Consider the following 70854-nt stretch of genomic DNA (forward strand, 5'->3'; position numbering starts at 1 on the left):
GAAACAGAACAAATCACAATCCATGTCGCCTAAAAGAACGTAATGATAAAACATAAAAATTCTAAATCAACAAAACACCTATGCATTGACCACAACAATACTAAAATTTAACTAAAATGGGCAAAAGCTTGAAAAATAAAATGATCAATTTAATTGAGAGAAGAGCCATTGACAAGCTAAATGGCGACTTTGTCACTCGTCCAAACAAAGCCAAACTAAAAAGCAGAATGGATAAAGCAAAAATCAAGTGTCAGTCAGCAAGCTGTCCACTGAGCTGGAACTTGTTTCTAGGATCAACCGGAAACAATAATGTAGAATGATTATTGTTCAGTGATAATACTGGGATAGGGTCAATGAGCTCATCATCTTCATCCTCACCATTATCATCATCATCAGTCTCTACAGCTAACTATTTTAGACAATGACATACAGGTCATATACAATTTTGTTCTCTGTGCCATCAAAACATTCGTTTCCCATGGGCTAATAGCAATAACTTAGCATCATATATTTTGTTAATATTCATTTATGCAGTTCTCGCATTCTGTAAAATTAATAACTGACTCATCATAAAAATGGCTAAATTTTTTGAAAAAGGAAAACCTCTTTACTTAAAGATTCAGACAACTTCTGCAGCAAACACTTTCGCCCGGACAACTGTAAGAAAATAAAATGTCCAAAAAGACCAACGAACATGAGAGGGTAGTCAATAGTAAACAGAAACTGTCAAGACAAAAGAAGAAATGAGCAGTTGGAGCGGAGAATGTATTACAGGAATACTACAAAGAATGGTGGAAAACGAGAGAGGTTGCTTCATGGCTTCGTGTTTCTGACCACCAATTGCTTTGTCCCTTTTGGTTTCTTGTTTTCTTCTTTTGTCTTTTTGGATCCCTTCGATGGAAACCTGCACGAAAAATTATAAAAAAAAAAAAGAGCACAAAAGCCGAAGAAATTATGAGAAGAAACCGAGGAGGTGCCTCCGCGTTGCTTCGTCGTTTTTCTCCGCACTGCTCGTCCCTTCGATTAATGTCTAGTGGAGACGCCAATTGGTCTTTTTCTTAATCGCGGTTTTCTTCTTTTTCTCTGGTCGCATTTTTATCCTTCGCCATCGTTCATCACAATGCAAGAACTAAACCACGAAAACGAGAGCAACCCGTCGCTTCCATTTCATGCGCCCGAACACCGTTTCAACTCCCCACGTGGGCACTTTTGTCAAGCACCTGGCCACCACTTGAAAATGTTCGGATCTTTCCCTCTTCTTCGGTTCCGCAATGACTTTGACGACGATGTCTCGCATCAGCGTTCCTCCGAGACACGTTGGATTCACCGTCGCCTCCTCTCGCATGCTCTCCAATCGTCCCCCCGCAGCCTACGAGAATTTTGCATCTTCATCGAGCGAGTCACGAGCTCCCTCTACGGCGAGCGGAATAACAGAGGTTCCGCCTTTGAAGCCCCCAAGGATGAGAGGGAAAATAAAAGTCGGTCCCCAAAGTTTTAGTTAATGTTTAATTTGGTCCTTGAAATTGAATTTTGGCCAAATTGGTATTTGTGCTCTCTGATTTAAGCTAATTGATCCTTTCAGCCAACACATAATCCAAACGACTACGACAAACCAATTTGGAGCCATAAAACATCAATTCGCTAGAAAGGTGCATGAGCTAGATTGGAGCCATACTTTTTTTTTTTTTTAATAGAACTTACTAGTCCACGTTGTTGAAAGATTCAATTAAAAGCAAAATATTTAATCCCTGCATTCTTTTATAGAACTGTCCTTCATTTTATCACGCAGGCTCAATCTGAATCATGCAGCTTTTGATATTAGTGGTTTAGTCGGTCCTTGACCGATTAAGAAATCAATTATATATCAGCCTTAATTTTTCCTTGAGAAGAAGAAAAACATAATAGTCAACTGCATTAATTATTGAAATTGTCTAAGCCAAGCAAATCTCACATACTTTCAGCTCACGATGCAGCTGAACACTTGAACTTATTTTTCTAGCTCTGAGTTTTCTTCAAACTGACCAAAATCCTACAGCCGGACACAATCATCTATTGATTTTTACTTTAAATAATATTTCTTTCAGGAGCACCAAACAGTTCTTCAGAAGATACGTGGCAGTACTTAAACTTACAAGAAGTCGACATTAGTTCCATAATAGAAGGGGGGACTAGCTTTATAAGGTCCATAACATCGCTAAAATATAACATAAAAAATTACTCAATTATTATTTAGAGAGAGCTTGCGATACTAAACATGATACATGATTAAGCATAGACACGAGTTGCAAACCATTAATTATCCCATGAATAGGTAAGTTTGATGCCTTTGCATCTCTCTGTCATCCCACGAATTCACTAGCAAATTCAATATAACATCCTATAAAAAGATAAAGCTTCACAAGAAATGACGATTAAATCATGCTGAATTTGTTGAGGACTCCTTTGAAGCTTTGACTGACAAAACTTCATTATTAGAGAGTTCTCCCTAATAAGATGTCATGTTCTTCTGCTGAATGGAAACAAGACTGGATAGATTATGCTATATATTGATAGAGGTGATTAATTAGAAAGGAATAGAGATTATATAAATAATTTGGGAGAAAATAAGGCAAAGAAATTAGAGACATTAAGTTATAATATCGTTTGGATGCTATTGAGAGAAAGAAACATAGCATAATTTATTTTATCCCGATTTAAATGTCTTTTTATGTAGCTAAATTTTGATTTAAGATGAGGGTATTTGGAGGAAAGAAGAAAGAATTGTTAAATAATGGGTGCATCAGAGAGTGTAGAAGGGGAGCAAGTGCAGCAATAAATTTTTCCTTGTAGCGTTGCTGGTACCGCCCATCACATCTAATGTGTATACTATATTCTTTCAAATGGGCCAGTTTTTTACATTTAAGCACTCTATACCACTGAAATTTAAAATACCATTCAAATGTCACTTACTGACTTTTGTTAAATAGTTAACTTTTCCTATCAATTAATGTCATTTAATCACTGGTGATTAATAATGTATGGCACATTCTTATACTATATAAATGTCCATCAGAAAAACTCGACTTGCAATGTTTAGGTTGTCATGTGAAAAAAGACAAATCAAAATCATATTTAGATGATTTTTTTGTTTGAGAGATTTTCTTCTCCTTAACTCCTTGAGTTACGTGTTCTCGCTATCATCGACGTTTTCTTTCTTGTGTTTTTTCCAACCTCCTCATCAATGTGATCATTGTTCTTCTTGCTATCCTAAGTTCGAAGCACCAACTCTTTTTAGCTCAAATTGCCCTATTCATGAGCTAGCTCAAATTAAGGAGGACCAACTCATTATTTCATTTAGTTGAGCCTGAATGAAAAGATATTTTAGCCCAATCATAATATTAAAATTTTGAAAAGAGAAAATTTGAAGTGTCTGTAATTTATTACCGAACCATGGCTTAAGTAAACATCGAATGAAACTGCATACCATAGAGTTCTTCCTAGTACGGGTCTAGTGCCCTTCGTTTTCTTCTTCTCCATTGCATGAGAAAAAGTTATAGATGGAATTTCTTACGAAGTAAAATGCTAACACATTTATTTATTGATTGTTAAGACATCCTCAAAAATGCTAATGACTCAGTAATTTGTTGTTTATCTTTGGGAAACCTCCAAGATCCTCCTTGCTAATCTTCTTGCCGAGGAAAGGTTTGAATTAATGAGGGCGTGGAAAACGATGGAGCGGTATTCATGTCCCATACCCATGACGTAAATGGCTAGATGTAACAAGTGAAGTACATGATAAATTCCCTAGTGACCATCCTTCCAATATGAAAGAGGGAGGTGAGAGATTTGAATCCCCATCTTCTCAGGGGATAGGGATGATTTAATTTTAAGTGTGGGTTTCAACTCCTATACCCTGTAAGGAGGCATGACAAAAGTTTGAGAATGAGAGTTAGAATAGAAGTAGAAGATGATCGATAAAAAAAAAAAGAGTACATGATAAATTTATGACAAAAGTGATGTACTATGTACTTAAGCATAAGGAAAACTAAATATTAATGTATTATTATACGATAGTGATTATAATAGAAAGAACAACTTGAATAAATGAATTAGTGTACGCAATATTGTCATCGATATTTTATAAGGTCAATATCATGAAAATTCTCAAACTGATACAATTAAAATAAATTTATTCCAAAATAATGTTTTTACCATCAAAAGCCTCAAATTGGTACTCTTGTCATTCAATTTAGCAATTAGACTGTAAAATTTATCGAAAACTAATTAAGAGAAAATTTGTCATATGTGTACCGGTTTTGGGCTTTTTGTAGTCAATAAATTAGTTTTGGGGTAAATTTGTTATCAATATACTAGTTTGGAGTTTTCTATAGTATTAACTCTATTTTATATGATTCATAAATATTTGTAATGAATAACAAAAATATATTTTCACATAAAGGAGTTACAAATAAAATAGGTTCGTTAGATGAGTGGGTCGGATTGGGTTTGGGTCGAGTCGAAAATGATTCGACTTTTTCCCAAACCATTTATACCCGTCCACATAATTAGGAAGTCAAAGCTCCATGTTGCGGTAGCAGCATGTCAAATACTTCATGAATGATAACCATTATGTTCAAGAAATCAATTTCTAGCCCAAAATAAAAAAAATTTATTTCTATTCTCCATATGAGTTCCTCAACAAAAGTACGAGTTAATAACTATATAAAATTTCTATTATCGGAATAGAAATTCGTTTAATAATGACACAAAATTTCTATCTCTCAAGTGATGATGAGAGGCGGGCAAGTGGATGGCGGGCGATAACGGGTGAGCAACTAACTAGTAGCGAAAGCGAGTGATAAGAAAAGTTTTTATTTCTCACTTTTGTTCTAGAAATAGAAACGAAACTTTTTTTTTTTTTACTTCTCATTTTTATTTCAAAACCTATTTCTAGATTAAAAATTTATTCAAGAAATAGAAAAATGAACTTGCATTGCGGAACGGATTTTTATTCCCAATCTATTTCTTAAAATAGAAAAATAGAAAAAAATGATAAACATAATGATTATTATGCGCGCTCTCCACATTCAATTTAGAAATCAAAGGCAGATTCTATTGATAGGCATTTTGACAAATAGTTGAGGCGCAACCAAACTATCCTCATCTCGCTTTCTAAGCACACGCTTCAAATCACCGATTCTCTTCGTGCCTCACCCGTAGTAAAATAAAATCGCGGGAACGAAGACTTTCGTACGGAACATACTTTGATGAAAAAACAAAATTAGAGAAAAACCGAACATGCCCGTGAGAACCGTGGGAAAGAAGAAATCCTGCATCGAATGTCTAGAGATGAAAAAAAAATAAAAAATAAAAAAAGCAATCGATAATTCCTACTTGGCACATAATAATGAATTCAATGACTCAACCGAAAAACCTCAAAATGCTCGGGGACTGTCTTGCCGCGCTTATGCTCGTTTCGCTCGTTTCCCGCCATTACATTTCAGCTCTCGAGAGCTGAATCCCTCTCGCAGCAATTTACTTACTTTTGCAGCTCTCGAAATCCCTAGAAAACTTCTTCTTCTGCTTCTTCTTCCTCCTCCCCCGAATGCAGAAACCACCGCCATGGACGAGGGTCCCACGAAATGGAACGTCACCTTCACGAAGCACCTCAAGCAGAAGCGCAAGCTCTACCGCAACGGCTTCCTCTCTCTCTCTCTCTCCACTCCTCCTCCGCCAAGGCGCGTTCCCCGCTCTCTCTCTCTCTCTCTCGCTACCGATCTCCTCTGCCGTTCGTGTCCAGCTCAACTCGATCGGGCGAATTTAGTCACCTTCGATTGGGCTCGGACGTGATTCGGTTTGATCGGCTAGTCCGTGCCGGTGGCAATCGATATGTGACCGTTCTTTCCCCGAATTTAGCTCGCTCGATCGAACTAGATGGCGACGTCTGGATGCTGCTTGGGATTTCGACTTTGTCCGTCATCGCCCATTGTTCTGTTCTTGTCGTTATGCTCTCCAGGATTGAGCTTGTTCGGAGTAGATTCGGTCGTTCCGTGATTGATGGTGGGATGATTTGACAGGTCATGCTGTATGATGACAGAGAGCAGCTGTTGGAATGCAGGATCTTGAAGAATGATGAAGTTGTTTGCTCTGGCGAGACGCTGACGTTCAATGCTTATTTGGTTGATGTTGGAGAGCCTGAAGGAGGGCAGAAGCCTTCGGATGATACTTATATTCATAACCGAGAAAAGAAAGTTCCTAAGCGGACAGCTTCGCTTCACAGGAACAAGTTCGTCAAAGTATCTGATTGCGCTGGTATTGTCTGTTCTTAAATATTTCTCTCTCTTAATGCTGGCGTTTCCATTGGATTGAAATTTGACAACTCGTACTCGTACATTTGCAATGTTGTGCTCATCATCTAACTGTATTATCGTATAATCCACTTGGTTTTCCTTTTAAGGGAGAAGACCAAAGCGGAGAAGCATAAACAGCAGACGATCAGCCTAAGCCCATCGTAGAATTTTCTTAGAGGTTGGTGATGAAATCCTACATAATCTAACTCTCTCTTAATTGCGAGTATTGCTGGGTACAAAACTTAGCATGCGTGTTTCTCTTAATTGCAAGTATTGCTGGGTATAACGATTTAGCATGCGTTTTCTTTTGTTTTTCAATTTCCAGAATTCAAAAAGAATGAAATGAACAGGTATGGCATATGCAGGCGAGTCCGAACTTAAGGACATCGAATTTCTGACTCATCTATGCCCATGCCAGGCCATGTCTTTCTCTTGATGTATCTCCTGGATTGTGAATCCGTTCTTGGTTTTCCTTGGGATACAGTTTCTGCACATCTTTATATTACATACAGAATCTTTTCAATATCAATAAAGATTCTCTCAACTCTGATGCTTTGTATATCAAGTCTTCTCAATCAAGGTGGTTTCATATATTTTCGTGGCTTCTCTTGAAAAACATTGGAGCTTTTTAGCATATATCCCAACTTCCCTGAGAAAAATGGTCTCAATGTTTTCTATGCGGTTATATTCGAGAGTTTTATTGTTGTCTCGGCACTGGAGTTGACATGATATTCCATTTGATGTAGATTGACACGCCTTGTATACAACTCAATTAACTCAAAAGTCGAAGAAATATCATGATGGCTACTTACGTTGCACGAGGAGTGGATCTATGACTAGGCAGGTAAAGCTCTACAGTCTACATCTCCTTCTGATATTTACCCTTAAATAATACCAGCTATCTTGTTGCTGGATTAAATTTCAGCTCTTCCTTCCTTTATTAGTTGGTTTTCCTCTTCATGATGTATACCTTTCTCAGCAGATTAGCGAAATTTTTTTGTCAGGATAAATATGGCTCAGATGATTGAAAACTTATTTGGGTCTTTTACGAGGTTTTCTTGTATGATATGAGCTGGAAACATTTAGATGACAGGTTCCTGAGCAAAGCTGAAGAAGTAAGCCCTGGGGAGATGATGGAATTTCCTGGTCATTTGGTTGAATGTGGCAACCGTGAAGCAAACGATGAATCTTTGAGGGATCTAAATGCATGTGGAAACAGTTTCAATTCTCTTCAAAAATTAATATGCAAAAGCAGCAGCATAATGTTACTAATGTTAAGTCTGCTTTAAAAGGTACCTGGAATACAGTTCAATTTGATCCATTTCCTGGCGTTCTATAAAGTGTTTATTTTTCCTGTTTAGTCTTTAAATGAAGGTAATTTGCCTTACCTCCTAGCCTAAAGTCTTAAACTTTCAATAGATTATTAACATTTTCTCCCTCATTGTTTATATCCCATGGACCCTATCATTCAGCTGCTCTGCAATTGATGTAATTGGGTGATACTCCATACTCACCAAAATGATATTGCAAACACATTGTGATTTGGAGCTTTAAGGATGCAAGTCCAAGGGATGTTCATGAGATGTGGGATGATTTCCGCAAGGCCTTGAACTTGCAGATGCCATGAATCAATTCGTTGTTTTCATTTGAAGTTAATACTTTCTTCATTGACCAGATAAAGAGAGTCGACAATTGAAAATCATCATTGTTATCCATGTTATCTCTTTCTTTTCTGTTGAGGAGCATGATTCCCTTCTCTTCATGTTTTGCATGATCTACAATAATTCCCCGATTCTGTTTGTGATGCACTGAACATGTATTCATGAGTACTCTTTCAGAAGGAAAAAAAAAATGGCCAGATGCCTCAGAATGGGGCAAAGGTGAGTATATTAGATGTCAGAATATCAGGGGTAACAGGTCGGATTTTGTTTCATAATAGATAAAAGCTTCACTGAAAATACAAAACTATCTATTGAGTTTTCAGCTTTGTGCTTCTCAGTGTGTCCATTCATTTGGAAAATCCATAATTCACCTTGACTGGTTACGTTCTTGAGATTTTCCTAGCTCTAGCATTGTGCTCTAGGTACTTAAGAATGGCTCATAAGTCCGAGAACTTCATGCAAAAGAGGAGAGCAATGAACCGAGTTACATGGACTCCTCAGGATATTCCTTTATGCTTACATTTTCTTATGAAGATTTCATTACTTAACCAGTTGTTCGTTCTACTTGCCGATAAATTTTCTAATGAAGTTTTCATTAACCAGCTGACTATGTTCTTGATATTGCCATGTATTTATTGCCTCCTTTTAGCTTGGGGTTATGGAAATAACGAATTCAATAACAGATTCATTATTTTGCTTCAGTCGTTTCTAACACATGTGAGAATATGAATGTTCATTTGCAGGCGGTGTCCTTCCTTTATTTTTGTGTTAGTTTAACTGAGCATGTCCTACTTGGAGATTGACACTTCCCTGTCATGTAGAATGGCAGGTTTTGTACCACACAAGTAACTCAAAAGGCCAAGAAATACCATGATGGATTTTTGCAGCTTGAAGTTCGCGTATCCCTAGGGAGGCAGGTCATTCCGAAGCACTTTTAAGGATGTTTTCATCCCTAAGCCACTGTTCTTTAAATTAAACTGGGCTGGCTACTTTGTTTGCTGATCCAACATGAATCACTTCATTTGTTTTTTGGATAATGGTTCATTATGTGACCCAAGCATCAGACTAATTCAAGTAAGGGTGTGCAAAAGAATCGAGATCCGCCCGGACCGCTCGGAACCGGACCGAATTGCCCGGAACCGGCGGTTCTTAAGGGAACCGGTCCGGTTCCCGGTTCCAATTTATGGGAACTGGTGGGTACCGGTCCGGTTCCCGGTTCCATGGGTGGATATGCCCGCCTGCCCACCCGGATCGGACCGGTTCCCTTTTTAGTATTAAAAAAAAATTACTAAAACAAACCTAAATCTCATCTCACTTCTCTTCGTCTTCGGTTCTGCGGTTGCCTCTCTCTCTCTCTGTCTCTTCCTTTGTTTCTCTCGCACTAAGCGAGGAAATGCCCGTGAAGACACCTATTAAAGTGCCACTACTAATGTCGGGAAATTGAATAGCTAGTGCTAGCCAATAGGTTGATGCAACCTGAAGCGCCACAAATGCTAACTGCGTCAATAAGCCAAAAAACAGAAGGGTTAATCCTTTCGACACCATTATGTAATCCCAAAACAGCTTCCACCTAGCATCACCAATCTCCTTCTCTTCTTCTTCTGCAAGCTGCACTCCCGGTTTGGCCTTCTCAGATATCTCAACCTGCTTACTCTCTTTAGATTCCTTGTGCTTCACTAAAAAGGAATCTGCAGTTTCACCGGAGATTTCACCATTTGAAGGTCCAAATGTGGTTAAAACTTCTTTGTGAGCATTCACAAGCTATTCAAATGATGTTCCCGCAATCAAGAGCTCCTGGTAGCTTCCTGACTGGTTACTTGCAAGCAGGAAATGGGAGAATGTTGCATTCCATCTGTTCGCGTTTTCTTTTTTTATCTACGAGATACATTTATAGTTGCAACAAATGAATCTTTGTTCCACGTACTTAAATTTGATTTTTCTTTCTTTGGCTTGCTTTGATGTCATGTAGCCGTTCTATGTTGAAAATCAAAATTGTTTCGCGTCAAGATCGGTTCCATGGATCCACCCGGGAACCGAACCGGACCGACGGTCGGGTTCCCGGGTGATCCATGCAACAAACGGGTGGATCCCGGTTTCAATTTTTCGGAACCGGTCCTTAGCGGGCGGTTCCCGGTTCTAGGTTGGGAACCGCCCGCCCGGACCATGCACACCCCTAAATTCAAGTGCATTTCACTACCCAAAAAAGTTATAAGGCCCTAAGTACCACTTCTGTATAGGTCCCGGAATAACTTTTCTGCTCATTATTACATCCCTACGCTAGTAGGAAAGTCTTGGCAAATAAATTTCTTAGGAAAGACGAAGTGCTGGGAACTGGAAAATCACTGGTATTCGATTCTCACTAAGTTGATATTAGGGGACTTGCAGTAGAAGAAAAAGTGCCGCTGGTTTGAATGATCGTGAACCACGTTGCGCTGCTGGAGAATTGAGGACAGGCCATGGGGGGGTGGATGGTGTTAAAGTTGATCAATTTTCCTGATGTTATAATCCTACCTATTGAGCTCCGGTTGAAAAACCTTCAAACTCGTGAAGAAAGGTTTCGATGTAAGTTGGAGGACGACGAGAATACACTTTTTCTCCAATGCCACAGCATGAATATGCACCTGATGTCGTGATGAGTTGTAGGATTTTTCATTACATTCAAGTGACAGTCGAATAAGATGGGATTCATACCGATGAAATATGTCACATCATTTTTGTCACGTGGTGTAATGAGTGAAATGATTCATAGATGATTAATTCATCGGATAGAATAATTTTTCAGAGGAAGAGTTGTGCTCAGTGATAGTCTGTGCAAACCTTTTGCCTTTAGAGAGACCTGGTGGACCACTGTGGAAAAACTGTGATGTGATTCAACAAATCCCATCTGCAGCAATTATTGAGGAGGAAAGTAATGTGTGGATTGGAGGCTGCAAACTCCATCTCACTCTCTACGTCACCAGCCCCCAGTTGCAAGTATGTCAACGTCCCTGCCTTCTCTCTCTCTCTCTCTCCCCATCTCTGTAGCAGGAGTTACAGCTTCACAAGCTCAAAGGAAGTGGAGGGAAATGCTTAATGTTGCTCTTTCTTCATTTGGAAGTGGTTGATGGAGTTAGCTGAATGTGTTTTGAGCGGTATGAAGGGCTTTTGATTGCATCACCTTTGAGGTCTTGATGCCGTCCAATTATTTTTGCATCCATTGGTAGAGCCTGATTTCAACTACCTACTGCACTGGAAGTGATATACCATTTCTGCCTTTGATCATTGTAACATAGTAGAATTATATACTTTGAGACACTGATGTAGGTGATGAAATTTTTTACTTTGCTGAAATAAAAACCAATTTGCTCTTGTTGGGGGTCCTACTTAAACTTGCTGAAACGATCCCATTGTCACCAGCACATGCCTTTGGATAAATAACAGACTAGGAATAAAAGAGCATCTTCAACTTTGCTCATTCGGTTTGGTCTTATGTTTAAATGTAAATATACGCTCATTAATTAGTGTGCTTCAATTGATGGGCAGGGTAAGGACTTACTGTTTCATATGTTTCCAAATTTGTCTCTAACTGCACTTTGAAGATCGTCTATTCATCCATTTTCCATTTTTGTAGGTCGATTGGGTAGACCTTGATGATGTGCATCATGTTATAGGAGATGGTGAAGAACAAGCCCCTTGAGTCAGATACTATAGCTTGAGCAAAACAATTGAAGCTTATAATACAATTTGGTATCAGTCTAGATGGTGTCTACCCCTGCTTGCTTGTGTATGTCAGGCGGGGGATTTTGGTTTATTTGTCGGTATTATTACCATGTTCTTTTAGCTTTTAATTGAATTTAGTACCCAACATTTACATCTTCATGAAGGTGTTGATATCGATGCTGCCACCAAAAATGGAATAAAAGTAGCCAGAATTCTGGGTGACATCATGGGAAATGCAGCATCATGTGCAGAGATGGCAACTAATCTGACGCTGAATTTACTCCGAAAGCATGTTTAATCACTAGAGAAATCTTTAGTAACTGAGGTACTTCATGTGATTCATTCTTACATGCTAAGTCCACAGGTACATGCCCGATTAACTAGATACATGCCCCTACATATCTGTCTGTACATTCATCACATCAATCTACAAAAAGCTCTCACTCGCTCTTCCTGTAATCATTCAAACTCGCAAAGGGTCCACGAATGCCCCAGTCGGTGCGATGTGCATTAAAAAAATAAAATAAAACTATTTTCCCAGCGAACAAACCACGCAAAATACCGCCAGGCAACCATTGCGGACCACCATAACGAGAGATTATAGAGAGCGTCAACAAAACAAGCAAAAGCAGACGACGGTCCACATCACTCTTATCGAAAATCTCTCAAGCACCGGAGGAGGGAGAAAATTGGGAGAAATTCACATCCAGATGCTCCAAAAAAAAAAAATCAAAGCTTTGATAACGGGAGACAGATTGAAAGACTGGAGAACCGTCGGGTGCGAAACAAAAGAGGACGAAATCGGGACCGACGAACCTGAAGCGATGTGCGATTGGGGACAAGAAGAGCGACGGTGCAGTGGCAGTGATCTCAATTCGAAGCTCAATCGGATCGATCGCTACGATCTACGATCATCTTAATTCGGAGCGAGAATTTCCTTTACTGGAAAAATCATTCATTGATCAGATACGAGGAAAGAAATTCCACTATTTATTTATTTTTATTTTGATTGAATTTCCTTCCTCGAAGGCCTTATTACTGCAGATAAAGGTTTGACCGGTGCGAAGCCAACTTCTTTCTTTTTCCCTAAAATAAGAATCAAATGAATTCGTTTAGTGCATGTACAGCTTTTGATATTAGTGGCTCAGTCGGTCCTTGACCAATTCAGAAATCAATTACTAATTAGCCTAAATTTTCCTTCAGGAGAAAAAAGAAATTGTAGAGTCAACTGCATTAATTATTGGAGTTGTCTAAGCCAAGCATGTCACACATACTTTCAGCTCATGATGTTGCTGCACACTTCAACTTATTTTCCGAGTTCTTTGAATTCTCTTCAAACTGACCAAAATCCTACAGCTGAACATAATAATCTATTGGTTTTTAATCATTTAAGATCATCTTAATGCGGGCTTTGAGTCACACATGCAAACCAAAATTGGAAAATTCCTTATGGAGGGCCAAGTGCTGCAGCTCGTTAAACTAGATATTTGTTGAGACACTAATTTCAAGTGCTGAACTAATAGTTTAGTACCTGAGATATTGGGTGGAGATAATACAATTGGCCACAGCTCCCAAATCCCGCAAACTGTTTTATTTCCCTTAAGCCAGCTCTAGCTGACGTACTAGGCTTGTCATAACGCCACTAAATATAGTCTACTCTTTGAGTGTAGAGAAGAGATCTTAGTAAAGACACAAACTTAGTTCAATCTCTATCAATGCTCATTTAGATATTGTTCTGGGAAAGTGGTGCCTGAAACGCTTGTCGTTAGCATGAGATTGTGGCTCTATCGGCAAACACACTGGTGGTCTTGAAATCAAACATATCCTATGCACCAACAATCAAGAGTATGCAGAAGCCCGCAGCTGGAGCAACAACTACTTCAACCCACTGAACTCAAAAGTTAATTGAGCTGGACACAAGCAACCCTAGTTGGCCTATGCAATTGATATCAATAACTGTGCATATATTTGATTATGCTATAACAACGGGTTAAGCCTAATTGTATCTTGGTCTACTCATTGGGTTTGATTAAGAGCGACATGCATTCTCCAAGTTGTCCATCTCCATGTGACAACACTGATTTCAATATCTGCTTCTTCCAAGCAGGCAAGACAAGGATAATATCCTACTGACCAAATACAGAAAGGCGTTCGAAAAAAAATGACATGGATATGAGTACTAACATGATTGATGAGATAAATTCCATCATAATGATCAAATAAAGTTACAGACATTAAAAAGAATATCAAGTCTTTCGAAATGGGCAAAAGATAGGATGCCATTAGCACAATATAAACAATCTCTGAAGTGTGCAAATACCAGTGCAAACCACCATGCACGACAGAAGGTCCTGAACAATCCGCTCCTACTCTCTTGCATAACTCCAAGTCTGATTGATAAGCTGTAGGGATGGAATTTCCTTCAAAGGTACAGATTCTTTTGCCTTCTGGAAATATGCAAACCCTCTCTTAATCTCCCGCTCGGGATGTTCCTGCATTCCAATGGAGATAGAAATGTTTAAACCCCACATTGCAGCTTTTTACATGGATATGAATCTACTGTTTACTATCTACGTCAGCACTTTTACAAGCACAAGGTTTTAGTTCTAAACCCACCAGCCACGTTTGACCCCAGCAGAGTGACAGCAAGGGCCAAATGACAAGTAGATGTGACAAGTGTAAGTTTTATATCTGTCTATGATCCCAGAATAGGATAAATTATCATAATCATTGAAAAGGATATAAACTAGCAACTCCATAGAAGAGGTTTTATGAGACCTTCCGAAGGTCTGAACTGATGCAGGAGAGTATATTATCCTGCTGACTTAATTAGTCAATTAGAATAGAATTCCAAATAGAGAATTCCAGCTAAAGTCCTCTCATTAATTTTACCTCCTTGACATATTCCGCAAGTTCTTGGTCAGAGAAGCATAGCAACATTTGCCTTGCATCACTAATTGACAAATAGTCATATGCTTTCTTGCTACATCTAGCAATTTCATCTCCGTTGTACAAAGGGAAAGAATAGACTAAGCCCACATAAAAGAATCTTTAAGTATGACAATCTCACTATTTGACTAAAACCTTGAAATCTAGATGGGTCACACTTCATGCTTCTATTTGTGTATTGCGATGGTTGATAGCAATTAGTACAGGCCATGTACTCTTGTATTTTAATTCAAAAGCAACAAAAAGCCACACAAGTATATGACTCAATCATCCCATCAAAAATGCTACACGTTTCCAAAAATACCTTCTGTTGCAAATATAGAAAGAGACACATATCTAATTTTATTGATTACTGATCCAATCGTATCCAGTTGAAGCTAACTTAAAATCTTTTGACCGATTTAACATCTTAATTACAAAGGCACAGTAATTACCTGACTGTCTTGGCCAGAAGGTCCATAAAATAAACATAAGTCTCATGAGGCACCGTCTGCCTAGCACTCAAAACACGATTATAGGCCCCTTCCAGGAAGGATTGCTCCAACTCAACAGCATGCTCGATGCAAGGGTTCTGTAGGGTGGCACATGAAAGCAATTCAAGTTTGGTAGGGAACTCAGCTATTCCATTCTGTACAAGGAGTCTCAACAGGTTGAGACCTAAAATAGGGTACTCTTGAGGAGATGGTGGAATACGGCCACTGCTCAACAAGAAGATTTCTCAAGTAAGTTTACATAAAAGTAATGAGTGCAAAATGGCGATAAAGCAATAAGGATCAGAAATCTTTCTCATAATCTAGCAATTCAGGTCTAATGCCTTATAGCGTCTGCAATTGCACGTGCCCATGAGTATGAACAAACAATTTTAAGCAACGCCAGGACAAAAGTTACCCCGCATTTGTATAATAAGGCTTCAGTTGAAAAAAAATCATCTTGATCTTCCATTTTCACACTTATAATAACAGCATGCTCATTAAGTACTAAAGAGTTCTTCAGGAAGTCAGGTGATGCGAGGCTTCCACACTCAATTCAGCAACTGAATGACATTTAATCTTTCTCACCATAAACCAACTCTAACTTATGTCGTGCAGCTTCTATATAAGTCTCAAGCATTCGCCGCGGTCCACCGTGCATGCAAATCCAATGAAAGTGCAGTTTTGCAAAAGATACTGCGAACCCAATGAAAAGTGAGGTGGCAAAGTCTTTGCACTTGTCAGCTTTTTATTAGTATCGTCATCTTGAAGATCAGGTAAGACTACATTGTAAAGGTGGAAACAAAACATGCATTGTGGAGCAGAAGGGCCTACTGAAAAGAAACAAGAAAAGCCAACATAATTTTTAAAAAAAAAAAAGGAAGGAATAAATAAGAAAATAAGTATTAATAAATTGGAAACATTTGGGTGGTTGGGAATTCCTCAAATGTTCAGTATTACATCGTCATAAGATATGATGAGATCCATCAATGATGGTCACATCCTAACAGCAAGGAGTTAATTCATCATAATGCCATGATTCAGAAGAGGTGGACCATTGTTGCATACCCGCTCATTAAATTCTTCCTCGTGCTCTTTCTCAATCCATCAGAAGTATCAATTAAGCAGACTAATGATGACTTTCATTGTTTCTTTCGCAACAGGAGGGACATCATTTATCAGAGAGGGGCAACAGCACTTAGCAACGATTTTGCCATGCAAAGGCTACATCATGGATCACTCAAGACTATCAAATTGCAAACCCCAGATTCATTGACTCTGCTCAGTCTTGAGAGTGTTATGCAGCAAACGTAGAAAGCAAAATCACATGTTCACAGAGCTCAATCCGGAGTCTAGAAAAAATAAGGGGAAAAAAAATTCCTTATATGATTGTCCTATGCCGTCTCTTCGGAATACCATCAATCAGGAGCAAGCACAAGCCCACAGCTGGTGGCTATTCAAGCAACCCTAGTTGGCCTTCTTATGTCGATGCTTTGCAACTCTTTGACCAACGGAGACAATTGATGTCACCAAGTGTGCATATATTCGATTCTACCATAACAGATTAAACCTAATTGTATCTAGGCCTATTCATAGGGTTAGACTGATTAAGAACGACGTATACATTCGCCAAGTTGTCCATCTCCATGTGACTAGACTGATTTCAGTTTCTGGTTCTTCCAAGCAGGTAAACCAAGGAAAATATACTACTGATCAAATACAAAATTGTATTCAACAAAGAAATGGATATGATTACGAAAAATAAATATCAAATTTCTCAAAAAGAGCAAAAGGGATGGTATGCCATCAGCATAAAATAACCAATCTTCAAAGTATGCAAATACCAGTGCAAACCACCACAATATGATATAATCTGCACATTATGGAGTTTATCTGGAGTAATTTCACATTTTGAAAAACTTGATTCTTCTTGATCAGTTGCAATCTATTAGACCCTGCACATGGTAAATCAGAGGGTATGCAAGCCCTTCCCATCCTAAACACTACGAAACAAGGAAAACCTAATTATATTGCACAACTGTCGAACGCAAGATAATATGAGCTCAACCGCAGATGCTTCCTCAATCTTGTCATCCAGGAGACAGTTGACCTTATAGGTCATGGAGCCCAAGTGATCCACATTGATTATGAAAGCTTTCGTCACAAAATCTTTTAATGTGTTCACCACTCTACAATATTGTCAAGGCAATTTCCCAGATGTGCAACAGGAAGAAATGCTCAATCCGGTACAAGACAATGAAGTGAAAACCTATTTATCTCACATTTGTAGCTACGTACTGAAGAAAACTATAGGTGTATTATGAAATACCTTCAGCCATTCGGAATGTTCAAGCTCTCTGTTTCATGGAGAGCTCATCATAATTCGAAGCTTCCTGAGGAGCGGAAACTGAAGAAGGCAACTGGAAAATCCATTATCTTCACCTGTTACAATGAAGATGCAGCAAACAGATTCAAATTCACACCCTCGTGCATTGACTGTCATTATCCATTTCAATTGAAAATATACAGACCCACTCTTCATTTGCCAATTGGGATGCTCCTGCATTCCAAAAGATAACATATGTAATTGTTCAGGCTCCACAATACAGCTTTTACGTGGATGTCACCTTCCACACACTATGAAGCCCTTTTTAAAGCACGAGGTTTCTGTACTGAGCACCCCTTTCCAAGTTCAAACTCAGCAGAGCCACAGCAAGGGCCAAAATGACACATGGACGTGGTAAGTGCAAGTTTAACATCAGTCTGTGATTCCAGAAGAAGATAATTATAACAGCGGAAGAGGACATAGATGAGCAACTCAATAGAACAGGTTTTATGAGACCCTTCGAAGATCTGAACTGATACTGGAGCGGATATTATCATTTTGACTTAATTAGTCAAGCAAGAACAGAATTCCAGGTAGAGAAAGCCAAAATCCTCTCATAATATTTACCTCCTTAATATATACCGTGAGTTCTTGGTCGCAGGAGAAGAGCAACATTTGCTGAGCGTAACCGATTGACAAATAATCATATACCTTCTTGCTACATCCAGCAATTTCATTGCCGTTGTTCAAAGTGTAAGCACACATGAAAGAATTATTAAAGTATATCTCGCAGCCACATATATAGGAGACAGGGGCACTGGTAGAAACAAAAATGTAGGAGACTGGGAGATGCAAAATGCACTGTTGTATTTCTCGTCATTGTTTAATCTATGTACAGAGAAATCAATTGCACAAGCCGAAAGCAACACGCCTATTTCAGATAAATGTCCCCCAGTTCCTACTCCACATCCGCATTTCGTCAAACATCTGACCAGCATTATGCAAATGATCGGATCTCCTCTCCTCTCTAAGGCAGCAGCTTCCACGATGACGTCTTCCAACGCCACGACAAGTTTCGACTCTTATTTCTTCAGATGCCTCCCCCCATCAAGCGTCTTTTAGAGAAGCAACAAATTCGCTCCTCCTCCTCATCCTCCTCCTCCTCCTCCTCGTCGCGGCGCTCGCGAGAACTTTGCTGTCTTCCATGAGCAAAGTCGGTGAGTTCTCTCGACAGCGAGCGTGAAACAGCAGGTTCCACCCCCCACCTCAGGGATGAGAGGGAAAACGAAAGGAAATGACGATTTATGATGGAAAGACTTGACATGGAAACTAATTTGTCAAGGAATATGCCATAATACAATACTCTCTATTTTCACTCAATGATATATGAGATTAGATATTTATTCTGGGGGGCCCACCCCCCTAACAACCCACAAGCTCACGCGCCCCTCCCTCCTCTCTCGCCGGACAGCTGGGGCCACCCTTCGCCACCCACTTCAATATCCCTCTCTCACACGCCGTACTTCCTGCTCTCCTTCCATACTTCGTCGTAACTGTCATATGTAGAGACATGTGAAGGTACCACCCTCAATTTGGGACAAAAGCAGATCCCTAATCGAGAAAGATGAGGCACGGCTCCTTCAGCGGCCCTCCACTCCTCCAAATCATTTAAACTATCAAAAAGTAAATGCTTGAGTTGAGGAAAGCCTCCTGAGCAAACCATTTCCTTTCCTATGAAAGCATACATCAACACGAGAGAAACCAAGTTTTTCAATTCCTCCAATATTGGCATCGGATCTTCTTTGAGTTGAGAATTTAGTAAGACCAGCTTCCTCAATTGCTGGGGTAGACTCTTATGTTCCGGTAACTTCTCTATTTTTCCAAGAAAGGATAGCTTATTACAGGAATGGGGATAGTTTGATATTTTACTCAATTCACCTTTGGTCCATGAAATATAAAAATTTCCCAAATAAAAAGACAAGGATCGAAGATGTTTCCAAAAGAATTCAGCAAGTTGCCAAATTATCTCCAGCTCGATAGGATCATACTTGTCCAAGACAACCGGTTTTTCCAGATTAGTAAGCTTGCCTACATCGTTCACATCACATTTCTTCGGATCAAAGTTTCTCAATGTCCGTAGATTCTTTAAAATGCCCAACCGCAACTTCTTCCAGGCCCCATGGAATTTCTCCTTGACATCAAAGTCGTAAGGAAGACGGAGATACCTCAACCTTCTCATCTTCCACAACACATTTGGCATGCAAAATCTAACCCATTCTCCTACAAGCAGGTCCAAGAATTCCATACATACAAGGTTCCCCATAGATTGCGGCAAGCCATTAAACCTACTATCTGTTAAACTTAAGAATCTTAAATGGACTAGGTCTCCCACTGATTTAGGTAAGCTTCTCATCACATGAAGGTTCTCTAGTTTCAAAACTCTAAGAAACTTATAGTCTTTGAAAATAGATTGAAATTGCTTCGACTCCCATTCGACACCTCCGAAGGACATGAGAGTTCGAAGGTGGACCAGAGTCCTTCTTGATGCTTTTAAGCTCGGAATCACATTTCTATTAAGAGAAAGCCTTCGTATTTTGCAACTTGACTTGACTTTTGTTGCCATTGAAGCGGAACAATTCTCTGTCTCATTGTCCTGTTGAATGTTAAGAATGCTTAGAAAACTCTCTTGTAGAGCCTTGGAGACACATAAGTCTCGCATCAGGTCGTGGAGGTGGTAGCTTTTGATCTTTCCACTTAATTTGAATCGCACTTGAACCATTCCCCTATTAACCAACTCCGTTAAATATTGCTCCGCTACCTTTTCCATTGAAATTTCTCTCTCTTTGTCGTATGCATTCAGCAACACAAAGCCTTCAGCAATCCACATGTAAAGAACTTTGGTTGCAGGGATTTCTACATCCTCAGGAAAGCTACTCAAATAGAGGAAGCATGGCTTTAGATGCCATGGCAAATCGTCATAACTTAAGGCTAACACTTTTGATACGTCACTCTTATCACTAAAATGCAAATTGATCTTTTCGTGAATCGTCTTCCACTCGTTGACGGCCAGCAATCCACCAAGCACAATGATAGCCAAGGGCAATCCTGCACACTTCTTAAGGAGTTCATATGCTAAGTTCTTCATGTCTTCGGTGATTACTACACAATATCAGGCAACAAATTGCAACTCAGCAATAGGAAGATGCAACTGTAATAAAAAGATTACTTCAAGGACGAATATATGCTTTTAGACGTATAAGTAAGATGCTATAGTTCTTTATAATTTGTGGTTCATTTATGTTTTTGTAAGGGGAAAATAGGGACCACACAAAGCTCTTGTATATGCCTCCATCTACGCCTTGGAAAAATCAAGAAGTCTAAACTGTGGCTTGAATTAAGTGACTCAAGCAAATGCAAAACAACAATAAAAATACTTGATGAAGAAATATGAAAGTAGCGCAAGGATGACTCGAGTGTGATCTCTTGTCACTTGAATGTGCTACTAATCTCCTACACAAATTCAAGTGAAATCTCCATGTTGCCACATAACGATTCATGATTTTCCTTATCAATCTCTACTCTTATTTTTAAGCCAACTATTCACAATTGCAAAAGAGGTGGACTTGAGATGAAGCTTACGGAAGAAGTAACATAGCCAGGCTTCACATTATTTCATAAATCCTATCAAAATCGCTTATTATTTATCCTTATAAAAGCCTCTTCAATATTTAACCTCATTAGAAAGGAGGAGCAAAGTTTTGGATGTTGGTTTAATGGTATACTAGTTAGCTAGTAAGAAACAAAAGAGACATACGATTCCCCAAATATTGAAATTATGGTGCCTAATGCTTGATATTTCGATCATTTGAATTCCACTATAACTATCGATTCATAAATTGCTAAAGCTACCGAAAGGTGAAACTGAGCAATGAAGTACCTAGTAATTGTCCCTCCGTTTCTGACTGTTTTGCGATACCTTCTACAGCTTGGCCCGCAACAATACCTTGACCAACTCCAGGTCCATAAGAAGAAATTTCATCAGCTAATCCTACAATGATAATCGATGCGCCATAAATCAGAATCAAGCAGGCAATATTATCTCTTGAAGCTACTATATATTAGGATATTAACCTTGAAGAAGTCTTACCTTTTGTTTCGAGGAATGCCCACTTCTTTAGTAGATCCCAACTCTCTTGGTTTGATAAGCACCGTGGTTCATGGAATAAACCTTGAGGATCGATATACTCCGCTACTTCTTTATTGCGGGTTGTTATCAATAGCTTGCTTCTCATGTTTTTGATCGGGAATGCGGCTTGAAGACTGTCCCATGCCTCTTTGGTCCAAATATCATCAAGAACAACCATACATCTCTTCTCTTGTTGGATCTCGTATAGAGTTTTGAACAATTCATCATCCATCATCTTCATAACCCTCTCTCTTTGATCAGGGATCAATTTAACAAGAATTCCCACTAAGATATCCTTCGGATGATATTCTTGAGATACACAAGCCCAAGCGATACCATCGAAAGTGTTCTTCACTTTGTCATGAGCGATGACTTTCTTGGCGAGTGAGGTCTTTCCCAGACCACCCATTCCCCATATAAAAATAACTCTCTGCTTTTTTCCATCATTCGACAGCTCTTTCACCAATTCCTCAATACTATCTTCCCTCCCAACAAAATCCTCCTTGATATGGTCATAAGTCCGTTTCGGCATCAAAGCTCTCGCTCGTTCGCGTTCGCCTTCCCTCACAGATAGTATGCCACAATTCTGCATCCTCCTTCCAATATCGGAAATTCTGGATTTTAAGCCCTCAATCTCTGTCCCCACCCCATGAACCTGCACGCACGAGCACTTCGCCATGAAGCAAGCATACGCTTTGATGATGTTTTGTCCCTCCTTCAGCGAGGCTTTGAGGATGTATCTCTCGATGACATCCTCGGCATCATAGGCAAAGTCTCGGAGTTGTGCGACACATTCTCCAACAGCTTCGTTGTGCTCTCGTCTCGCATCCGCATCCCTCAGCAAGCCCTGGACCAGCCTCAGCTCCCTATACAGGTCCTCGACCTTTCCCTCCAACGCCCCTCAAGAATTTGGCCTCGTCGATGAGCAGCTTTCCTATTGTCTGCCCTACGGACGAAACAACAGACTCGGCCATTGGTATTCACCACTTGATAATGATCAGTGGAGCTTATGGCAGAGATTTTTTAGGTGCTCAATTGCTAGCTGCCGTTGGTCTTGGGTTAGAGTTAAAATAGGCCGTTCAAAAAGAAGCTGCTATTTCATCCGCCCTGTGACATCGGGAACGAAATTTTTTTTGGTTTCACATAGGCTAATCGCAGTATTTCAGCATCATAATTTTTTTAAATTGATTTTACATGGTTTCACATGAGCTGATAGTAAGAGTTCAGCATGATAATTTTTTTAAAATTGATTTCACACGGTTTCACATGGGCTGATAGCAAGAGTTCAGCATCATATATATTTTTTTTTTCCCATGCTAATCGCGGTAATTCACCATCATATTTTGGTTTTTGTGAACCGAAAGGAATCAAATTTTTGTTTAATGTGCAGCAAAAGGAATATATTTGTTATGTGCCCTCAAAAGATGGGTTTCACATGGGCTGACAGCAAGAGTTCAGCACCATAAATTTTTTAAAATTGATTTAACGTGGTCTGACAGCAAGAGTTCAAAGTCATAGATTATTTATTCCCAGATTGGTTTCATGGGCTGTTTTTTTCGTGAACAGTTCACCATCTTATTTTTTCGTTTCATGTGCCATCAAAAGGAATCAAATTTTCGTTTAATGTGCTGTCAAAAGGAACATATTTTCGTTCAGTGTGCCCTCAAAAGATGGGTTTCACATGGACTTATGCTTTTTCTTTTTCTTTTGGTCAGACATAACTTTTTTTTTTTTTTTCTTGTGGTGGGAAAACAAACCATCACAGATGTGTTATCCTGGTCCGTACCATCCCATGGACGCACCCACAAACCGGCGAGACTCATAATGTTAATTAAATCAACTCCTCAAAATAAGGGTAAGTTGTGATGATCGTATAATTAGAAACTCTATGTATTCACTTCTCTCATAACGACGAGACTCATATGAAAATAATGAAAGTTTTGAGAAAAAGGAAAACCTCCTTGCTTGAAGATTTAGCAAAATGCTTAAGCCATTTTTAAGTTAGTTGATAGTTAGATGTTTTGATTCGAGACTATAAGTGTGGTTTCTACTATATCGTTTTAAAATTTATAATCCAAAAGCTTAAAAGTAATAAGTTATATGGAGGAGGACCACACGTTTATAATCACAGCTTTATAAGAGAAACAATTTTGAATACTTTAACATGCGATTGCAAAATGCTATGTACTCCTTTATACTAATGGATGAAATGTGTAATTTGTATTATCTATTCTCGTAAAATCCAAAAAAAAAAAAAAAAAAAAAATTAGTGATAGGTTGTTGCATTTGTTTTTCTTTTTTTGATGATCTAGGGCATAGGCATACAAGTTGATTTATCTGGAAGCCCATGGAACACTATATAAATCCCCCAATCCTGTTAAGTTCAGGCCTTTGACAATTATAGGTGAGCCAATTCAAAACAATTTATATGCAATTGGTGACATTTAATGGGCAACCTCCCAATTGTGATGTGGAAATTTCCTAACGCCCAAACTATACAAGCGAGCCGTCAAAATTACCAAGATTTTGTAGTTCAAAAAGCTTGACATATTAAAGTTTGATCCTAATTGGCAATTGAAACTTTTTGTTTGGGATTAGGTTCAGAAATTTTTTTACGGAACCCTTTTTGTAGGAGGTCAGTCCTTTCGTGCGGCTTTCCAATGGCATTAACAATGTTTCCTCGGTCTTGCATACGCAGATCCTTCGAGAACAATCCTAAAGTTGGGACGGACATCCATTCCTATAAATTCCACTACCTGACCAAGACCAACCTCCTCAGATGCAGGGGTATATACTTCCACAACGTCGTTAGATTCCCCAAAGAATATAATCGCAGCTTTTCTGAATAGGCAATGCGGAATTTATCAAAAAAATGGAGATACCCCAAGAGTATACAATACATCTCTTTATAAACCAATCTTTATAAGTGGAAGTTGTTTGTGAGAAAGAATTGGATGAACGTGATTAGCCTTCTCGATGAACATGCAAAGTACTCAGCTTTCGTTGCAAGTCATCAGCAAGAGTATATAATACATCCCTTTGTAAATCAATTATATCTCTAGCATTATTCTTTAAATATAATAAAAACTCCAGGACCTTGCAAAGTAACAACTGGGGACCATAGGAAGAGTCAGCCTTGATAAAATAAGCCTACCCATTTAATTTTATAATTTTTATCGACGAAAAGTCTTAATGGGAACTTCATCAAAATTCTCGACATAAACACAAAGACAGGACATATTTTTCACTATACTAGAAATGAAATGCAAGATATTTCTCCTTACAAATTGAATTTTATGAATGAGTGCTTCAAAAATACTTGCTATGTATCCACTCAAAAAATATTTCATTTTACCATTGTGTTATGTATCATTAGTACATTGAAAATGAATTTTTTTTCTGTTAGGTATGATTAATAAGTATTGGGGAATGATTCCTTAATAAGATCCTAATAAATTGATAAAAAGCTGTCGAAAGTGGGCGGAGGAAGGATTCTCCCTCTTCCCTCGCTGCCTCTCATTGCTTCCATTCACATGTTTAGAGAAAGTTTTCCATGACATTATGATGCGACCTCTCCTTTCCCAGATTCAATGATTAGCATCCAGAGGGACGAAGAAACAACTTTTACAGGAAATACTTTCGCCCGGACAACTGTGAGAAAAGAAATTGTAAAGAAAGACCAACGCACATGAGAGGGTAGCCAATAAACAGAATCTGTCAAGGAAAGACAAAGAAATGAGCAGTTGGATCGGGGAATTTATTATAGGAATCCTATAAAGAATTACGAAACAAGAGAGAGGTTGCTTCTTGCTTCAAGCTTCACGTTTCGACCACCAATTGCTTTGTCTCTTGTTTTTCTCTTTAACTTTTTTGTCTTTTTGGGTCCCTTTGGTGGACAACTGCACGAAAAATTGAAAAGAAAGACCAAAGCACAGGAGCTGAAGAAATTATAAGAACTAAGAAGAGACCTGAGAAGGTGCCTCAATGCTTCAACCACCGTTGCTTTGTCGTTTTTCTCCATGTTGCTCGTCCCTTCGTTTAAGATATATTGGAAATGCCAATTGGTCTTTTCTTAATCACGGTTTTTCCTTTTTCCTGTTGAGTTTATTTTTTACGTCATTGTTCATCCAAACGCAAGAATTGAACTATCCAAACCCAGAACAACATGCCGCTTCTATTACGTGAGCTCGAACACTGTTTCAATTCACATGGGCATTTTGTCAAGAACCTGGCAGGTAGTCAAAAATAGTCGGATCTTCCCTTTTTTAGTATCGACTTTGACGCGACGCCATGAGCAATGACTCTCATTTCAACTTGTCTTGCATCAGCGTCCTTCGAGAAGCATTGAATTCACCTTCGCCTCCTCTCGCATGCCCTTCACTTGTCCCCTCGCAACCCGCAAGAATTTTGCGTCTTCTACGAGCAAGTGACGAGCTCACTCTACTGCCAGTGGAATTAAAGAGAGATTACGCATTTGAAGCCCACAAGGATGAGAGGGAAAATAAAAGTTGGCCCCTAAATTTTAAATTACTGTTCAATTAGTCTTTGATATTGAATTTTGACCAAATTGGTATTTGTACTCTGGTATAACCTAATTAATCCTTTTAGCCGATACATAATTTAACTTACTCCAAGAAACCAATCTGAAGCCACAAAATATCAATTCGCTAGAAAGGTCCATGAGCAACATTGGAGCCATCCAAGAGCTACATTGGGCCATAATTCTTGTTTCCAGAAATTACTAGTCCACTTTGTTGAAAGATTCAATTAAAAGTAAAATTTTTAATCCCTGCATTCGTTTATAGAACCGCCCGTCACTTTATCACTCATGCGTACTCCTTCATTTTGAATTTTTTTTGTACCTTCTTCAATTTTAAACCTCATCAATCAATTACAAGTTTGCTATCTACAAAGTCAAAATAGCCCTCACTTAAATAGGAGTCAAAGATTTCTTTTTCCCAGAATTACAAAATAATCCACAAGGATGATAGAGAAAATGAAACGAACAAAGAGGGCAAATTACATAATGAATAAATTATGATAATTTATGCATGAGTTTCATTTAAAAAATAAAAAAAATTATTAAAAATTATTAAAAAAACTATAATACTCAATGACTGAAATAACGTGGTCAAATTTCTAGTTCATTATTAAGAAATAAAAGGCATGCTTCAAATATAAATATGATACAATCAATTTTAGAGATGATTCTAATTAAGCCGAGCTTGAGGTAGCCGTCCAACTTGTTGCCTGAGTTTGAGACCCACAATTAAAGATGGTACTTTCATTTAAGTCAATCATCAATTCCATTGTTTACTTTTCAATTAACAACAAGCAAACCTTTGAAGACCCAAGTGCTTATGGTAATTTGTTTTCCAAAAACATTCTTTTCTCAAAATTCGATCATCGATTCTTCAACCAATGGCTTCTCTTCATTCACATCCAACTCTCTTGACCCATCGAGCATCTCACGCATCTCACTCAAGCTAAATGCCTCTTCTCACATAATTCTGCTCATGTTGCTACATACAAATGCTGAAAGTAATGGAGTAAATAAGGTACGGTGCTGGTGCAATGATTTTTCAAACAAGTGATGATAAAATGGAACATCAATGGAACGCATTCATTTTATTAAAATTATATATAGTATACATGTTAGTGCTTGCACTTCTTGTGTAATGATTTTTTTTCATGCTATCAGTGTACAAAATTAAAGTCAGAAATAATGAATTGTGGTGTTTAGGACTTTATATATACCGCTTTTTCCGGGCAAACAGAAACTGGAAGTATCGAGTAAATGTTTCATCTCATTAGCCATTGTACTAGTTATGCTATCAGGCTTCATTAATGCGATTTTCTTTTGTTACAGGTTAATAATAGCCAGCTTCATTGAGAAGCCTAAGTGAAGGGAGAGAGACTATAATCTTGGCTTGGATTTACCACCTTTTCACTCAATATGATGCAATACCTTCTTAACTCGCTGTGGAATTTTGCATGACAAAGTTATCGGGCAAAATCCACTTGTCGATCTAATGGTGAGGATTAGCTTGTTGTCTCCCGATCAATGATGCATCTCTTGCACATCCAACGGTAGAGAAGCGGCAAAACTGTTTTGGTCATTTGAAGAGTCATGGCAATTTCCCTTCTATACTTGGCTATGAAGGCGTGAGATCTTGTGTATGGAGATAGATTAAGTTTTCATCATCACCACAACTTCTTTGATGCACAAATCCAGCACTGACTTTGGAACATGAAACTTTCCCTGGCTTTTTTCCCCTCTTTTCTGACTATAATTTCACAAATCCAGCTCTCCTCTTTTGACACGCTTTAAGCATATCACACATCCAATCATATAACCTCTGTACTGTGATTCCTCAACATTTATAAAAACATTATATCTCCATATTGCAACATGACAAGTTATTAAATTTCGTTCTCTATACGTCTGGCATAGGGCGCAAGGTAATATTTTTCATTAAAGAAAAATCTTTTATGATTTTCCTATGTTGTCTAGCCAAAGTGGATCTTGCAAGATGGCTTCGGAATACCAACAATCAAGAGTAAACATAAGCCCACAGGTGGTGCCACGGCTATTTGAATCCTACTAAAGTAGAACTTAATTGATCTGGACATGAACAACCTAGTTGGCCTATTCCTACGTCAATGCCTTACAACTCTTTGACCAATGAAGACGTGTCATCAAGTGTGCATAGAGTCAATTCTACTATGATAACAGGTTAGGGTCAATTCTACTATGATAACAGGTTAAACTCAATTTTGTCTAGGTCTGTTGATGGGGTTAGATTGATTAAGAGTGACACATGCATTCTCCAAGTTGTCCATCTCCACGCGAGAACACTAATTTTGATATCTACTTCTTCCGAGCGGGTAAGACAAGGAAAATAGCCTGTTGATCAAATGCAACATTTTGTTCAACAAAATGACAAGGATATGAGTACCAACATGAATTACCAAGATAAATTCCATCGCAATGATCAAATGAAGTTCCAGGCTCTAGAAAGAATATCACGTTTCTTGAAATGAGCAAAAGAGATGAGATCACATTAGCACAAAAATAACCAATCTTTGAATGGTGCAAATACTAGTGCAGACCACCACGAGCGGCAGGTACTAAACAATCCGTCCTGACACTCTTGCTCAACCCAACGCTGATTGATAAGCAATTTCCTTTGACGTTGCAGATTCCTTTGCCTTCTGGAAATATACAAACCAAATCTTAATCTGCCACTTGGGATGTTCCTGAATTCCAACAGATATAGAAACGTTCAGCCTCCGCGATACAGCTTTTTACGTGGATTAATTCTCCAATGCACTATGAATCTTTTGTTTACTATCTACATCAGCACTTCCTCAGGCACGACGATTCCCTACGTAGCCAACCCTGTAGGCCAGACAACACGTAGATGTGGTAAGTGTAAGTTTTGAATCAGTCTGTGATTCCGGAGTAGGAGAAAATCATAACCATTGAAAAGGATATAAATTAGCAATCCCATAGAAAAGGTTGTACGAGACCTTTCGAAGGTCTGGACTGACGTTTGAGAGTATACTATCCTTCTGACTTTATTAGTCAATTTACAACAAAATTCCAGGCAGAGAAAGCTAAAATTCTTTCATCGCAGGATTCTAGCAACATTTGCCGTGAGTCACCAATCGACCAATTTTGTGGAGGAAAGGCAGGTGTAGATTGTGGAGGCTGCAAACTCCGTCTCTTTCTCTACTTCACCAGTTCCCAGTTGCAAGTACGTCATGTTGTAGAAATAAGTCTGCGAAATGGGTAGAACAATGAAATCGGATCGAGTAAAAACAACTCGGACTTTGAGGCGTGATATCACTTTCTTTAAGGATTTATTTGCCCCACTACGTTGCTAATGGTCACCGGCAAATTTCCTCCAGGATACAACAAAGTCTCAAGTGAGAATACTAGATAGCAATTCTAATATTTCTCCAGGGTCTCTCTAAGAAACAATCGAAAAATTGGCTGCAGTTTTCAGAAAGAAGACTCGAAAAAATGACCACTGGTTTCTTTCCGAAAATGACAAGTATTTATATGAAACGGTCTTGCAACTCTTCGTGAAAATTGCGAACAAACATGTCTTTAGAAAATTGTTCGGATAAACCAACGCGACTCTTCGGAAGAAGTCGAAAAAAAACGAACAATTGCAATCCTTCGGATAAATTAAAAAACCGAATAAGTAATTTTCCAAAGGTTGTCTTGAAAAGGCACAAATAAAATTCGGAATATAAATATATATATTTAAATAGAATTTCGAATTTTCATTTATATTTCATTTCCGAAATTCTCAAATTAAAAGGCAACCTGATTCATCTGATTCATTCATTCATCTGTTTTCCATTTCTGCAGGTCAATAAGGCAGTCCTTGATGATGTGCCACATATTATAGGAAACTACCATATTTGTGTGGTTAAGAACAAGTGCCTCGACTCAAACCATAGCTCGAGCGAAACAATTGAAGCTTGTAATGCAATTTGGTGTCGGTCTGGAAGGCGCCTGCCCTTGTTTGCTTGCGTCTGTGGGGCCGGGGGAGTTTGGTTTATCTTGTCGGTATTATCACTATGTTCCGTTAGATCTTAATTGAATTTAGTACTCAACATTTACATCTTTATGAAGTCGTTGATATGGACACTGCCACCAAAAATGGAATAGAAGTTGCCAGAATTCCAGGTGACATCACAGGAAATGCAGCATCATGTGCAGAGCTGGCTATTTATTTGATGCTGGGTTTACTTCAAAAGCAGGTATGTTTGATCACTAGAAAAATCTCAAGTAGCTGGTACTTCATCTGATTCATTCTTACATTTTAAGTCCACAAGGTTTAGTTTGTCACATGTCGTGCTTCTTTTAGTTCCATCATAAGGAATGACATGAAGAATATTCTAGCTGTAACATTTTCTGAATTGAAATGAATTCCCCACTGTTTTGCACTCTCATCCTTTTCTGGTCAAAGTTCCCAGTGAATGTTTGATCATTGGTACCAGTAAATTATGTTTGAAGCCTCCGTAGGTTTTTTCAAAATGAAAGTGCACAGGTGCTTATCTTCATTGATATACTGGGAAACAATCGTTCAAATTATACCCCAATTTCAAACCATAGCAAGACATCTTGCATGAGGCCTACATCTGAATGAAAATGTTCATTTACAATTCAAGGAAACATAAGGCTTCACATAAGGCTTCCTGTGTTTGCATGACACCACTTGACATAGGGCTTCTTGTGTTTGCATTCCTTGGCTGCATACTGCTATCGCCAGCCATATTACTCATAGGTGCATCCATTGAAGATGTCACCATCATGGTCGAACTCCCATTATGCAACAATCCAGGAGTATCATCGTTGTCATTGAATTAGGATTGATTGGATTTCCATTATTAAGAGAAGAATGCTCGATCAAATTACACAACCGGTACTCCAATTTGCCCAGATTCATACACTCATCCTACATAATTGTAATTTCAAAGTAGCAAAAGAATGTCAAGTCCTATTCACCAAAAAGAGAGAGAGAGAGAGAGAGAGAGAGAGGAAATACTGATAAGCCCAAGGAAGAACAGGTGAAACCAGGCAAGAGAAATGAACAAATTATTGGCTTTCAAAAATGTAAAATGCAACGCACTAAAAAAAGAACCCAATAAAGGGCAATCATAAGCCGCCTTTTGTACTTTTAGAAAGAAGAAGAGGAGAGAAATGATGAGGAATGGGAAGACCTTTGAGTGAGCAAATTTGAAGAGACCCTGTTCTAGGTGTCTAACGATATCCTTCAGCTTCTGCATTTGAGAATCATTAATTGGCTGTAGATGTCGCTGTGCTAAGAGAACAAAGCTGAAAAGGGACAGTGAAAAGTTCAATCAGCAAATAAGGACCAATGGAACTGTGGAGGTTAAAGCACAAGAACAAGTCCTCTAGATTAGATTACATCTTGTCTTGCATATAGTTCTGAGCTCTAAGAGGATCCGTGTCCACGCTCAACACAGCATGAGAGGCACCACTGCCTGCAGCTACTAAATTCAGGACAACATTACCACTTTGCTGGGACACCCCAGGCAACTTAATGCCTGATTGACTAGATAAGTGCCCCGACGTATCCACCTGCACATTCATTGCATCAATCTACAAAAGCTCTCACTCTTATCAGTCAAACTCACCGGGGGTCTACACATGCTTGAGCTTGTGTTACATATATAAAAACTCTATTCACAGTGAACAAACCACACCCAATACCACCAAGCACCAGTGCAGATGACCATAACAAGAAATTATAGAGAGCACATGCCTTTGGATACATTCTGTTAGGCATAAGGCTCGACATAAGGCTTCTTGTGTTTTCATTCATTGGCTGCATGTTGCTACCCCCAGCCATATAACTAATAGGGGCATCCACAAAAGATGTTGCCATCATGGTCGAACTCCCATTATGCGGCAATCCAGGGGTTGGAATCATTATTATCATTGCATCAGGATTGACTGGATTTGGATTATTAGGCGATGGACGCTTGATCAAACTATGCGACTGGGACTCCAATGTGCCTAAATTCATATACTCATCCTACATAATTGTAATTTTCAAGTAGCAAAAGAATCTCAAGTACTATTTACCAAAAAGAAAGGAAATTACTGATAATAACGAGAAAAAGCAGGTGAAACCGGGCAAGAGAAATGAACGGAGTACTGGCTTTTGCAAATATAAAATGTAGAACACTAAACCCATAAAGGGCAATCATCAACCGCTTTTTGTAATTTTACAAAAGAGAGGAGAGAAACGATGAAGATGAGAAGACCTTTGTGTGAGAAGATTTAAAGAGACCTTCTTCTAGGCGTCTAACAGTATCCTTCAGCTTCTGCATTTGAGAATCATTAATTGGCTAGGGATGCTACTGTGCTAAGAGAACAAAGCTGAAAGGGACAGTGAAAAGTTCAATCGGCGAACAAGGACCAAATGAAACTGTGGAGGTTAAAGCACAACAAGTGCCGTAGACTAAATTACATCTTCTCTTGCATATAGTGCTAAGCTCCGACAGTATCCATGTCCACACCGTAATAAAAGCATGAGGGGCACCACTGCCTATAGTTACCATATTCGGGATGACATTGCATTTTGCTGGGACACCCCAGACAACTGGGCACCCGATTGTCTAGATTCATGCCCTGACATATTCACCTATACATTCATTTCGTCAGTCTACAAAAAGCTCTTGCTCGCTCTTCCTATAATCATTCAAACTCGCAAAGGGTCAACACATACCTGAGCTGGTGCGACATATATTAAAAAAACTCTTTTCACAGCGAACAAACTACACCCCTATATCGCCAGACACCAGTGTAGACAGTCATCACAAGAGATTATAGAGAGCATCAACAAATCAAGCAAAAGCAGACGACGTTCCACATCACTCTCTCGAGAATCTCTCAAGCACGGGAAGAGGGAGAAAATTGGAGGAAATTCACATCCAGATGCTGCAAAAATTCAAAGCTTTGATAACGGGAGACAATTTGAAGGATTGGAGAACCGTCGAGTACGAAACAAAACATGATGAAATTGGGACCGACATGCTTCCTTATCTTTAAATGTCATGGTGAGAAAAGCAAATCAATTGGGGTTGGAGTGAGGACTTGTGAGTGAGGAAGTAGGGTCCTGTAATTTGTGCATACAGGGGTATCAAAACCGAACCGAAATTTCATGCATTTTCGGTTCAGTTTGTACAATGAAAAAATAATCATTTTTTTTTTAAGGTTCAGTTTGATTAATGAAAATCTCTCTTCTTTTTCATCATTTAATTAGTTTGGTTCCAAGGGGAAAAAAAGAAGAAAAATCGAAAAATCAAACCGAACTGAATCAGGTTTTGATCGGATAAAATCAAATGATTATAGAATAGAATAGGATCAGAGTGAAAAATAGAAAAAGCGGAACAAAAATCCCGTCATCATCAGTCTTCCAGGAGAGACTTTTAAGCTCGTTTCGTGCTCACATTAATGATTCATCTCCCGCCACGACCGTTTAAGTTCTCAGAAGGGGTATCACTCTCGCAGCAAATCACTCGCAGCTCTCGGAAATCCCTAGAAGATCTTTCTTCTTCATCCCCCAAATGCAGAAACCGCCATGGATGAGGCTCCGACGAAGTGGAACGTCACCTTCACAAAGCACCTCAAGCAGAACCGCAATCTCTACCGCAGCGGCTTCCTCTCTCTCCGCTCCTCTGCAATCGATATGTGCATGTTCTTTCCCTGAATTTAGCTTGCTCGCTCGAACTAGATGGCATCGTCTGGAGGCTGCTTGGGATTTCGATCTTGTCTGTCATCGCCGATTGCTCTGCCCTGGTCGTTATGCTCTCCAGGATTGGGCTTGTTCGGAGTAGATTCGGTTGTTGCGTGATTGATGGTCGGATGTTTGACAGGTAATGCTGTATGATGACAGCGAGCAGCTGTTGGAATGCAGGATCTCGAAGAATGATGAAGTTGTTTGTTCTGGTGAGACGCTGACGTTCAATGCTTATTTGGTTGATGTTGGAGAGCCTGAAGGAGGGCAGAAGCCCCTGGATGATACTTATATTCATAACCGAGAAAAGAAAGTTCCTAAGTGAACGGCTTTGCTTCACGGGAACCAGTTCGTCGACGTGTCTAATTGCACCGGTATTGTCTGTTCTTGCATATTTGTCTTTCTTAATGCTGGTGTCTCCATTGGTTTGCACTTTGACAACTCGTGCTCATACCTTCGCAATGTTGTGCTCATCATCTACCTGTATAATCGTATAATCCACTTGGCTTTCTTTTTAAGGAGATGAGAAGACCAAAGTGGAGAAGGATAAACAGCAGAGAATCAGCCTGAGCCCATCTTAAAATTATTAGAGGTTGACAATAAAATCCTACATAATCCAACTCTCTCTTAATTGCAAGTAAATGCTGGATAAAAAACTTAGCACGTGCTTGTTTCTTTTGTTTCTTTTTTTTTTTTTTTGATTTCCAGAATTCAAGAAACATGAAATGAACAAGCACGGCAAACTCAAGGCATCAAGTACGGCAGGTGAGTTTGGACTTCTGCCGACTCATCTATGCCCATGCCAGGTCGTGTCTTTCTCCTGATGTATCTCCTCGATTGTGAATATGTTCTTAATTTTCTTTGGGTGTACAATTTCTGCACATCTTTATACTACATAGTCTTTCCAAGGTCAATAAGGATTCTCTCAACTCTGATGCTTTGTATATAAAATCTTTGCAATCACAGCAGTTTCATATATTTGCATGGCTTATCTTGAAAATCATTGGAGCTTTTTACCATATATCCAAACATCTCTCAGAAAACTGGTCTCCATATTCTCTATGCAGTTAATATTAGAGAGTGTTATTGTTGTCTCAGCACGGCAGTTGACATGATATTCCTTTTGATGTGGATTGGCATGCATTGTATACAACACACTTTAACTCAAAAGTCGAAGAAATATCATGATGGCTTCTTACGTTGTACTAGCAGTGGATCTATGACTAGGCAGGTCAAGCTCTACAGTCTACGTCTCCTTCGCATTTTTACCCTTAGATAATACCAGCTATCTTGTTGCTGAATTAAATTTCATCTCTTCCTTCCTTTAATAGTTGGTTTTCTTCTTCATGATGCATACCTTTCTCAGCGGATTAGCGAAAAATTTTGTCAGGACAAATATGGCTTAGATTACCAGGTCTTCTTGTATGATATGAGCTGGAAACTTCTAGATAGCAGGTTCTGAACAAAGCTGAAGAAGTATGCCCAGGGGAGATGATGGAATTTCCTGGTCATTTGGTTGGAGTTTGCAATCGTGAAGCAAACCATGAATCTTTGAGGGATCTCAATGCATGTGGAAACGGCTTTAGTTCTCTTCACGAATAAATATGCAGAAGCAGCAGCATAACTTTACTACCATTGAATCTGGTGTAGAAGGTACCTGGAATACAGTTCAATTTGATCCATTCCCTGGTGTTCTAATTTTTTTTTTCCTGTTTAGTCTTTCTGTAGAGGTAATTTACCTTACCTCCTGGCCTAGAGTCTTGAACTGCCAATAGAATGTCAATATTTTCTCCCAGATTTTTTATATTTCCCTTGGCCTTATCATTCAGGTGCTCTGCAATTGATGTAATTGCGGGGTACTCCGTACTCGCCAAAATGATATTTCGACAGTGTGATTCGAAGATTAAAGGACACATGTTCATGGGATATTTATAAAACTCACGACGATTTCCACAAATTCTTGAACTTGCAGATGCCAAGAGCCAATTCTTTGTTTTTATTTCTAGATAAAAAATTTCTAGTGCTTTGCAGAAGAAAGAAAAGCACAATTTTTAAAGAAAAGGATGATTTTTAAAGAAACCCAACCTCAAGTGCTTTGCAGATTATCAAGCGCCGGTGCATAGTTAATCTTCTGTGAAGTCATAATGAGTTCAAGAACACCCACACAAGATTGGCCCGATGGTTCAAAGACGGGCAAAGCCAAGGTTCCCTGAACATTATAATGAAGAACATGATCGAGCCTCAAATATTCTTTGCTGGTGTAGTATTGTACATTAAAAGTCCATTCAGGCAGCTTTCGCCGGAAAACAGGACCAGGAAGTCCCAGTTCTCCATCATTCCCCCCATCCGCAGAAAACAAATACATCATAGACACCGTTTTGTGCTGGTGAAGCCCATTAGTATCTGCACCAAGAACAAAGGGTTGCCCTGAAGTCGTGAAAATGTACCGACCACCATTCTTTACTGGAGCCCAAACCTGAGCCAGAACAAGCTGCTCAGTGGATTCTTTGAAGTAACGAAGAGCCTGGGTCATCCTTTCTTTGATGATACAGTATCCATCAAGATTTTCAAATGCCGTCAGCCCCAAATATGGCTATGGCAGCTTTTTACGATCACTATCCTCAGCGGGGGCTTTGGTTTCTGAATTGTGACGATCTATATATTTGGAAACAACTTCTCAGTCAAAACTCAGTAGCCGCAGCTTCACAGGCCATTGCAGACAGTTGGAACAATACTGTGAGAATTATGAATTCTGAGAGTCCTGAACTATGAAGTTGCCTAATTGCTTGAAGTTTGATTAGGAAATCAGGTGAAATGGGAGGTGGAAGAAAGAGCAATCCCAACAATTAATTTAAACTCCTTGCTTTGATTCCCAAGCTTTTTGAAGCGATAGAAAACAGAACCGTATCATCAGACCAAATTTTTCGATTAGTCAAAGAGGAAAAAACAGTCAAATTAACATGCAACAAATTCAGATTAGCTCCAAACGAGGAAAAATTTCGACTTTCCAAGAATCGTAAAACCATAGAAGACGAAAACCAAGCAAGTCAACCCTCAATTCTCAAGTCTCAGATGGTCGAAAAACAGGGCTTTTCAACGACCCAAATCCAGCTCAGTCAATGCGATCCACCCGACTCGAAACCAAAAGCGAACGAATTCAAACGAACTCAAGACTGACATGCGACAAACCGAGAGCAATCGGACACGCGGACCCCGGCCCGGGTGCGGGGCGAGCTTGTCCTGCCCCCCGCCGGATAAGGCCCAGAGGGGAGCTGGTCCTCGAAGCCTCAAGATAAGGCCCAGAGAGGGATCCAACGATGTCAGGTGGAAGGCAATTGCTCAACGGATAAAGACCTACGCTAGGCATGACAGGCTAATCTTCCCCAAAAGTTCAGTGGGCTGTGGAGGTTGTTGTTATCTTATAATTAACTCTCAACTCATTGATTTGAGTTTTTTTTGGGTCAATATTTTAATGGGTTCGAAATTGGGATCCCTTTCGCCGATATCAACAAATGGCATTGTAGTCAGGAGAGATGTGGTATCGATTTTGTACTGCAACCTCCCATAGGAGATCCGTCATTAATGGAAACAACATGAGATCTACCTTAATGCAGCATGTTATGAGTTGAAATATAACAAATAGACACAATTGATATGTTAGATCCATTAAAATATGGAAAACATAGGTTTAGAAGTTCTTGTTCTTACATTTTGATCGATTACAAAATAAAATAAAATAAAATAATAATATCTATCTTCATTTCATTTTTATTTTTTTCATCTTTGTTAAAGGTGAATGAGCTTTAACATAATGTGAAGTAGTCATCGGGATGGCAAAATTTAATGTCTTTACATTCGTTTTTTCCTCTCTTTTAAATATATGAGGTCGATTTCCTTCTAGCCTTTTTGGGTCGTGTTTATAAGTTAGAATTGGAATGAGAGACTGTTAACTCATTTAGTAGGTTACTAGTTTGGCAAAGAACAAAGTTTGTGTATGATTTTTTTTTTTTTTTCTGATCGGAAAGTTTGTCTATGATTAGATGCCTGATATAAGTTTAATCTTCACTCCGCCAAGTATAAATGGTTCCTGTGATTGGAAACTCATCCAAACTTTCACTTACTTCACATTTTTACTTACTCAAGATAAGATTTTTTGTTGTAAAATGATGATTAAAGACTAAACCAAACGCATTCTTCACCGGTCTGACGAAGGGTTATGGCCATCGGCGAGCTAGATTTAGCGCCATGGTCATTGGTTGAGGTTGCTTGAGGTCGCCCTCACTAGTCGGGTGACCTTTGATGAGGGCCGCCATTGACGGCTATTAGTACTAGATTTAGTTTGTTGGTAAGCGATAGCCTTTTGCTGAGTTGATTATGGTCTTTTTTTTTTTTTTTTAATTATATGTATTTGATTTTTTAGCATTATAATCAAAAATTATATTTAAAAAGTTGCATATATTATTTTTAATTTTAAACAAATATATTTTAAAAAAAATTATATTACTCACTTAAAAAGCTTTATAAATATGTTTTCACCAAACATATATATCTCAAAATTGTTTCTGAAAATCTATTTTAACAATGGTTTTTTATTTATCTAATTCTTTAAGTTAAATTATTCTATATTTTTCAATCCACTTTCAAAATACTGGATTAAATGCACTCGCCTCGTTTCCCGCCATAACATTTCAGCTCTCGAAAGCGGTATCACTTCACTCGCAGCTCTCCGAAATCCCTAGAAATTCTTCTTCTTCTTCTTCTTCTTCTTCTTCTTCTTCCTCCAAATGCAGAAACCGCCATGGATGAGGCTCCGACGAAATGGAACGTCACCTTCACGAAGCACCTCAAGCAGAAGCGCAAGGTCTACCGCGACGGCTTCCTCTCTCTCCACTCCTCCTCCGCCAAGGTGCGTTCCCTCTTTCTCACTCGCTACTCATCTCCGCCATTGATGTCCAGCTCAACTCGATCGGCGAATTTAGTTACCTTCGATTGGGCTGGGCCATGATTCGGTTTTGATCGGCTAGTAGTAGTCCATGTCGAAACTGCAGTGGTGATCGATTCCCTGAATTCAGCTCGCTCGATCAGGCTAGATAGCAACGGCTCGATGCTGCTAAGGATTTCGATTTCGACTGTCCTCGCGGATTGTTCTGTTCTGTGGTTTCAGTCGTTGTGCTCCCTGCGATTGAGCTTGTTCTGAGTGGATTAGGCCATGCCGTGATTGATGATCGGATTTTTCGACAGGTAATGCTGTATGACGACAGCGACCAGCTGTTGGAATGCAGGATCTTGAAGAATGACGAAGTTGTTTGCTCGGTGAGACGCTGACGTTCAATGCTTATTTGGTTGATGTTGGAAAGCCTGAAGGAGGGCAAAAGCCTCTCGATGATACTTATGTTTGCAGCCGAGAAAATAAAGTCCCTAAGCGAACGAATCTGCTTCACAGAAACAAGTTCGTCAACGTTTCTGATTGTGCCGGTATTGTCTGTTCTTACATATTTGTCTTCTAAATGCTGGTGTCTCCGTTGGTTTGAAAATCAATGACTCGTGCTTCATACGTTTGCAAATTTGTGCCCATCATCTACCTGTATTATCGTATAATTGACTCAGCTTTCTTTTCAAGGAGATGAAAAGACCATAGTGGAGAAGCATAAAGAGCAGACGATCAGCCTAAGTCCATCGCAGAAGATTATTAGAGGTTGGTGATGAATTCCTACATAATCTAATTCTCTCTTAATTGCAAGTAAATGCTAGGTACAAAACTTAGCATGAGTGTTCTTTTGTTTTTCTTTTGTTTTTATTTTCAGAATTCAAGAAGAATGAAATAAACAAGTACAGCATATTGCAGGCGAGTCCGAACTCAAGGACATCAAGTACGACAGGTGAGTTTGGATTTTTACTGACTCATCCATGCCCATGCCAGACCGTGTCTTTCTCTTGATGTATCTCCTGGATTGTGAATCTGTTCTCGATTTTCTCTGGGTGTATGATTGCTGCATGTTGTTACACTACATGTGGCATCCATTCAAAAAATATTTACTCAAATTTGATGCTTTGTATATCAAATCTTCTCAGTCACAGCAGTATTATGTTCACATATTTAAATCGTTTCTCTTGAAGAACATTGGAGCTTCCTAGCATATTTCCAGACTTTCCCTCAGAAAACTGGTCTCTATATTCTCTATGTAGTTACATTCATAAGTTTGTTATTGTTGTCTTAGCACTGCAGTTGACGTGATATTCTTTTGATATAGATTGGCATGTTTGTACACAACACAATTAACTCAAAAGTCGAAGAAATATCATGATGGCTTCTTGCGTTGTATAAGCAGTGGATCTATCACTAGGCAGGTCAAGCTCTACAGTCTACATCTCTACTGATCATGATAACCTTAGATAATACCAGCTGTCTTGTTGCTGAATCATATTTCAGGTCTTCATTCCTTAATTAGTTAGTTTTCTTCTTCATGGTGTATACCTTTCTCTACAGATTAGTGAAATTTTTTTATCAGGATAAACATGGCTCAGATCATTGAAACCTTTTTGGGGCCTTTACCAGGTTTTCTTGTATGATACGAGCTGGAAACTTTTAGATAGTAGGTTCCTGAACAAAGCTGAAGAAGTAAGCCCTGGGGAGATGATGGAATTTCCTGGTCATTTGGTTGAAGTTGGCAATCGTGAAGCAAACCATGAATCTTTGAGGGAACTAAATCTAAAAGCAAGCGGAAACAGTTTCAGTTCTCTTCACAAATTAATATGCAAAAGCAGCAGTGTAATGTTACTACCATTAAATCTGCTGTAAAGGTACCCTGTAATAGAGTTCAATTTGATTTGCTAGCTGGTGTTCTATAAATAGCTGTTTTTTTTCCTGTTGATTCTTTTTTTTTTTGCCTTACCTCCTCTCCTAAAGTCTTGAACTGTCAATTGATTGTCAACATTTTCTCCCTGATTGTTTATATTCCCATCAATCCTATCATTCAGCTGCTCTGCAAATTTATGTAACTAGGGGAGGCTCTGTACTCACCAAACTGATATTTTAACACAATGTGATTCGGAGCTTTAAGGACACAAATTCATGGGATGTTTATGATCATGGAACGATTTCCACAAATTCTGGAACTTGCAGATGCAAGAGTCAGTTCATTGTTTTTATATGCAGCTAACACTTTCTTCATTGACCAAATATAGACAGATCACAATTGAAAACCATCTCTGTTATTTATATCATCTTCTCCTTTTCTGTTAAGGAGTGAGATTCCCTTCTCTTCATGTTTTGTATGATCTATGATAATTACCTGATTCTGCAATTGTGATGCACTGAAACATGTATTCATTAGTACTCTTTCAGAAGAAAAAAATGGCCAGGATGCATCAGAATGGGCAAAGGGGAGTATATTAGATGCTGGAAAATCAGGCGTAACAGGTCAGATTTTGCTTGTATGCATGTTCAGTTTGCTAAGAGTGTTTGCTAGTTGCCTTGTTTCTACATTTGTTGCACGTTCTTATGTGATTATGAACTCACATTTTTTTTTCTTGGTGAAAGCAAAGTTGCCTGTTAGGAAACTTTCGCACTTGTCATAGGCAAAACTCTATACTGCTTAATGAGATGGATTTTTGAAATTCCTTACATATGACAGATAACGCACTTGAGTTAAAATGGAAAAAATGTTCAGTAGATAGAAGATTCACCAAATTAAAACTATGTATAAAGGTGCTGGTTTTGTGCTTTAGAGGTGGTCTAAGGTTGTCCTTTCACTTGGAAAATCCACAATTTACCTTGTCAGGTTATGTTCTTGATATTTTCCTAGCTCTAGCACCATGCTTTAGGTATTGAAAAATGAGTTCCATTTAAGAGAACCCCATGCAAAAGAGGAGGGCATATGGGCTAAGTTACAGGGATTCTCCTGTGTATTTCTTTATGATTTTTACATTTTCTATTGAAGTTTTCATTAACAAGCTGGTTGCTCGTTCTACTTCCTGTTAGATTTTCTAATAAAGTTTTCATTATGTAGCCAGTTATTGTCTTGATATGACTTTGTATTTACTGCCTCCTTTTAGCTTGAGGTTACTGAAATAATGAAATCAATAACAGGTCCACTATTGTCCTTCGGCCATTTTTGACACCCATGAGCATGTGAATGTTCTTTTGTGGGCTATGTGCTCCCGCTGTTTTGTATTATTCTGAGCATGTCCTTCTTGGAGTTTGACATTTTCGTGTCATGTAGAATGGCAGGTTTTGTACACAACACAAGTAAATCAAAAGGTCAAGAAATACCATGATGGTTTTCTGCAGCTTGAAGTTCACGGATCCCTAGGGAGGCAGGTCATTTCGAGGCACTTTCATGGATTTTTTCATTAAGCCACTTTTTTTTTCATTAAACTGGGCTGGCCACTTTGTTTGCTGATCCAACATGAATCACTTCTGTTTTTTAAATAGTGGTTCATTATGTGCCCCAAGTGTCACACTAATTCAAGTGCTTTTCATTACCCAAAAAAGTTCAAAGTTCTTTTTATAGGTCCTGGAATCACTTTTCTGCTAATTGTTTTCTTCCCCTGGATTCATTCAGGTCACACTGTATGATGCTAGTAGGAAAATCTTGGTGAATAAATTTCTTAGGAGAGATGAAGTGTTGGGAACTGGAAAATCTCTGGTGGTCGATTCTCACTTGGTTGATATTGGGGAGCATGTGGTAAAAGAAAAGGGGGCAATGGGTTTGAATGACCTTGAACATGTCACGCTGCCAGAGAAATGAGGACAGGCCATGGGAGGTGGATGGTGCTAAAGTTGATCAATTCAATCCTGGGAGGTTTGCAGCATTTTTTATTCATCCAATGCTATTTAGATGTTTCAATAACTTCATTGTAGATGTAGTTTTCCTTGATGCATCCTGTTTGACTAGCTATGTCCTAGTGAAGTACTGAGGAGGTTATTTAGGTGGAGCTGTGGGTGTTAAGATACAATAGGAAATGAATATGTTGAAAGAACATGTTAAGAGAAAGTTGCTATCTTCCTAAACTAAGTAGGGGCACTTATATGAGGAGGATTGTACACCTGATATGGTCAACTAAAGATGATTCAGAATTGGAACATCTAATTCTTTCTTTCATAGATATTAATTCTATGTGCCTCAGTTATTTGATGCCTAATGCTTGACCTTTGGATATTACAGTACCCTGGCATAAACATGGAGACAAAACTTCGGGAAGGTTCCATCCAGGAGAGATTCAGATTCAAACAGTGGAATATCTGTTATGAAAAGCACAGATTGCATCAGGAGAGTTTCCGAGACCAAGCCTCTACGTGATGGTGATTACTCTATGGAGAAATTTCTCTATATTATAATTATCTTCTGCCTTTTGATGTTACTATCTTTCACATGTGTAGTTAGATTTAGGCACAATGAAAATAATTTTATCTTATTCAGGTGCATCAAATAATTTACAGTAAGCCTTGTAAAGCCTGCAAAGTCGATAGATTGTTTCATGGACCTGCTCTAGAAAGAGAATGTCATCAATTAAACTTGGGATTGGTTTTATTGATTTTGATGCATTGCTCACTTCATTTTGAATTTCTTTGAAAGTTAGTTCTCATGTTTATTGGAGGAACCTATGTGTGTTACTATAGCTTGCAAATGATCTCTTGCAATCAAATTGATGCAGCCTGTCAAATACTATCTGTACTCCGAAAACCATTAGATCAAGTTGCCATTGCTGAAAATTCATATGAAAGGAAGGCAAGTTTTACTTCCCTAACGAAGGAGCTTCAGGATCCAGATGAGTTTTGTGATGGATCTCAAAGACAAAGAGCGCCAGCTGCTGAGCTGGCTTCAGTGGAGAATGTGGACACTGGAAATCTGACTGATACTACCAACAATGAAAAGTTACCTGGTCTAATGAAGTCTAAAGGTTGTTTAGTGCAATCTCACTCACTTCAGCATTCTTTTATTTAAGTGTTAGCTTTGTTGCAATATATGTTTCATCATCTGACATTGTAAAATATCATCAGAATTGGCCTCTGAATTCAATGAATCTTACTTGATGGGGGACTTTGCAATTGGCAACTCACAGGTATTTCACAGCTACTTGTCCTGCTCTATTTTCAGTAATAGATTCTTTCAGCTCTATTTTGACCCGTCTGTGGCAAGATTGTCACTCTCAGCATCAGGAAATTCCATCAGAACTTAATGAGTTTTGATGTTTGATGTAACTCTTTCGTCCAAACTACTGGCCAAGCTGGAATTAAATTAGCAGCGGGTAGCAACTGCTTGCAGGGAATGTTCAAACTAGATGCATGAGGACCTGCTTGAATTCTCTAATGCATCCCAGTCCAAAATCTAGTTCTTTATTTACCTTGAGGACATTCTCAATTTCACTGAGTTTTGTATGACTAACATGTACATCTGCTGCAATTAACATTTGCAGCCTTCTCATGGGCAAGCTGATCCCAAGTGCTGCAGTGACAATCTTGTTTCTGAAGCATTGCTTTCACACTGTTCTCACAGCAATGCTAGTGATAAAAGAATGGACCTTGAAGGAGATAGAGATCCATTGATAGTGAAGGCTGAGTGTCCCAGTTTTGATCTTGGATTTTGAACCATATCCATTGCTCAATCAACAATTGCTACTGTCAAGCATCTGTTACTGAAGAATTTTCTGCCTGTCACACATGAAATCTGTACAGTTGAGCTCCTGTTTTTATGTGGAGCATTCTGGTGCCAAATTCATTTGCAGCTGTCTGATCTGAAACGTTTTTAGTTATACGACATAATCAAAGTATTTCCAGTGATCTTCAACATATTCAGGTACACTTTTGATGCAAAGAAACTCATATATGGGTCTATCCGGTTTCCTTTATCCCCTTCTTCTTATTTCTCGTCCAGGAACTTGTACAACTTGCTGTCCTTTCTTGACTTCTGCATGCTAAGCAAGGCCTTGAAGAGACTTTTGTTTTTGCTGGAATACAGCTCGATATCAGTTCTTCTGTTCCTCTCAACATGAGTAGACATTGAAGTGGATCTTCGGGGTTCTGATGGGTACTGGATGTTCATATGGGCATATAAGAGACTCGGCCATGAGAGGTCATGTCGGCAAGACATGTCCAACAAAAAATAAAGCTTAGTAGCTGAGCTGCACTGAATTTCATTGATGCTTACTCGTTTTTTGGCGTTAGAAGGGTTTGGAGATGTGGATTTATCGGCCAGAGAACTTGAACGTGTGAGTTGAAATAGAAATGGGGAGGTGCGTTTTTCTGGTTAGAAAAAGTGCGGCTTGCATTAGTAGCTTGTCTGACTACATGATACATGATAAAATCATAGGCATGAAAACATGATCTAAATGCTATGTATGGCAATCTGGAGGGGGTAAGAACATTAGAAGTGTCAAAAAAATTTCTTTTTGTTCAGTTGAGTCACATCAAAATAAAATCATTATTGAATTTCAATTCAAGCAAATCATTCTACATGGAATTTATTTTTTTTTTTGAATTTTTTTTTAAGTTTGTGTTTTTTTTTAATTTTTTTTTTTTTTTTTTTTTGCCACGAGGGTCACTGGCAACCCTTGTTGGCTGCGAAACCCCGCCTCGGATGTGAAGTCTTGGGCAAGGTTGCAAGAGCCCTCGCCAACTTTGGGCAACGTTGCCAGTGGCGGGTGAGGATGTGATGCCCTCGCATAGGGCCTTCACTATGAGGGCGAGGCAACCCTCACACAGATCTAGCCACAAAGGCCCTAGGTGAGGGCCCTCATAACTTTGCCAGTGTAGTGGCTAGTGAGGTCTTGGTGACCTCGCTTAGGGCCTTTGCGAACTTGCTTAGGGCCTTCACAACCTTGTTTAGGGCCTTCGTGGCCAAGGGCGAGGATTTTGCTATTGGTGACTCTTGCCCGCCCAAAATAAAAAGAAAAAAAATAAAGAAAAAGTAATTTAAAAATTGTCCACATTAGTGCTGGCAAAGCCACGTTAAGCAACTAGCGTCTATGTCAAATTTTTTGGGGAGATAATTTGGAATTGGTACTCAAATGATTAATCTTTCAAATTTGTGACACTGAAGTGAGCAAATATAAAGTTTTGGCACTCGGATAAGCACATACGAAAGTTTGGGCACTCTTAATGCTCTTACCCCCAATTTATAGTATTCAATACCGACCTGCTTTTTTGTTGGACAAGGTACTTGCGAATGAAAAGGGGCCCGTTCGGGAGGATTGTGGAAATTGTGTTGCCAAATGCCGTCTCCTGCATCAGGGTTCCATTGTCAGCATCAGGTCTTTCCAGAGCTAGGATGAGTAGAACAAATTCAGTCAAAAGTTACCTGACGATTGATGCAGAAGTCTATATTTCTCGGATATACTTCTTTGGAAAGCAAAAAAAGTTATTAGTACGTCAGTAGTAGCATTTGATATTCTGCTTTTTGATGGAATAAGGTGAACACTTGCAAATGATGAGCGAGAGAACAGCTACTTCTATGACTCATGAACTTTTTACATCTAATAGGCCAATCTTATTCCGTGAAATGTGCATAGTGGAAGCTAAACTAGAAAAAGAGTCATACAATGTTAACCTGCTGATATTTCGCCATTTACTTCATTTGTCACGCAATATCGCAGATTTTTGTTGTCTCCACCGTCTTTAGCTTTCGAAACTGAAAGAAAGTTCTTACGCATGAACCGACTTCGATCTTTTGGTCTTAATAAACCAATGACAAATCTTGTGAAGGGAAGCATGCCTGGTAGGATATATCGCATGTGGTGCTTTGGAGTTCTTATTGCTAGTGACTGTTGAGATAGGCCTCCGTGGTCCATGAACATCTCACACATTCGTCGTCTCTAAAACACAAAAGTAGGGTTGAAGATTATATTTGGTTTCTGTGATAAATGAGTCAACGGTATGAGAGATAGTTGTTCTCTATGTCATTTTCCATATTATTGTTGAAGCAAGATATATTATGCTATTTTAAATATATTTTTCTCTGCCAATTAGTTTATTACAATGTAATATAATCCGGCAAGTCATGTAGTTTATTTGGAGTAATTTCACGGTATCAAGAACTTAAGTTGCAATTTATTAGACCCTGCACATGGTAGATCATAGGGTATGCAAGCCCTTCTCATTCTTAATGCTGTAATACAAGGAAAACCTAATTATATAGCATACCTGTTGAACACAAGAGAATCTAAGCTCAATTGCAGAAGCTTCCCCAATCTTGTCATCCAGGAGACAATTGACCTTATAAGTCATGGAGCCCAAGTGATCCACAGTGTTGATGAAAGCTTTAGTTGCATAATCTCTGAGCGTGTTCACCACTCTACAGTATTGACAAGGTCAACAAAGAGATGCGCAACATAAATAAATGCTCAAGCTGGTACACAATGATGAATTGAAAACTTATGCATCTCACATTTGTTTATGATCTTGTCCGTTGTAAGATAATTCAAAATATTCAGCTGCTGAGTATAACTGCTTGCTAAGATCCTTCAAGTCCTAATTAGAGAAAAGCTTATGAATAGTATGCAAGACAAATCGAAACCCTTTCACCCTGAAATTTGGACATGATGTAAACTAGATCATGAGGAATTTGATCATCTAATAGGCGAAAAAAAATAGAGGAACATCAATCGAATTTTAAGGTAAACCCAGAAAAAGTAACCAGTAGTTATGTACCTTCAAGCTATCTGAAAAGATCAAACTCTCTTTCATGGAGAGCTCATCATAATGCGAAGCTCCTTGAGGGGAGGAAAATGAAGGAGGTGATTGGCAAGCATCCATCATACCAAAGTTCAGAGTATTTTCACCTGTTATAGTGAATATGAAGCAATCAGATTCAACTTCACACCCTTGGGCACTGACTATCATTATCCATTTCCACGACGTATTTTCTTCTTCTTGATGTTCTTTCCCTATTCTTATCTCAACCATCTCCTTCCAACAAAGCCGAGGCTAAAATCCTGAGATATTGCAATGCTCACAGAGTTCTCCATGTGCCGATGACAACAGTTATTGCCAACAGGAGGATTTCTTCTTGTTTTGTCAATTCACGGATCACACAGAGTATTGCCAAACCGCAGGTCCAAAAAGAACCAGATAAAAAATTTCAGCAGGAGAGCAAAAAGCATATGCGATGAATATGAAGCTGACATTACCTTCTTTTTATCTACTGCAACACAGTCCCAAGCCTCCTTTCAGCTCCCTAACATTCTCTGATAAGGAAAAGCAAAGAAAGATATCCAAAAGGCCATAACCAAAATTAGTTATCTTCACCTTAGATATTGAAAGAAGGGGAGAGAAAGTCGAAAAATCATCTTGCATAAATGGGTCACCACCAAGTGTCATAGTGATTGGTGCCTTTTGTTTCTGTCACAAGGTTGTTTGAGTGTCTGTTGGGGAGAGCAATAATTGGGGTATGATGAAGGCTGCACCATACTAACAAGGACACGCAAGGCGCTGAGTTTTTTGGGATTAAGTACTGAAAGCAACGCTCACCCAAACTGAACACCACAAAAGTGAGACGTCCAATAACAATAATATCCCAATAATTCTTAATCGCTATTTTGCCCATAAGCCTGTCATGTATGGGCATTTTCTTCCATCTAATAATTTAAGGTTTTACATATCTAGCATAAAGGTAGATTCTCACCAATCCAATCTCCACTCCTGTTCATTCCGCTTACTACTTTTCTCATCTCCCGATATTTATACGTGGCATGACACGTGAGAAGAGGTTTTTCAAGTTATTCTTTTGCAAAGATCAAGTGTAATATCTGCTTATGAGTGGGAAATACTGTCATTTTCATTCACTCTTGTCCATCAAAAGCATTAACATGCCATGTCAGTGTGGTATTTGGTACTACATAGAAGTCGATCCTCTACGTAGCCAACATGCATCAGCTGTCTGGTGCTGTTAGCTTGAGTCTTTTTATCATTTGAGCCACACTAAATTAGTATAGGGAAAAAGTTGAAAAATAGAAAAGACTTTGTTCACTTAAAGTAAAAGACTAACTTGCTTTTTGCCTACATTAAAATCATGTAATGAGCTGGTAAATGATAATGGCATCGCCATTAAACTCGTTGGGAGTCCCACCTAACTTGCTCACTGATGAATTCAGTTTAATTCTTCACCCAAATTTATCAGGCTTGATTTGAACTCAAGGATGGGTTTGATTTCATTCATTAGCCTACACAGGGTCGATCCATCACATTTAAAATGTGGATTCAATCAAATTCTCAACTCAATTTGCATTCATCTGAAAATTTATTCGCTGTCAATTATGTAAAATGGCATCGTCAATGGATAGTTGTGCTTAACTTAGTTGTCAATAAAGTGATCTTTATTTTTTATTTTTTTGGGATATAATCAATTTGTACAAGACACAATGGACTTTTTAAGGAAGTCGGGTGATGCGGGGCATGCACATTCAATTCAGCTACCAAATGACATTTAATCTAACAATAGACCTACTCTGGTTGTGCATGCAAATCCAATGAAAGTGAGGTTTCGCCAAGGATCCTGTAATGGCAATTAAAAGTGAGGTGGCAAAATCTTTGCATTTGTCAACTTTTTATTAACATCGTCATCTCGAAGATCGAGCAAGATTTCATGGTAAAGGTGGAAATGAAATGTGCACTTTGGAGCAGAAGTGCCTACTTGAAGAGAGACAAGAAAAAGCAAGTCATTTGAGAAAATAATGGAATGAACACGATATAAAAAGTCATGAATTTGGAACATTTTGGGTGGTTGGGAATTCCTAATCAGACTTTTATGACACATCATCATACTATATGATGAGATTTGTCAATGATTGTCGCAACCCAACAGCTATGAGTCAATCAATAATGACTTTCATTGTTCTTTCCCAGTAGGAGGAACATCAATTATCATAGTCGGGCAACGGCATTTAGCGACGATTTAACCACGTGGAGGCCAAATCATCTGTCATGCAAGACTCAATGAAATTACAAACCCCAGAATAATCGATTCTGCTCTGTCCTGAGGGCTTTATGCAGAAAATGTAGAAAACAGAATCTCATGTTCACAGAGCTCAACCTGGAGTCTAGGAGAAAATATAGGGGAAAAGAAAAATCCGACACGATTCTCCTACACGACCCGTCCGAATCGATCTTAAAAGATGGCTTCCGAATACCAACAATCAAGAGGAAGCATGACCCGCGGCTGTGCAACGACTATTTCAATGCTCTGTGACACTTCGACCAATGAAGACAATTGCCGTCACCGAGGGCGAGGGTCCATTTGTCAATTTATGAGAGACACTTCCGAAGGCCTGAACTGATGCTGAAGAGTATATTGTCCATCTGAGTAAATTAGTGAATTTGAAAACAGAATTCCGAGTAGAGAAAGCTAAAATTCCCTCATCGCAGGAGAACAGCAGCATTTGCCGCGCGTCGCCGATCGATACATAATCATTTGCTTTTTCGCTACATCCAGCAACTTCATCTCTGTTGTCCAAAGGGAAAGAATAAAGTAGGCACGCATAAAAAAGAACGTCTAGATATACAAAGAAATGAATTACTCATTCCGCAAGCAACACGCCGATTTCGGCTTTTAGCCACCCCAGTTTCTACTATCGCCCGCGCATTTCGTCAAACATCTGACCAGCGCTACGAAACGCTCGGATCTTCTGCCCATTCCATTGCAGCTTTCATGGCGACGATTTCAACACCACGAGTGAAGATTCTCGTTTCTTCATATGCTTCCCATCCAGCGTCTTTTGGAGAAGCATGGAATTCGCTCCACCTCCTCTCGCGTGCCCTTCGCCCTTCACCTTTTCCTCTCCCGGCGCTCGGGAGAACTTCACAATCTCCCATGAGCAAGTCGCGAATTCTTCTCCTCTCCACAGCGAGCGAAACGACGGATTCCCCCGGATTGAAGCCCACGCGGATGAGAGGGAAAATGAAACGAGCAGAATGTTGCAAAACTGCAGAATGGATGGAATTTTTTATAATGAATACGTCATGTCAGCTTCGAAACACTCTCCAACGCCCTCCTTGCGAAAGCTCATGAAAAAGAAAAAGAAAAAGAACGAAACTTCCAATTCTGACGGCGATTTCGAGCGAGTTAATTTGATTTTTCGCTCAGCCTGTGAAAATTGAATCTTTTTGTGAACTTAAATCCTTAAAACATATAAACTCTCTCTTTGTTCATTTTATATCACTCAAAAAAAAAAAAAAAAAAAACATGATCATATATAAAATGCAAGGGTCCGTGACTCAACAAGCAAAAGAGAAGACCGAGCATGAAATAAAGAATTATATGAATTAATTTAGTGCATGTACAGATTTTTACTTTTATAAGCGGTTTAGTCGGTGCTTGACTGAGTCGGAAATCATTATTGGGCTAATTTTTCCTTGCGTACGCGGGGAAAAATTGTACAGTCAACGGCATTAATATTTGGAGTTGTTTAAGCTTAGCAAATCTCACATACCCGTTCAAGGTGCACCTGTTCACTTGAACTTATTTTCCAAGTCCTGCCCCACTTCTATGGAGCCTTATGATTCTTTCAAGCGAGTCAAGCAAGACATAAATTTATTGAAAGCAAAAGAGGGTATTGGTCAAGAAAAAAAAATGATACCAATTTATTAAGAGGAATCGGAATCCAAAATAATATAACTTTCTTGAAACTAACATGACTTGATATGTCATATTGCTTTTAGTAACAAGATAGGAATTATAGTGTGCACGTACCATGAAAACTTTATTGTGATCAACCTTTCTTTATGGCGATAATGAAGATTTTCAATCCCATCAAGCATAACGTGATTGTTAATCCTGGATTGAGATGGTCTTATTTTAGTAAATGAAGTTTAATAGAAGCAATTTTCTAATTCTGTGGACGATAATATAGATTTTATGGAGACTAATTCTTAACCCATTAGCCAAGTACACAATGATCCTTGAGTTACTAGCGTCGATCTATCAGTTAGAATAACAGAAACAAACATGTAATCCCAATTTAGACAAGCCTTTATGAGCTTCTTTTAACCAATTTGTAGCCAATCCCATCCTTAACTAACACCAATAAAACATTTCCCCTGGTTCAATCTGAAAACTCATAGAGAAATGATTTAATGACAGTTTTTAATCTACTTTTAAAATAACGGTCTATTTTAGACCACAAAAAATCAAATAAAAAATAATTATAAATTGTGTACTGGATGTTCATGTGGGGATATAATGGCGATTCACAAGACAATCCATCATAAAAGATCATGTTCTCAAGACATCCGAAGAACAAGAAAAGTAGTTCTATAACTCGTGAACTTTCTTCATCTAATTACAAAAAAAAAAAAAAAAAATTCTTCATCTAATAGACCAATCTTGTTACATGCAATATGCATATGGTAGTTAAACCAGAAAATGGGTCATACAACGTTAGCATTTGGACATTTTGCCATTTAAGCCACTTGTCATGTATTATCCCAGACTCTTGCTGACTTCCTCGTCTTTAGGTTTTGAAACTAAGAGAAAGTTATTTAGCATGAGCCAACACCAACTTTTTGGTCTTAATAAAACAACAGATAAATCTTGTGAAGGGAAGTGTGCCTGGTAAGATATATCGCATGAGGTCCTCCAGAGTTCTTATCGCTAGTGAGTGCTGAGAAACCTCCATGGTCTATGAACATCTCAGACGTCAACAGTCTCTAAAACACAATAACATTGTTGAAAGTTCTATTTGTTACTTTGTGATAAATAAGTTGATAGCACGAGAGATGGTTGTTCTTGCCATTTTCCATACTTTGGTCAAAGCAAGATTTCTTCTGCTATTTAGAATCTCTCTTGCTCTAGTAATTAGTTTGTCACAATATGATATAATCTGGCACATTATGGAGTTTATCTAGAGCAATTTCAGATTTTCAAAAACTAGATTCTTCTTGATCAGTTGCAATCTATTAGACCCTGCACATGGTAAATCAGAGGGTATGCAAGCCCTTCCCATCCTAAACACTACAAAACAAGGAAAACCTAATTATATTGCACAACTATTGAACACAAGAAAATCTGAGCTCAACCGCAGATGCTTCCTTAATCTTGTCATCCAGGAGACAGTGGACCTTATAGGTCATGGAGCCCAAGTGATCCACATAGATTATGAAAGCTTTCGTCGCAAAATCTTTTAATGTGTTTACCACTCTACGATATTGTCAAGGCAATTTACCAGATGTGCAACAGGAAGAAATGCTCAACCCGGTACAAGACAATGAAGTAAAAACCTATTTATCTCACATTTGTAGCTATGTACTGAAGAAAACTATAACTGAATTATGAAGTTCCTTCAGCTATTTGGAATGTTCAAGCTCTCTGTTTCATGAAGAGCTCATCATAATTGGAACCTTCCTGAGAAGTGGAAACTGAAGAAGGCAACTGGAAAATCCATCATACTAATGTTTAGAGTATCTTCACCTGTTACAATGAAGATGCAGCAAACAGATTCAAATTCACACCCTCGTGCATTGACTGTCATTATCCATTTCCATTGAAAATATACAGACCACTCTTCATTTGCCAATTGGGATGCTCCTGCATTCCAAAAGATAACATATGTAATTGTTCAGGCTCACAATACAGCTTTTACGTGGATGTCTCCTTCCACACACTATGAAGCCCTTTTTAAAGCACGAGGTTTCTGTACTGAGCACCCCTTTCCAAGTTCAAACTCAGCAGAGCCACAGCCAGGGCCAAATGACACATGGACGTGGTAAGTGCAAGTTTAACATCAGGCTGTGATTCCAGAAGAAGATAATTATAACAGTTGAAGAGGACATGGATTAGCAACTCAATAGAAGAGATTTTATGAGACCCTTCGAAGATCTGAACTGATACTGGAGCGGATAGTATCATTTTGACTTAATTAGTCAAGCGAGAACAGAATTCCAGGTAGAAAAAGCCAGAATCCTCTCTAATATTTACCTCCTCAATATATACCGTGAGTTCTTGGTCGCAGGAGAAGAGCAACATTTGCTGAGCGTCACCGATTGACAAATAATCATATGCTTTCTCGCTACATCCAGCAATTTCATCAACATCGTTCAAAGGGAAAGACTAATGTGAGCACACACGACAGAATCTTTTAGTATACCTTGCAGCCTTTTACATGTAGGAGACTGGGATACTGATAAAAATATATATATATATGTAGGAGATTGGCAGATGCAAAATGCACCGTTGTATTTCTCGTCATCGTTCATCTATATACAAAGAAATCAATTGCACAAGCCGGAAGCAACACGCCCATTTCAGATAAATGTACCCCAGTTCCTACTCCGCATTCGCATTTCGTCAAACACCTGACCAGCAGTATGGAAATGATCGGATCTCCTCTCCTTTCCTCCCCTCTCCAAGGCAGCAGCTTCCAACGATGACTGTCTTCCAACGCCACGACAAGCGACGACTCTTATTTCTTCAGATGCCTCCCCCCATCCACCGTCTTTTAGAGACGCAACGAATTCGCTCCTCCTCCTCCTCCTCCTCCTCGCGGCGCTCGCGAGAACTTTGCTGTCTTCCATGAGCAAAGTCGCTGAGTTCTCTCGACAGCGAGTGTGAAACAGCAGATTCCACCCCCCACTGATTGGGAAGTCCTCAGGGATGAGAGGGAAAACGAAACGAATGATGATTTATGATGGAAAGACAGACATGAAAAATAATTAGTAAAGGAATGCCATAATACAAATACTCTCTATTTTCACTCAATTATATATGATATATGAGATTAGATTATTTATTCTAGGGGGGCCCACCCCCCTAACAACCCACAAGCTCCACGCGCCCCTCCCTCCTCTCTCTCTCTGAACAGCTGGGGCCACCCTTGGCCACCCACATCATTATCCCTCTCTCAAAAAAGGCCGCACTTCCCCAACTCCTTCAATGATTCGTCGTAACCGTCATATGTAGAGATACGTGGAGGTACCACCACCCTCAAGTTGGGACAAAGGTAGATCCCTAATCGAGAAAGATGAGGCACGGCTCCTTCAGCGGCCCTCCACTCCTCCAAATCAAGTAATGCATCAAAAAGTAAATGCTTGAGTTGAGGAAAGCCTCCCGCAGAGCAAACCATTTCCTTTCCCATGAAAGCATAATATCCCAGCATGAGAAAAACCAAGTGAGGCAATTTCTCCAATATTGGCATCGGATCTTCTTTGAGCTGAGAATCTATTAAGATCAGCTTCCTCAATTGTTGGGGTAGACTCTTATGTTCTGGTAACTTCTCTATTCTTCCATTTATGAACAGCTTACAGGAATGAGGATAATTTGACATTTTACTCAATTCACCTTCAGTCCATAAATTATATTGCAGATACAAAGACAAGAATCGAAGATGTTTCAAATTGAATTCAACAAGCTGTGGAAACATCTCTAGCTTAACACAACCATACTTGTCAAGGACAGTCAGTTTTTGCAGATTGGTAAACTTGTCTATATCGTTCACATCACATTTCTTCAAATCAAAGTTTTTCAATGTCCGTAGATTCTTTAACGTGCCCAACCGCAACTTCTTTCGATCCCAAAGGATTTTCTCCTTGATGGCAAATTTGTGGGGAAGATGGAGATACCTCAACCTTCTCATCTTCCACAACACATTTGGGATGGAAACCGTAATATATCTAGTCACAACCAAGTCCAAGAATTCCATACATACAACGTTCCCCATAGATTGCGGCAAGCTGTTAAAATCACTTCCTGCTAAACTTAAGAATCGTAAATGGACTAGGTCTCCCATTGATTTAGGTAAGCTTCTCTTCACATTAAGGTTCTCTAGTTTCAAAACTCTGAGAAACTTACAATAGTTGAAAATAGGCTGAAATTGCTTCGACTCCCATTTGACACCTCCGAAGGACATGAGAGTTCGAAGGTGGACCAAAGTCCTTCTTGATGCTTTTAAGCTTGGAATCACATTTCTATTAAGAGAAAGCCTTCGTATTTTGCAACTTGACCCAACTTTTATTGCCATTGAAGTAGAACAATTCTCCGTCTCATTGTCCTGTTGAATGTTAAGAATGCTTAGAAAACTCTCTTCTAGAGCCTTAGAGATGCATAAGTCTCGCATCAAGTCATGGAGGTGGAAGCTTTTGATCTTTCCAATTAAATTGAATCGTACTTGAACCATTCCTCTGTTAACAAACTCCATTACATATTGCTCTGCTAAATCTTCCACTGAAATTCCTCTCGCTTTGTTGTTTGCGTTTAGCGACACAAAACCTTCAGCAATCCACATGTAAAGAACTTCCTTTGCATGGATTTCTGCATCCTCAGGAAAACTACCCAAATAGAGGAAGCATGGCTTTAGATGTGATGGTAAATTGTCATAGCTTAAGGCTAACACTTCTGATACATTACGCTTATCATTAAAATGCAAATTGATGGTTTTGTGAACTGTCTCCCAATCATTGTGTGCCAAAAGTCCACCAAGCACAACGACAGCCAAGGGCAATCCTGCACACTTCTTAAGGAGTTTATATGCTAACATCTTCATGTCTTCAGTGATTACTACACAATATTAGGCAACAAATTGCAACTCAGCAATCATAGGAAGATGCAACTATAATAAAAAGATTACTTCAAGGACGAATATATGTGTTTAGATGTATAAGTAAGACGCTATAGTTCTTCATAATTTGTTATTCATTTATGCTTTTGTTAGGTGAAAAATGGGGACCACAACAAAGCTCCCATATATGCCTCCATCTACGCCTGGAAAATCAAGAAGTCCAAACCGTGGCTTGGATTAAGTGACTCAAGCAAATGTAAAACAACAATAAACCTACTTGATGAAGAAATATGAAAGCAGCGCAGGGATCACTTGAGCGTGATCTCTTGTAACTTGAATGTGCTACTAATCTCCCGCACAAATTCTAATGAAATCTTCATGTGCCACATAACGATTCACGATTTTCCTTATCACTCCCTACTTTTATGGTTAAGCCAACTATTCACAAATGCAAAAAAGGTGGACTTGAGATGAAGCCTATGGAAGAACATAGCTAGGCTTCTCATTATTTCATAAATCCTATCAAAATTGCTTATGATGTTGGCCTTATAAAAGCCTCTTCAATATTTAACCTCACTAGAGGAAAGGATGAACAAAGTTTTGGATCTTGGTTTAGTGGTATAATTGTTTACTATTAAAAACAAAAAGGGCATTTGATTCCCCAAATATTGAAATTATGGTGCCTAATACTCGATATTTCGATCATTTGAATTCCATTGTAACTATTTATTTATAAATTGCTTAAGTTTCCGAAAGGACAAACTAAGCAATGAAATACCCGGTATTTGTCCCTCTGTCTCTGACTGTTTTGCAATATCTTCTACAACTTGGCCCGCAACAATATCTTGACCAACTCTAGGTCCATCAGAAGAAATTTCAACAACTAATCCTGCAATGATAACCGAAGCACCATAAATTAGAATCAAACAGGCAATATAATCCTTTGAAGTCACTCTATGTTAGGTTAATAACTTTAGAGAAGTCTTACCTTTTGTTTGAGGGAAAACCTTCTTCTTTAGCAGATTCCAGCTCTCCTCTTGTGATAAGAACTGAGGTTCATTGAGAAAACAATGAGGATCGATATGCTGAGCTACTTCCCTATTGCGGGTTGTTATCAATAGCTTGCTTCTCGTGTCCTTGGTCGGGAATGCGTTTCTAAGACCAACCCATGCCCGTTCGGTCCAAATATCGTCAAGAACCACAATACATCTCTTCTCTTTTTGGGTCTTGTATAAAGTTTCTAACAAATCGTCATCTTTCATCTCCTTAACCCCTTCTCTTTGATCAGGGTTCAACTTAACTAGAATTCCCTCCAAGATATCCCTCACCCGGTACTCTTGAGATATGCAAGCCCAAGCAAAACCATGGAAATGCTTCTTCACTTTTTCATGAGCAAAGACTTTCTTAGCAAGAGTGGTTTTACCCAAACCACCCATTCCACAAATGGAAATAACTCTCTGTTGTTCTCCATCCTTCAACAGCTCGTTCACCAACACCTTGATATGATCTTCCCTCCCGACAAAATCTTCCTCCTCGAAATGGGCATAAGTCCGTTCTGGCGTCGAAGCTCTCGCGGTTTCGCATTCGCTCTCATTCAGAGGCTGTATGCCGTATTTCTGCATCTCATCACCAATTTCAGAAATTCTGGATTTTAAGCTCTCGATCTCTGTCCCCACCTCATGAACCTGCACGCACGAGCACTTCGCCATGAAGCAAGCATACGCCTTGATGATGTTTTGTCCCTCCGTCAGCGCCGCTTTGAGGTAGTATCTCTCGATGACATCCTCAGCATCATAGGCAAAGTCTCGGAGTTGTGCGACACATTCTTCCACAGCTTTTTTGCGCTCTCGTCTTGCATCCACATCCCTCAGCAAGGCCTGGACCCGCCTCAGCGCGCTGTATAGGTCATCGACCTTGCCCTTCACTCCCCTCAAGAATTTGACCTCGTCGATGAGCAGGTTTCCTATTTTCTCCACCGCGAACGAAACAACAGACTCGGCCATTGGTATTGCACTGCTCAGACTATGATCAGTGGAGATTATGGCAGAGATTTTGCAGGTGCTCAATTGCTAGCTGCCGCCGGTCTTGGGTTAGAGTTAAAATAGGCCGTTCAAAAAGAACCTGCTATTTCATCCGCCCTGTGACGTGGGGAACGAAAACTTTTTTGGCTTCACATAGGCTGATAGCAATCGTTCAGCATCATAATGATTTCACGCGGTTTCACATGGGCTGATGGCAAGAGTTCAGCATGATAATTTTTTTTAAATTGATTTCACGCGGTTTCACATGGGCTGATAGGAAGAGTTTTTTTTTTTTTTTTTTTTTTTTTGGACCGGGGCTGATAGCAAGAGTTCAGCATCATATATGTGTATTTTCTGGATTGGTTTCCCATGGGCTAATCGCGGTAATTCACTCATCATATTTTTCGTTTTGTGTGAAGTCAAAAGGAATCAAATTTTCGTTTAATGTGCTGTCAAAAGGAACAAACCATCACAGATGCGTTATTCTGGTCCGTACCATCCCATGGACGCACCCACAAGCCGGTGAGACTCGCAATGTTAATTAAATCAACTCCTCAAAATTAAGGGTAAGTTGTGATGATTGTATAATTTGAAAACTCTATCTATTCACTTTTCTCGTAATGACTCATGAGGAAAATAATGAAAATTTTAAGAAAAAGGAAAACCTCATTACTTGAAGATTTAGCAAAGTGCTTAAGTCATTTTGCAGTTAGTTGATAGTAAGATGTTTCGATACAAAATTATAAGTGTGGTTTCTATAGTGTCATTTTAAAATTTATAATATAAAATTTTGAAAGTAATAAGTTACATGGAGAAAGACCACACATATATAATCACAGCTTTATAAAATAAAAAAATAAATACAATTTTGAATACTATAACATGTGATTGCAACATGCCATGTACTCCTTTGTACTAATGGATGATATGTGTAATTTGTATCATCTATTCTTGTAAAATCCTAAAAGAATTGATGAGAGGTACAAGGAGCACTCAGTCAAAACATACATGTTTCAGGTGAAAATCCATTTTTTTCTCTATCTTGTAAGTAACGGAAAAAGCTGATACTCAACAAAGTACAAGGAGCACGGACTTGACGAAAATGTTGAGACATAAATAGTAAAAGAACACTAAAAATGAATTGCTTGGTCTTACCGTGGTACTATACCAGAATCTCAACATGAATTCATGCATCACAACTCTAAACAAACGATACACATACACATGATGTGGTAAGTCACAAACCAAGGAAAGCTTCCATTTGTTAATAATAATTGTTTTAAAGTATAGAAGTTAGCACCGCTGACTTTCAAGAAGCATGTGAACCAATATCTACGTCGTTCAAACCATCCAAGAAAAAAATGCAAGAAAGCACAATTCATTTCGCCTTAAAAAATGTAAAAATAAAATATCAAAATTTTAAATAAACAAAATACGATGCAATGACTACAATAATACTAAAATAAATAAAATGTCCGAAAACAAGGAAAACTAGAGCATATAAAGAAAAACCCTAGTGTCAGTTGGCAACTCACTTCCTCATTCATCTGAATGTTAGTACCTGAAAACAATTAAGGAGAAACTTCGATCAAAGTCAATCTAAAAGCAGAACGGATAAAACAAAAACTGAGTATGAATTATCCGAACAATTCGCTTCCAATCTTATGACCTGGCCGCGCAACAACTCAGAACGATTATCGCTCAATAATAATACTGGGATTGGGTCGACGAGCTCATCATTTTCATCCTCATCATCATTATCATCGTCGTCTCTCTCCATAGCGAACTCTATATGAGTGATGGCATATAGGTAGGGGTGTGCATGGTTTGGGCGGGCGGTTCCCGACCTAGAACCGGGAACCGCCCGCTAAGGACCGGTTCCAATTTTTTGGAACCGGGATCCACCCGTTTGTTGCATGGATCCATCCGAGAACCAGGACCGCCGGACCGGCGGTCCGGTTCTCGGATGGATCCATGGAACCGATCTTGACGCGAAACAATTTTGATTTTCAACATAAAACGGTCGGGTCTATGAGTTGGGAAGGAGGGGAGGAAGTCTATGGTCGGGTTTTCAACATAGAACGGTCGCGAAACAATTTTCCACGGCTGTGGCGAGTGGTGGCCGACGCAAGGGGGCGAATAGCAACGGCGGTGGCGTCGACACTCAGGGAGGAATCGAAATGGCGATAGAATTAGGAGGAACCGAGGAAGAGACAAAGAGCGAGAGAACCAAAGACGAAGGGAGTGAGGAGATGAGATCTAATCTAGGGTTTCTTTTAGTAATTATTTTTAATATTAAAAGGTACCGGTCCGGTTTGGGTGGGCGGATCCGCCCATGGAACCAGGAAGGAATCGGTACTCACCGGTTTCAAAAATTGGAGCGGGAACCAGGACCAGTTCTTAAAAACCGCCGGTTCCGGATACGGCGATTCCCGAATATTTTGCACACCCTACGTATAGGTAATGGCAGATGGGCTGGTAGCCATAATTCAGCGTCACATGTTCGCTTTGTAGGGTGCGTTTGGATGGGCATTTAGAAAGCCCATCCAGCCCCCAAAGCCCCTTCAGCCAAAGAGAAGGTGTTTGGCAACCTCCTCAAGGAGCTTTCAAGTGAAAATAGGGTCCTTGGAAATCTGAAAGCTCAAGGCTGGTCTCCACCAGCCTTGAGCTTTCAGCATTTTTCGGAATCTTGAAGGCCTCTTTAATGAAAATGGTAAGTTACCTATTTTATCCTCAAAACTTTATGGAAAAACCACTTTTGCCCATTTTAAAACCAAGAAAACCCTAGTTCTCGTTTTTCTTCCCACCCTTCCATCACTCTCTCCCACGACCGCTTCTACGCTCTTTGCTCGGTGGGACTCCCTCACCTGCCGCCACCGCCGCTCCACTCGATTCCCGCCGCATTGGTGAGGCCTCGCCGCCTCTCCCTCTCGAAGGTATGGTCGTTGTCGTCGTCAATATCATCGATTACTTGGTCGTTACGTGCAATGGCGTCCGAGTGTGCCGCGCCATGCCTTGTCGTTCGGGATTAGGTCTTCGTGTGCCGTTTTGAGTTCGCTCGTTGCGGGAGCGCTTGCGTCCTTGATGTTCTTTTTCTTTTGTATTTGAGAGAAATGGCGGTGGTGGGTGGTGTTTGATTTTTGCTTTGTGGGTGGCTGAATGCTTCCGATTCGTTTGCCTTTTTTTGCTGTTGGGGTGCTTTCAAGATGATCTTTTTGCTCGAGAAATAGTGTGGGGAACCTGTAGGTGCTAATGTGACTTGTCTTAGTTAAAGTGGGATGGGTTCTGTTTTAGCTGAGAATTTGAGGAAAGGGGAAGAGACGGATATTCCTGGTTCTTCGTTCCCTTCTGGCTTCTGGCTGTGTCTTGTTACGGTAGGTGAATTGGTATTGAGACGACGCCAGTGTAGTGTCGATACGATTTTGCTGGATGGAGAGGATGAAGAGAGTAACTGGAAAACGGTGAAGGTGTGGATCATTCACCGTAATTGTAAAATTCCTTTTCTTTCATTTAAGTTAGCCTCTGGATGTTCCTTGTCATTTATTGCAGTCATCCTACATAGGAAGGAGGCACGATTATGGAGGCACGATTATAGCATAATCCTACTCTTAATAATGGACAATGTTGGGTCAAGCCAGGCACGTAGGCTGTTTTGTAGAATTGTGCTAGGAAAGGTTACCTTTTGTTGCTATAGCTGTTGAAATTTTACTTGTATTTGGATAAGTTGCCTTCATGTCTCAGATGCTTAAAGTCATTGGTTTGACCCATGTAGAAAAAAATATTGTAAATGTGCTCATTGTTCATTACACCATTGTTATCTAATTTCTCCTCTTCTGCAACTCTTCTGCAACTCTTTAGCTATAGAGTTTGAGGATTTCTGAAATACTTAGCAACTTAAGTATCTTGTCATCAAGTACTTATATCACGTGCAATTTTGATCTAAGGTGCCGGTTAAAGACTGTCAATTAAACACATAATCAATGTTCTGTAGATTGCAAAAAGTATTTTTCAAAGTTTTCATTTGCAGAAGTTGGGTAAGCATGGGATTTAAAATTTACTTTGCTGTCTTAGAGTAGAAGTTGGGCCCTTAGGATTTACTTGTGAATATCGAGGTTAGAATGAAACACTCTTCTGGTCTTTAGTTTGTATGCCAAGCAAGAAAGCAACAGATTTATTAAATTATTTATTTATTATTATTACTATTATTATTTTAAATTTTTAACAAAAGCAAGGCGCTCTGTAACATTCTAGTAGTCGAACTATTGATCTGCAATTCAGGCCCCTGATCCGCTTAAAGTCTTTCTAAATGTGGAGTGTTTCTAGCCTACATTCTTTAGGAACCAAAAATGCATGGTTGAAATTAATTTCTGCACATTTTACCTTATAGATGTAAAACGATGACTTAAAACAGGCAAATAGAAACATTATGGATATCTTATTGAACAAATAATAATATCTTGGTACTTAATGTGCTTTCTCAATGCAGCTGAAGCTCAATATGTTTCATTGCTTGTTTGTTACTTCTCCAGGACAAACTAGAAGATTGGCTACAAAAGGCAAAAAGCTTCTTCAAGACGAGTTGAAGAACAAAGCTAAAAACTTTGATTTCACTAGCTGTATGTTATAATGCTATAGTATTCTCTCTCTGTCTCTCTCTCTCACAATTTTATGTTTCTTCTAAGGCCCTTGACTAGAAGTTAATGATGCTGTTTTCGCAATTGAGTTTCATGCTCTTCTGATCTTCCTTATCACCTTTATTGTTTTTCTTCTTTTGGATATTTATATTCTTCTTCCCATGGTTCCTTATCATTTTTATTACTTTTATGTAGTTATTGCTAGCCCGAATACTTGTAATTTGAACTCAATTGCTTACTTTTCAAAAAAACAGATACACTGCTCAAGAGGTGGAGATAAGCTCATCCAGATTCTAAACAGCAATCTCTTCTTCTAGAGCCAAAAAGGTTAGTCCCAATTCTATCTCTTTCTTCTGGGGTTTCAAAAAAACATATATATGCTGTGTATTTATGTTCCTTGATGTTTGGTGTCGGTTTTACTTGCTGTTTGGTGATTGAAAGCTATCTTAAATGGTGAACTAAGTATGAAGTCCACACCACATGTCTCACATACATTTTTTTATATTGCATTTATTAGTACATGGCAAGTTCATCAAAGGAAAAGGCATTTTGGAGCCCTGAAGATGTTGAAACATTTTGTAAGTTATGCGTTGAACAAATTGACAATGGCAATCGTCCTGCAAACAACAAAAGGGATGGATGGACGGTTATAATTAAGAAGTTTGAGGACCTAAGGAGCAAAAAGTATGATAAAGGTCAAATGAAAAGTAAGTGGGATAATCTGAAGGAAGATTGAAAAGATGGAGGACATTGGTTCTTAAGGAAACTGGATTAGGATGGGATCCAAAAAGAATACCATTGATGCAAGTGATGAATGGTGGGAGATGAAAATTCAGGTTTTTCCATTCTTTTATTAAATTTTTTTAAGTTCATTTTTTTACTATAAAACTCATGAAAATGTTTATTACGACAGGAAAATCCTAAGGTTAGACCTTTTAGGATGAAAGGCATACATCCAGATCTTCAAGTTTTATTGGATAGAATGTTTGGAGATACTGTTGCCACTGGGAGCATCACATGGAATCCTGCACAAGGCTTACATATTGATGATGATGTTGTCGCCACACAATTTGACATTGGTGGTTCAGCAGGAGCAGGATTTACTGATGATAATATAGAGGGCGATATGGGTGGAAAGAGCAGTGACCAACATCGAAGTGATAAAAGAACGTCGCAGAGTTCGGTGAGACAATCTCAAGGAAAGAAACAAAAGAAAAGTACGGTTGATAAGCTAGCATCGCAAATGGAGAGGATTTGTTCAGCTATTGAAAGTAGACGTTATGCCAAAGAGGTTGGTCCTTACAAGGAACTCATGGAGATGTTGAAAGCTATACCTGAGATAAAGCAAAATCAAGAGTTATATTTTTTTGCACTAGATTATCTTTCAGAAAGGAAAGATAATAGGCAAATTTTTATGAACTTAGATGATGATCAAGAAAAAGTCACGTGGCTCAAATATAAGTTCGCACAACGTAGGGCTCACTAGGATATTTGCTATTTATATTTTTCACATGTAATGTTATTGTAATTTAATATATGTTTGCACTACTTATTTGTATTAGTTGGTGAGACATATTTATGCTACGTTATCAGACTTGTTTTTAATTGGTGTTTTTTTATCGAATGGAGTTTGCATACATATATATGATAAGTGTTTTTTGTTGATGAATGATTTAAATAATTCATTATATATCTTATTCTAATTATATTTTGTTACTTTGATCAGTTATGGATGATTCTTCTGAAAGAGAAAACCATGAAAGAGAGGAAGAAGAATATTGGCAACTTTGTGTAGCTGCACATACTTGCGGTGTTAGTGTTTATCAGGCAATATATGGTGAAAAAATACCGTGCATGACCTCATCATATACTGGAAATGCATGGTTGAGAGAGTTGATGGATATAGATGCTAATCCATAAAGGTTTTATCAAATGTTTAGAATGGATAGAATTGTGTTTAAGAATTTAATGAATGATTTAGTGACACAATATGGTTTGAAAGGAACTAGAAATATTGATGTTGCATAAATGTTAGGATTATTTCTTCATATTTTAGGACATAATATAGGTAATAGGTTAGCACAAGAGCGCTTTCAACATTATGGGAAACTATATCCAGGCTATTTAGCTTAGTTTTGGATAAAGTATGTGAAATGGGAGCAAATTTGATCCAACCATCCGATCGACAATTCAAGGAAGTTCCAAAGAAGATCAAGAATAATACAAGATTTTTTCCACAATTTAAGGTAAGTTATGATTATACAATAGAAAATATGAATTAAATATAAATCAAATAATATTCTTCTTCTTGTTTTAGGATTGTATTGGAGCTATAGATGGCACTCATATTCCAGCGGTGGTACCTACGAGTGAGCAGCTTCGTTTTATTGGTCGAAAAGGAACACCGACGCAAAATGTGATGGCCGTGTGTAATTTTAACATGGAATTTACTTACGTGTGGGCCGGTTGGGAGGAACAGCTCATGACACTCGTATCTTTTATGAAGCCATCAGGAGACATGATTTACAATTTCCTCATCCTCCAAAAGGTTAGTTAATTAATAGTTTTTATGCATTAATATACGTATGTGTTATATGTTGATTAAATTTACAAATTTTTTTTTTTTGTAGGTAAATATTATTTGGTCGATGCTGGATATCCAAATCCCACAGGTTATTTGGGACCATATAAAAGAAGTTAGATATCATTTACCTGAGTTTCAACAAGGTCCTCAACCGACAGGTTATAAAGAAGTGTTCAATCGTGCTCACTCCTCACTACGATCAGAAATTGAGCGAGCTTTTGGCGTATTGAAGAAGAAGTGGAAAATTTTAAAGGGCATGCCAAGTTATCCATATACAAAGCAAGTGAAAATTGTGATAGCAACGATGGCTTTACACAATTATATACGAAGAAATGCCATGAATGATACACATTTTGCTAGAGTAGATTTGGATCCCAATTTATATACAATTGATCCTGATAATGTAAATTGGGAGGGTAATGCTTCAAATGATGATGTAGCATCTGATATGGCATGTTTACGTGATCAAATAGCTATGCATTTATGAAGTAATTAAGGATATTTGTAATTTTAAGGATAATGAACTCTTTCCTCAAAGCATATGTTATCATGTTTGTATTGTAATTAAAGTATTTTTATTTTAATTGAGAAAGAGCACACGTAAATTTTTTTCTATTTGATGTCCACGTGATCAAATAGCTATGCATTTATGAAGTAATTAAGGATATTTGTAATTTTTAAGGATAATGAACTCTTTCCTCAAAGCATATGTTATCATGTTTTTATTGTAATTAAAGTATTTTTATTTTAATTGAGAAAGAGCGCACATAATTTTTTTCTATTTGATGTCTACGTGATCAAATAGCTATGCATTTATGAAGTAATTAAGGATATTTGTAATTTTTAAGGATAATGAACTCTTTCCTCAAAGCATATGTTATCATGTTTTTATTATAATTAAACTATTTTTATTTTAATTGAGAAAGAGCGCACGTAAATTTTTTTTCTATTTGATGTCTTTTAGTAAAAAAATGAATTTTAATTTTAATAAAATTGTTTATACAACATCTTTAAAATTGTTATCGAATATAAATTAAAAGGTTACAAACATTATTTTCTTTATTTTAAACAAATAAAAATAAAAATATTTACATTAATCACCAAATGGGCTTTCTAAATGTGTTTTTTTACCAAACAGCATTTATCTCAAAGTTCTTTTCAAAGTAAATTTACCAAACGATCCAGATTCCTCCAAAACCCTTTGTGCTAACTGCTTTGCATTTTTCAAGGGGTTTTCTAAATGCCGAACCAAACGCACCCTACGCCCCACCGAAAGATTCGTTTCACACGGTATAAGAGCAATGATTCAGCATCGTCCTTTCGCTTCATGTCCTGTCACTCCCCCATGTCCTGTCAGAAGATGAGTTTCTCATGGCGAATTGTTGTACGGGTGCCTCTAATTCAACGTCCCAAAAACTTTTGATTGAGTCGCCCAAGGGGTTGCTCGACCAGGCGGAGGCGAAGAGTTTGGTTGATTTTTTAAAATATATAAATTAAAATTTTTTATGAAATTTTTTTGCTAAATATATATTTAATTTAAATTTTATTTATAAAGAATTTTTATCCAAACACAATTTATATTTTTTCAAATAATTTTGTCTTTTAGTATTTATATTATTTTGAAAACCCATTTGCAAATGGGACGAAAAAGCATGCTATGTGCCATCAATTCATTGTCGTACTTTTGTCTTTTGAGTCCTCAGAAGATTGGTGTCACATGGGCCGATGGCAATAATTCAGCATCAATTATAGTCGTACTAAAAGTCAGCACGACCACCGACATCTACGTCATTCAGACAACCCAAGAGTCAAAAGGATGCCAAAGTAAAGCATCGAAACACTAAATCAACAAGATACCGATGCAATGGTTATGAAAATACAAAAAAAAAAAAAAGCACAGAAAATCGGAAAAAGAAAAGGGGCCAATTCAACTGGGAAAATGCCACTCACAAGCTTAATTTCGACTTCTCCCTTCGTCTGAATATTAGAACAGGAAGAAAATTCGCAGAAAACTTCAATGAAAATCAAACTAAAAGTAGAACAGGTGAAGCAAAAATTGAGCATAAGTTAGTGAGTAGTCCCCCAAAGTAGACCTCTCTCGATGATCGCTACCAATCTTAAGATTCAAGTCACATCGATACCGATACGTAACACGTAACACAATACGACACGATATATTGACACGTCGTTTATCATAAAACATAAAATTCCGATACGTCGAGATACATTGTGTATTAAATAATTTTTTTTACACATACATAATAAATTATTATTTTTATGTTTATTTCAATCAAATTAATTTAAGTTAAGGTTACAAATAAATAAATGATAAAAAAAAAGCTTAGAATGATTTCACACTAAAATATTAATTCACAATTTATTAATATCATTTATTGTTTTAATTTAACAGATTCAACTCAATTCCAATAATCCATAAAAATTTGAGAAAAAAAAAGAAAAAGCAAGCAATTCGCATTTTAGACCCTCGTGTCAAACGTGTCGGAAGAGAAAAGAAAAAAAATAGGGGAAGAATTATGTATCACTAGAAGTGAGAATCATAAAAAAAAAAAAAAAAAAACTAGATTTTTTTATTTCCAGGTTTATTATTTTTTTTATTTTTATTTAATATATATGTATTTTGACCATTCGATCATTGAATTTTTTTAAAATTGACATCGCATATCAGAATCAATCGTATCGAAAACTCATATATCAGAATTCCAACTAGAGTATTAAGAAAATTAATCAAACGTCAGATTTTTCAATACGTATAGATTGAGTGTCTGAAAGTATCAAAGAATATCATAGAGTCTGTCGATACAAGACAAAAACTCTCAGAAAAGTGTCGGTGCTTCATAGCTTAAGAGTGAGCCAGAGCTTGTTAACTGAGAAACAATGATAATACTAGGATTGGATCAATGAGCTCATCATCTTCATCGTCGTCATTATCGTCATTTGTCAATCTCTAAAGCTAACTTGATGTAATAATGGCATATAAGTAAATGGCACATGGGCTAATGGCAACTATTAAGCAGTAGGCCCATCAAAAGATTGGTTTTACACAGGGTAAGATCAGTGATTAAGCATCAGATTTTTGCCTTATGTACCGTCAAAAGAAGATTGGTTGACGTAGGATGATGGCAATAATTCAACGTCACAGCTTCGCTATACGCGTTGTCAGAAGATTGTTTCTCACGGGCCAACCACTTTATGTGCTCTGAATTCATCATCATACTTTTTGCTCTATGTGTCCTTCGTTCCACATGGGCTTATTGATAGCGACGTTTTTGTTCGTTGTGGGAAAAGCAAACCATCGCAGATATATGTACCATAAGATATATTATGGCCCATACCATCTAATAATAACACGTATAAATCAACCAGACTCGTCCATGTCAATTAAATTCAACTTCACGAAATTAAAGATAATAGTGGTGATCGAACTCGCTCATATTATTTGGAAACTTTATATATGCACTTCTCACATTTTTTAAAGATTTAGCAAAGTGCTAGAGTAATTTTGCAGCATATTGATGTTCAAATGTTTCGACTCCGCAAAATAAGTATGGTGGGTGTCTATGAGATTATAATCCAAAAGTTTATGCAAAAGGACTACATGTATATAATGCCAACGAAAAACACCATCGTTGAATACTTTAACATGTGACTGCAACATGCTACATGCAACTTTATACTTATTGATATCATTTGTAATTTGTATTTGTCTATTCGTGCAGAAGTCTAACAAAAGATTAACGAGGATTTGTTGCATGATTTTTTCTTTTTTCTTTTACAATCCATGCCACGATTGTAGAGGACGAATTACCTAAAAGCCCGCGAAATACTCTACAAACCTTCCAACCCTGTTAAGTTCAGCCATTTAGTTTATATAATCAGCTTGACCTAGAGCAATTTGCATGAAATTGGTGACATTAATGGGCAATTTTCAAGTTTCTAACGTGAAAAGCTCCTAACAATCCAACCAACACGAGAAATAAGAGAGTTGTTCAGATGATCGAGATTTTGCATTTTAAATAGTTTGAGATTATTAATTTAGAAAGGAAAAGTGATATTACGGAACCCTATTTTTAGGTGGTCAATCCACGGAAGAATGAGAATTGAGATTTTAGTTTTGTGCCTGAAAGTTAAGGAGAGGATTCAACATTTATTTTCTCATCGACCTTCAGACTGGAGCATGATGGGAATTGTCTTTTTAAGACTATAACAACATTCGTGGGGGTTGTGGTAACGTTGACTTCAGACTACCTGATCGTAAATGACAATCCCTCTTGTTGAGGGAGGCGAGACAAGCGACTAATTAAGAGGGAAGGGATATTAGAGTTTCTTTGTCATATGGGTAACGATTACCTGCACCAAAGCACAAATTGGTTCCTTAGATTAACCAATTAAAGAGGAAAAAAATTAAATCTATTATAATCGTGTCAATTCAATTTTAAATATTTTATTTTTACTAATTCAATCATAAACATTTTATATTTGTATCAATTTAGTACATCCGATTAATTTTGGACAGTTGGCGCTGATGTGAACGTCAATCAATACGATGTAGAGATAGTTTTTAATAATATTTTTATTTTCTTAATTTTTTTCCTTTGCTTTTTCTTCTTCTTTTCTTTATTTTCCCACAATGGTAGAGGGTCGCGGCTTTTGCCTAATCTTGGCGTCCCACAAGTTGTCCTTGGTGAATGTCCCCACATAAAAGAAAAGCTTGTAAGGCATGCTGTGATCCGTCTCCTTGAGCTGATCGATGTTGCATCCAAGACAATCCTCCGACACCAAGCATCAACCTAAGCCCGAGCCCCTTCGCTGTTCTTCCCTTACGACGCTTCGTAGGCGCCAAAATACAGAGCAATGGTTGACTCAAAGATGGCGACCTAAATAAGAAGCGGAGATGACGGCATAGCAAACATGCAAATGCCTTGGTGCGGTGGACCCAAAAACCGTTGCCATGCGGAAGCGGGTCTCTTCCTACAACTTGAAAAGATCCGGAGGCACGACAACAGGCGAAGGCGGCTATGACCTTGCCCATGGCCAGTGACAATGGGAAAAAAAAAATGAAAAGAAAAAAGAAAAAAAACTAAAATTAAAAATAATTAAAACTTATTTGCTTCAGTGTTAGGCAGACACTCATTATTCACATTATTGCTAACGGGTTAAAATTGGCTAGATAGATTAAATTGACATAAATGTAAAATGTTTAGAATT

At 38.5% G+C, this 70854-nt stretch overlaps 5 protein-coding genes and 1 long non-coding RNA gene across 11 annotated transcripts; 1 reads left to right on the forward strand and 5 right to left on the reverse strand.

The window, feature by feature from the left end:
- Positions 1-359: 359 nt before the first annotated feature.
- Positions 360-1540, reverse strand: LOC120296306. The gene is made up of 2 exons (XR_005553227.1): positions 773-1540; positions 360-657 (listed from the first exon to the last, which is right to left on the reverse strand). It is a non-coding gene; the product is annotated as an uncharacterized LOC120296306 (long non-coding RNA).
- A 12194-nt stretch (positions 1541-13734) lies between these two features.
- Positions 13735-17399, reverse strand: LOC104444022 (26S proteasome non-ATPase regulatory subunit 8 homolog A). 2 transcript variants are annotated; one of them, XM_010057596.3, is made up of 3 exons: positions 15527-17399; positions 15073-15336; positions 13735-14181 (listed from the first exon to the last, which is right to left on the reverse strand). In XM_010057596.3, the coding sequence occupies exons 1-3, from the start codon at positions 15565-15567 to the stop codon at positions 14112-14114; spliced, it is 375 nt and encodes a 124-aa protein (XP_010055898.1). In that variant the 5' UTR covers positions 15568-17399; the 3' UTR covers positions 13735-14111. The 2 variants fall into 2 exon arrangements, with proteins under 2 accessions (XP_010055898.1, XP_010055897.1); XM_010057595.3 differs by lacking the exon at positions 13735-14181 and adding an exon at positions 14205-14693.
- Positions 17400-19368: 1969 nt separating this feature from the next.
- Positions 19369-32498, reverse strand: LOC104444029 (putative disease resistance protein At1g50180). Its single transcript, XM_039317925.1, has 8 exons — positions 32433-32498; positions 31853-32200; positions 31571-31743; positions 31388-31476; positions 21582-22520; positions 21372-21482; positions 19483-20593; positions 19369-19372 (listed from the first exon to the last, which is right to left on the reverse strand). Exons 1-8 carry the CDS (start codon positions 32496-32498, stop codon positions 19369-19371), a joined length of 2841 nt encoding a protein of 946 aa, XP_039173859.1.
- Positions 32499-43126: 10628 nt separating this feature from the next.
- Positions 43127-44515, forward strand: LOC104446119. The gene is made up of 4 exons (XM_039316359.1): positions 43127-43211; positions 43565-43810; positions 43911-43972; positions 44327-44515. Exons 1-4 carry the CDS (start codon positions 43157-43159, stop codon positions 44495-44497), a joined length of 534 nt encoding a protein of 177 aa, XP_039172293.1. The 5' UTR covers positions 43127-43156; the 3' UTR covers positions 44498-44515.
- A 47-nt stretch (positions 44516-44562) lies between these two features.
- On the reverse strand, positions 44563-48213 carry LOC104446118 (protein ABIL3). 5 transcript variants are annotated; one of them, XM_018873124.2, is made up of 10 exons: positions 48035-48213; positions 47556-47912; positions 47293-47375; positions 47049-47199; positions 46621-46720; positions 46456-46536; positions 46207-46247; positions 46045-46130; positions 45058-45152; positions 44563-44940 (listed from the first exon to the last, which is right to left on the reverse strand). In XM_018873124.2, exons 2-9 carry the CDS (start codon positions 47808-47810, stop codon positions 45095-45097), a joined length of 855 nt encoding a protein of 284 aa, XP_018728669.1. In that variant the 5' UTR covers positions 47811-47912; positions 48035-48213; the 3' UTR covers positions 44563-44940; positions 45058-45094. The 5 variants fall into 5 exon arrangements, with proteins under 5 accessions (XP_018728669.1, XP_039172781.1, XP_039172779.1 ...); XM_039316847.1 differs by having other exon boundaries at positions 46456-46720; positions 47556-47686; XM_039316845.1 differs by having other exon boundaries at positions 46456-46720; positions 47556-47909.
- A 4933-nt stretch (positions 48214-53146) lies between these two features.
- On the reverse strand, positions 53147-58586 carry LOC104446067 (probable disease resistance RPP8-like protein 2). The gene is made up of 4 exons (XM_039317179.1): positions 57378-58586; positions 57168-57278; positions 53815-56388; positions 53147-53307 (listed from the first exon to the last, which is right to left on the reverse strand). Exons 1-3 carry the CDS (start codon positions 58390-58392, stop codon positions 54737-54739), a joined length of 2778 nt encoding a protein of 925 aa, XP_039173113.1. The 5' UTR covers positions 58393-58586; the 3' UTR covers positions 53147-53307; positions 53815-54736.
- Positions 58587-70854: the final 12268 nt, after the last annotated feature.

The sequence above is a fragment of the Eucalyptus grandis genome, chromosome 7, assembly GCF_016545825.1.
Source record: "Eucalyptus grandis isolate ANBG69807.140 chromosome 7, ASM1654582v1, whole genome shotgun sequence".
Lineage (NCBI taxonomy): Eukaryota > Viridiplantae > Streptophyta > Magnoliopsida > Myrtales > Myrtaceae > Eucalyptus > Eucalyptus grandis.

Excerpts from the sequence above, each read along its gene's own strand:
- LOC104444029 (XM_039317925.1), bottom strand. The coding sequence starts at position 32,498 with ATGCAGAAGCTGAAGGATACTGTTAGACGCCTAGAAGAAGGTCTCTTT. Across the intron at positions 32,201-32,432 it reads TTAAATCTTCTCACACAAAG|GATGAGTATATGAATTTAGG; the intron begins GTCTTCTCATCT and ends ACAATTATGTAG. Across the intron at positions 31,744-31,852 it reads TTGGGTGTGGTTTGTTCACT|GTGGATACGTCGGGGCACTT; the intron begins GTGAATAGAGTT and ends ATGAATGTGCAG.
- LOC104446118 (XM_039316845.1), bottom strand. The coding sequence starts at position 47,810 with ATGGTTGAGATAAGAATAGGGAAAGAACATCAAGAAGAAGAAAATACG. Across the intron at positions 46,721-47,048 it reads GATTCTCTTGTGTTCAACAG|AGACGACGAATGTGTGAGAT; the intron begins GTATGCTATATA and ends TTTGTGTTTTAG. Across the intron at positions 45,153-46,044 it reads CTTGTCCAACAAAAAAGCAG|AAAAACGCACCTCCCCATTT; the intron begins GTCGGTATTGAA and ends TTTTCTAACCAG.
- LOC104446067 (XM_039317179.1), bottom strand. The coding sequence starts at position 58,392 with ATGGCCGAGTCTGTTGTTTCGTTCGCGGTGGAGAAAATAGGAAACCTG. Across the intron at positions 57,279-57,377 it reads GGTTTTCCCTCAAACAAAAG|GATTAGTTGTTGAAATTTCT; the intron begins GTAAGACTTCTC and ends TTATCATTGCAG. Across the intron at positions 56,389-57,167 it reads GACAGAGGGACAAATACCGG|TAATCACTGAAGACATGAAG; the intron begins GTATTTCATTGC and ends AATATTGTGTAG.
- LOC104444022 (XM_010057595.3), bottom strand. The coding sequence starts at position 15,567 with ATGATTTTTTTTCAACTGAAGCCTTATTATACAAATGCGGG. Across the intron at positions 15,337-15,526 it reads CCTTATTATACAAATGCGGG|TGGCCGTATTCCACCATCTC; the intron begins GTAACTTTTGTC and ends CTTGTTGAGCAG. Across the intron at positions 14,694-15,072 it reads CTTCTGGCCAAGACAGTCAG|AGATGAAATTGCTAGATGTA; the intron begins GTAATTACTGTG and ends TTTGTACAACGG.
- LOC104446119 (XM_039316359.1), top strand. The coding sequence starts at position 43,157 with ATGAAAAGCACAGATTGCATCAGGAGAGTTTCCGAGACCAAGCCTCTA. Across the intron at positions 43,811-43,910 it reads TGGTCTAATGAAGTCTAAAG|AATTGGCCTCTGAATTCAAT; the intron begins GTTGTTTAGTGC and ends AAATATCATCAG. Across the intron at positions 43,973-44,326 it reads TTGCAATTGGCAACTCACAG|CCTTCTCATGGGCAAGCTGA; the intron begins GTATTTCACAGC and ends TAACATTTGCAG.